Raw genomic sequence first — 72089 nt, 5'->3', positions numbered from 1 at the left:
ATGGATAAAGAAGCAATACACACACACACACACACACACACACACACACACAATGGAATATTATTCAACCAAAAATTAGACTGTCCTACCACATATACCAACATGGATGGACCTTGAAGACGTTACGCTGAGCAAACTATGTCAAACAGAGGAAGACAAATATTGTATGATACCATACGTGGAATGTATTTTTAAGAAAGGAAAAGAAAAGAAAAGAAAAGAAAAGGAAAGGAAAGGAAAGGAAAGGAAAGGAAAGGAAAGGAAAGGAAAGGAAAGAGAAGGAAAGGAAAGGAAAGAAACAGAAATCTGACTATTATCAGAGATGTTGGGTGGAGAAGCCTGAATTGAAGGGGGATGGTCAAAAGTTACAAACTTCTTATTATAAGATAAGCATGTACAACATAATTATAGCTAACACAGCTGTAAGATATATAGGACAATTGCTGAAAGAGTAAATCCTAAGATTTCTCAAAAAAAAATTAAAAAATTAAAAGAGTAGGGGTGCCTGGGTGGCACATTTGGTTGGGCGTCCGACTTCAGCTCAGGTCATGATCTCACAGTTCGTGAGTTCGAGCCCCGCGTCGGGCTCTGTGCTGACAGCTCGGAGCCTGGAGCCTACTTCGGATTCTGTCTCCCTCTCTCTCTGCCCCTCCCCACTCACACTATGTCTCCCTCTCTCTCAAAAATAAAGATTAAAAAAATTTTTTAAATAATAAAAAATAAAAAGAGTAGTTCATATAATATAACAAATCTCTTATCACAAAAAGATAATGCTACAATCTGGTTGTCAGTAACAGCCTGAGACATGGACAGAGGAGCAAGTTGCCTTCAAAATTATGATTTGAGAGGACACAAGAATGTCCTACCTGAATGTCTTTCACCTGTTCAGGTGCCACGGTGTTTGAATGCCCACCATCATGTTACAGGCGGGCATCAATCACCCCCTCCCATGCATATTGCTCTCTTTTCAGAAGCAAACACAACCAATGGAACCAATTTCCTTTGGGCCTAGCACCTTGATTTATTTATCACATATTAGTTGACGATAGGGCCAATATGGAAAGACAGGATCACAGAAAGGGAGACAGGTGAGTGCAGAGGACGAAGACAAGGGAAGAAGCAAAGTTTTAGAAAACAGAGCTGATGTTAGTGGGGGTCCCCTAATCACAGCTCCAAGAAGCTGTGTGGCGACCGTGTGGTGACGGGCAAAAGACTCTGGATGCAAGACGGACGGACCATCTGAGTTCTGGTCTCAGCTTTCTTACCAACCACCGGAGTAACCTTGTAACAAGGTCACCTTGCCTCTCTGGATCTGTCTTTTCCTTCCTGAAACCAGGCTAATAATATCCACCCTGGTCATCTGTGAAGACATGACCTGAGCAGCCCTGCAGGAACCTTCCAAATGTAATATTTTCTGGCAACCAAAATAGCTCTGGCCAAGGCGTACTTCTCATCCCCCTGAGATTGTTCCAGTACAAAAATAGACACGAAGAGGAAGAGCAAGGGGAGAATCGAAAGCATAAACTTTTGAAACACAAGAGCCGATGAGATGAATGAGAATGTTGGGGCACCTGGGTGGCTCAGTCAGTTGAGCGTCTGACTCCGGCTCAGGTCATGATCTTGGGGCTCATGGGTTCAAGCCCCGCATTGGGCTCTGTGCTGACAGCCTGTTTCAGATTCTGTCTCCCTCTCTCTCTGCCCCTCCCCTGCTTGTGCTCTGTCTCGCTCCCTCAAAACTCAAAAAACATTAAAAAAAAATTTTTTTAGAACATATTGACCAGCCACCATGCCCCCTCCTGCTGTGCTGTGACAATCCTACATAGAAGATGCAATCCCCGCCCAAGGAAAGTATTAAACCACATTATTGTGTTTGTAGCTAATGTTTCTCAAAGACTCACCCGCGGCAGAAACTATGCTAAGCACTTTATCTCCTGCGATCCTCACGACCGCCTTAGGATGCGGATAATATCTCCAAACATAATAAGCTGTATACAGAAATTCTATTAATGGTGCCCAAGTTTGGGTGTGGGTAAAAGTGACTTGGAGAACCTGTCCTAAAAGTGCATGGGTTCATATTCCCAGGGATTCTGACTCAGCCCATCTTCACTAGAGCTTGGGAATTTGCATTTTTAACAACCTCTCCAGGTAACCTGAAGCAGGTGGAACGCAGACCGCTAACACAGGAAGACTTCCATGTACTATTAAAAATGAGATGCCAGGGGACACGGAGATCCTAGGGGCCATTATTCCCCTCCAAAAATATCTGATTGCGAGCACCCTCTGAAACACCGGAGAAAAACACTACAGGGCCCCCGAAATATCCCTAGGAGGCTCTGATGTAATAATCTGAAAAAAGCTCAAGACTCTGTATTTTTTTTTTCTTTTTACAACCAATTGTTGTCCCAAGTGATTCTTCTGGTCAGGCAAATTGGTAATTTAAGTGAATTGTCTGTGGTTGCCTAGTGATATCCTATCAGGAGGAGAGCAAAATCCCCATCCCCAGGCTCCCAAGCCAGAGTTCTTTCAATGCGTTATCTCCTTGAAAGAAACATACGCGGGGTCAGCCTACGGGATGGTCCGGCCATGATTCACAAAAGGGTAAGGGGTACGTCGAGTTCCCTCCTGGAGCTATTTCTAGTGTCCGCAGCTCATTCCCAGAGCCACGATCACAAAAGCACTTCCAGCAAGGAAACTGAAGAACAGAATGGCGACATGTCAAGCCCGATGAGGGGTAAAAACAAATCCGGGGAAACTGTTGTCACAGTCACCAAAACCGCTTAGCCAGCTGCAGGAAGCAAACAAATCCACTGAAACATTAACTCAGGCAGAAGGTTCCAGCTCATTGAAAGCAGGCTCATTTGTTTTCCCCTTACGGCTCAGCAGCGTCTACCTGGGCTGTGCTTGCAGGATTCTAGCAGCATCGTGACAGAGCGGGGGAAAGCTGATGGATTGATGACACGCGGCTTCGATGACATATTTACCAAGGCTTGCTTGCAGGATTCCAGGAACTCGAGAAGGAGAGGCCTGCTGGAAACGGAGCCCGCTGGGAAAATAATAGGTGGAAGGCTTCCGAGGAGAGAGGCCTCGGCTGAAGTGGATGTTTAGGCCCAGCTCCTCTTACACATAGAGGTTTCAGAGGTTTGGGGAGGGTTGTGCGCGTGTCGGGAGAAGGGGTACCTGTTCTCACTCACGTGCTTCCTGCCCGTGCAGCCGTGAGGAGGCCAGCCAACTCCTCTGGGGGCCTCAGGCCCACCATTAGGAAACAAATAGGATTAAGCCCCTTCCAACTCCCAGGATTGTTGGAATATGGCACGTCATAGATCTTTAAGGATATGTTGTTGCTTATTCTAGTGTTAGAAATATCCTTGGGGCGCCTGGGTGGCTCAGTCGGTGAGGCGTCCGACTTCAGCTCAGGTCATGCTCTCACGGTCCGTGAGTTCGAGCCCCGCGTCGGGCTCTGTGCTGACAGCCCAGAGCCTGGAGCCTGCTTCGGATTCTGTGTCTCCCTCTCTCTCTGCCCCTCCCCTGCTCATGCTCTGTCTCTCCCTGTCTCAAAAATAAGTAAAAAACATTAAAAAATTTTTAGAAATATCCTTTATACACCCTAGAAGTTAAAACTTGAGTGTTTTTGAGAATTAATTTTCTCGCTTTTGGATTTCTTCTATCTGAAGCATCAGAAACCACATAGTGCTAATTGGAACAGGGATTGTGTTTCATGATTGATTGGATTCTTGGTTGGTGTTAGACAGAAGAGCAGGGAAGAAGGAAATATCAAGTGTTAAGCAAATACCATGCTACGAGCTCTATGTAATTTGTCACATTGAATCTTCCCCCACAGCTGCCAACTGGAGACCTTTATCTCCACTTTACAGATGAGGAAACCGAGACTCAAGAGAGGTTAGGTGCTTTGTCTAAAATCACACAGCTAATTAGAAAAAGAGCCAGGATTTGATCTGATCTGTGCCTGGACATAATAGGTGTTCAGCAAATATATATACATATACATACATATGTACATGTACATGTACGTATGTGTACATGTATATGTGTGTGTGTGTGTGTGTATATGTATATAATTAAAGAAGGAACAAATGTCGCTAACACCAGATTTTTTTCCTCCGTGGTGCACATGTACACAACAGTCTGTGATCTTCCAATTTCCAATCCATGCTCATTTATGCATTCAGGAGGCTCTTCTTTAACAGCTGCTATACGTGTAAGTCTCTGTAGGAAACATAAAGGTAAATCAGACAAAATGTCCTTCCTGGAGAGTTTGCCAGTTACTGGAAGAGAATGGACATGCACAGAAATTACTATGATGCAAGTGTGAATGTGCTGAGCAAATGGAACATTCCAGAAGGGAGACAGAGAAGGAACCGTGGGTAGACTCATTGCAGCTGAGACAGCAGGGATGTTTAGAATTCGGCTCTACAGAAATGGGGAAGGGGACAGCCTGGGCACCAGCGACAATGTGACCGTGGGCAGCATTTAATGGGATGATTTCAAGGGATGGTGGGTGGTAAGTCTGACAGGGTAGACAGGATGAACCCCGAAGTTTCTGCATCCATTTGTAGCCACATCTTCTGTACAGCAGCCCCAGAAGGCTTCACCTGAGAGACACCCCCCAATACACTTACTGCGGGTGTTGTCTGTTGTCTGCTGCGAAGTGTCAAGGAGGAGGGCAAAGTGAGCCTGCAAAACCTTCACTCTAGGAGCATCCACAGATGGCGGGAAGCCACTCTGTGAGCTCAAGCCATTCAGAGAACTGTCAGGTTTCCTCTACCTGTTGGTGTTCATGAGATGTCTGCGCATCATATTCCTACATTCCAGTAAGCATAGGAAACTGAAGCATTGAAAGTTCTCATATGCAGATAAAAGGATAAAACTTTAGTGTTCAGTGATAAAGGATAAAACTTTAAGTTTTATTTGACCCGTCACCCCCATTTTGTCATAAGAAGTGTGTAGGAAAGGCGAAAAAAAAAATACAATAATGGGAGCGATACACTTGGCGAACTGAAATTAAAATTCACCTCTGGAAAAATATTCATTTCCTGCCTCAGATTTGTGCAAACATTAATGACAAGGCTATCACATTACGCATGAATATGATTAGCATAACTCTGCCTAATGAATTAATTCCTTCTGTGGCACTAAAGGTAAAAATGTTTTCATTTCCCCTTAATCTTCTTTAATAGATGCGTATTTGCTAATAGAAGTTATTTTTTTCTACATTATGATGCATTTATTAGTTGGATTCTCACCTTATGCACTGATGAGTGAAGAGAATATACTTAATTGCAGTCTGTGCAAATAAGGACATTCCATTTTCAGAACAAGAGACAGCAAAAATGATTTTTTTTTTTTAGTTCATTCTCAGGAAATTTATGCCCACATTAGGATGATCCATTACTCTGAGATGTTTGATCCAAAGAAATTATTTTTTTCTATGCTCTCACGTGTCTAAGAAAATTTTACTTTTTAAAAATTTTACTTTGAAACTTTGAAAAGTGCAAAATAATGGAAACATTTTGAAAAGCACTCAGTATGCATCAAGAAGTGTTACAATGTTTAATCCTTTGACCTAGAAATTTCTTCTCTGGAATGAGTCTTAAGGAAATCGTCCTAAATACAGAAATCATAATGTGTAGACAGTACCATATTATTAAGAGTGATAAAAAAAAAAAAAAGAAACTAGAAAAGACTTTGCAGTTCGGGAATAAAGGGGTAGCTAAATAAACTATGGTGTTACCTTTAACGGAAGAGTATATAGGGGTGCCTGGGTGGCTCAGTTGGTTAAGTGTCTGACTTTAGCTCGCGTCACGATCTCACAGTTCATGGGTTCGAGCCCCACTTTGGGCTCTGTGCTGACAGCTCAGAGCCTGAAGCCTGCTTTGGATTCTGTGTCTATCTCTCTCTCTGCCCCTACCCTGTTCGTTCTCTGTCCTCTCTGTCTCTTAAAAATAAATAAACATTAAAAAAAACCTAAAAAATGAAAACAAAAAAAGAACAGTATGCAGATATTTAAGATGATATTTACAAATGGATATTTATAAGATGGCATTTATAAAATATATAATCATATAGACATCCTCATGGTGTAGTAATTATGATAATGAAAGCTAATATTTATGGTCACTAATTATAAGTTCAGTGTTTTATATAAAATGTTGAATCCTCCTAAGATCCCAATGAGGTAACACTATTATTATCTCGCATGATACATGATGTAACTGGAGACTGTAGGATTTGAGTTTTTCGTCCATTGTCACGTGGCTAATTAGTTTGGAAATGAGAGTCTGTGCCATGTTGGGACCCCAAGATCTCTGTTAGGCCAACAATTTACTAGAAGGACTCGCAGTGCCATTGTACTCACAGTGATGGTTTACTGCAACAAAAAGATAGAGATTTAAATCAGCAAAGGCAAATAGGGTGAACAATCTTCCAGTTGTTCGCTCCAGTGGAATAATACAATTAGCACTTAATTCTTCCTGCAACGAGGCGTTGCGACACATGTGGAATATTGTCAAACAGGAAAGCTCACCTGAGCCTTGGTGTCTGGAGTTTCCCTTGTCAGTCAGTCATGTAGAGACGGACGCCTACTTGACTGACCTTAGTTTCTCTGTTTCCAGCCCCTCCTGATATCAGACTCATACAAATTGGCACAGGGCCCCCAACCATAAATCACACTGTTAGTATAAACTATATGGAGTGGGCCAAGTCCCCAAGTATACAAAGACATTCTTATCAGGCAGGATTTTTCAAGAGCTTAGAGGTTATCTTGAAGAAGCCTCTTAAGGGCCACTCTTTTCCTTGGAATGTGCAGAGTTTGAATACCCCAGATGCTGAGTTAACCCTTTGTTACCTAAATACCAATTAGAGGGAATTCAAAGCCTGAACCCTTGTACCCATTATGGACTTCTCCAAGCACCAATCCACAGTTATTTGCTGAGTACCTTCTATGGGCCAAGAGCTGACCCATAATTAAGGTTTACGAAATTGAAAAAGGGACGGCCCCAGCCTACGCTAAGTGGACTATCCACTCATCCAACTTTGCAAGGTGCATGCAAAGCTGAGGATATGTACACAGTGATGTAGGAGGGCAGCACTGAGGAGTGAGAGGAGAAGGTAAAACTTGAAACAAGGAACAAGTTGTGGGTAAGAGATAGATAGATATGTCCCTCGGGAAGGTTAAAGGGGAGGTAGAGGCACGGTAGATGTCAGAGTGAAAAGTGGTTAGGATATTATTTCTTACAACTCTATGTAAACCTACAATTATCTCAAAACAAGGAAGTCTAATTTTAAGAAGTTGCGTTGGCTTGAGCAAAGAATGGAGAGGTGAGGCCAAAGGTAACACTGGATGAGCACACAGGGCAGATCATTAAGGGGCTTTGTGTTTCTAAGAAATTTAACACCTACTCTAAAAGACACAGGGAGTGACTGGAAGATTCCAAGACCTAGAGAAAGAGGATCGTATTCTCACTTCATTAAAACAAGTCTAGCAGCAGAGCGGACCATAGCCTGGCAGAGTCTCAAAGGAAAGTAGTCAGACCGGGCAGGTGGTGACCAGAAACATCCCCACAGGGTAAAAATGAATGTCTAAACTATGGACAGTGATTGTCACAGTAGGAAAAAAGGACATGGATGGAAAGGGAAGTCAAGGGGATGGGACTTAGTGAGAGATTGGCTGAGCGGCCTTACTTCTTTGCCTTTACCTTTAACTCTATGACCACATAAAGGATGTAATTATTCAATTAGATACAAAATGAAGAAAAGAAGCAATTTGGACACTGTGATTGAGCATAAATGATGTGTGTCCCAACCCCTCAAACCACCTACAGGAACCATCTTTGTGTTTTCTTCTCCCAGCTGCCTAGTGGGGGACTCCAGGGTGATTCTGGAGCCACAAAATGGAAGCAGCCTGGGACTGCTAATCACCACTGAACGGAAACCCACCATGCACATGATACACAAAGAGTCCTCTTCAAGGAACATATCTGTGGTGATATTTCTCACAGAAGTTACCCTACTCTGAGTCAGTCATAAATTGGTACCTTAAAGTAGAGGGTTGTTGTAAGAACAAAAACAAACAAACAACAGAAACTAAACAGAACAAAATAAACCTAAGTGTAATTTTCTAGACTGACTGGCAAGTGACAAGGAAACAGTTGATTGCAGGTGACAGCATGTCCACCCTATGGCTAAGGACCCATGTTATACACGAGCAAGGACTTGCTAAAATTGTAATAACTTGAAAGGCAGATCTTTCTCCTCTTGGGCTGCAGAACAGATTGTACTATGGTGTATTAGTTGTTATTGGGGGCATTTGGCAAGGATTAAATGAAAGGAAAAGAATAGCTCAGGAAAGAATTGACTGGTCGGAAAGCAGAAAAGAAAAAGAATGCCAAAGTCCAGAAATTCAAAGTGGTATGAGTTTGGAAAAGCTAACTATTCCAAGGCTCAAGTGTAAAAGATGAAATTTAAAGAAGCTCCACGTGAAAAGCCAAGGACAACTTTTCAACTGAACAAAAGGACTCAGCCCTATGACAAAGATCAGACTAAGGGTGTGGCCTTCCTCCATGTTGGTTCGGAATGCCTCAAGATAGCTTTACCCTTCACTGAAGAAAAAAGTCTGGCAGCAAACAAGGAAAGAAATAAATCAGGCTGGAGAATCATGACTTAGGAAAGAACATTGGGTATGGTAATGACTGCATGAGACTGACTAATGAGAAATAAATCGAAAGCTTGCAAAGTTTGTAAGGAAAGTGTTTTTCCAGAGAAAATATGAAACTGGAATAAAAATAATAATAGAAGGGGAAAAAATACTTCGTTCAAGACTCAAAACAACTCTACAATCACCAATCTTCCATGAGCAGGAACGAGGCTGAAAAAGCAGTGCAGGAAGGAAATACTGCCCATACCCTTCAGAGGTGGCCAAGGAAGATTGTAGATGCAAAGGAGCCCTAGAAGGTAGAAAGGTAATTTTAGAGTACAGTGGGCAATTGCACAGCAGAGTTCCTGCCTGAGAGAATGATGGCCCAAGTTGGAATTTCTCCCCTCCTGTATGGTAGAAAACTTTCAAAATTTCTACCCAGCAAGAATTGGACATGAATGACTATGGAACAGGAGGTGATAGGTGTCTTCTCCTTTTCACTTGTCCAAATTCAGTTTTATATTGCAGTTACCCTACTTCATTCCCTATTGGCTGGCAGTGGGGCTTGAATTTTCATTCACCTGACACTGAGCCACAAGGAATAGTATGTGGTCTGATGGAGACTGCACATTGCCCATACACCCAGGCTTTTGGAACGGATGTGAGCTCTAAATAAGGCTTGGAGTTGTCACCCTTAGATAGAAGATAAAGTTGGTCCCAGTTTGTGAGGAGATAGGGTAGACCCTGAAAACACCCCAGTCATCTCCATGTTCCTTTCCATTTTCTGTCAGCCAACATGGATGAAGAGGGAGACACAAAACCTTGAAGCCACCTGTGAAAGATAGTTGAGCCATAGTATCTAAAGAGCCTGGGTCCCTGAATGTCTGCATGGAGAACCGGTCCTCCCATGACCATATTGAACAATGTAAGCATTTAAATTTTCAGGATTTGCATGTTATAACAGCTAGAAGGATTTATTCTGACCAATACATGGGGGAAAATATGAATTCAGTTTTGAACATGATGAGTTAGAGATGCATGTGAAACATTGAGGCTAAGATATTAATAAGGCAACTATAATCATTTATGTGTGTGAGTTTATAATCTAGGAAATAGACCTAATGTCATCATTAACTCTGTACTAATTTCTCCATTGGGAGATGAAATTTAATTCCTTTGGATATCAGCTGGATGTAATAACTTGACTGACAAATTAACGTGGTATGTAAAGTTAAGTCATAAAAAGAACAGCAGCTTCTACCTGGGCTCCTGCAACACTGGTTCCAAGAAATTTTGGTGGCCACACATAAAGTTTGACTAACCTGAGACCACCATGCTGGAGAGGTCGTGTGTACATGTTCTGATTGACCGTCTTAGCTGAACTTTCTAAGACTCACTAAGTTGTAAACCAGTATATTGTGCCCCTAAAGTGCCAGACATGTGGGTGAAACCTTCTTGGACCCTCCAGACTAGCCTACCACCAGGTAAATACTGACCAAGTTCAAGGATACGTCTAACAGAAGCAGTGGTATGTAGGTAAACTGGCACTCTGGGAAAAAATTTTAAAAGATTCTAGTGTTTGCTAAATCCAATGATATAAACATCCCCTCCATAGCCAGTTTCAAGCTATTGAAGAGCCCACAAAATTTCTGAATATTTAAAAATTGGCTCTTATAAAGGGCACCTGGGTGGCTCAGTTGGTTGAGCGTCTGACTTCGGCTCAGGTCATGATCTCATGGTTCGTGGGTTCGAGCCCCACGTCCAGCTCTATTCGGATAGCTCAGAGCCTGGAGCCCACTTCAAAAAAATTCTGTGTCTCCTCTCTGCCCTCCCCTGCTCATGTTCTGCCTGTCTCTCTCAAAAATAAATAAACATTAATTTTGTTTTAAATTGTTTCTCATAAGCTGATGCAAGCCAACTCCAGCATGTCATAGTAGAATCCCCTACCTGATCCTTGCTTGAATTCCCAAACTAGAAAATCATAAGATACGATATAATGTTTGTTGTTTTAGGGACCAGGCTTTGAGTAATTTATTTCTTGTTTTTCAAAGAGTGAGAGACAGTTCAAGTTGGAGAAAGGTGCAGAGAGTGAGAGAGAGAAAGACAGAGAGAGAGAGAGAGAGAGAGAGAGAGAGAGAGAGAGAGAGAGAATCTTAAGCAGGCTTCACGCTCAATGCAAAGCCCAACATGGGGCTGGATCTTACAACCCTGGGATCATGACCTAAGCCCAAATCAAGAGTTAGATGGCCAACCAATTGAGCTACCCAGGCTCCCTTGAGTAATTTTTTATATAGAGACAAATCATTGAAACAAAAGGCATAGCAGTATATTGAGTGAGACTGCCTTATTGGATCCAAAGCAGGGATGGGGAGCCAAAGCCAAAGATGGTCATGTAAAACACTTATCAAATCCTAAGGATGGCTGGACACATTTTGGGGAATGACAGACAATGAAGGCAATGAAAAGCCAGCATTTCAGTTATCATCCTTGAATCTCTATCTGTATAAGAAGATATCCAAGGGTAGAAAAAAGGTAAGTAGCAGTTTCTTGAGTGTGGTGTCCTCTATACTCTCTTCCCCATGTTAGGTCCAACCCCTACCCTAATCTTAATGGTCCAAAGACTGAGGTAAGTCTAGCGTCTATGTCTTTAGTTGGTCATCTGCTTTTCGGCGGCTGTTGGCTGACCTGCTCCCGCTCCTATAAATGTAAGTGGAATGAGGGAGGAGCATTTTCTTTGTCATAAGGAGCTTAGTAGTAACTTTGGGAAGAAGCTTCATGAGAGAGCTTAATAGGCAGGAAATTAGTCACAGCCTGTAGGGGAGACAGTGAAGGCTTCGATGTGGATGTTAGTGTCGTTTGAGAAGGAATAATAGGATGGATCTACACTTAGACCTGAGTGTGCTGGCTTGGGAACATGGAGGGTCAAGGAAGAAACAGGTGTCAGTGGAAGTGGAAATGAGAGAGAGGAGCCTCATACTATTCTGCAGAGTAACTATACCAGTTTGCATTCCCACCAACAGTGTGAGAGGGTTCCCCCTTCTCTACATCCTTGCCAACACCTGCTGTTTCTTGTGTTGCTAATTTTAGCCCTTCTGACAAGTGTGAGATGGTATCTCATTATTTTTAAAAATTTTTTAATGTTTATCTCTTATTTGTTAAAAGATGAAAAGACAGAGTGTGAGTAGGGAAGGGACAGAATGAGAGAGAGAGAGAGAGAGAGAGAGAGAGAGAGAGAGAGAGAGAGAGAGATACAGAATCTGAAGCAGGCTCCAGGCTCTGAGCTGTCAGCACAGAGCCTGATATGGGGCTCGAACCCACCAGCCATGACATCATGACCTGAGCCGAAGTCAGATGCTTAACTGACTAAGCCCCCCAAGCACTCCTCATTATGGTTTTGATTTGTATTTCCCTGATGATGAATGATGTTACACATCTTTTCATGTGTCTATTAGCCATCTGGATGTCTTCTTTGGAAAAGTGTCTATTCATGTCTTCTGCCCATTTCTTAAGTGGGTTGTTTGTGTTTTGGGTGTTGAGATTGATAAGTTTATTTACCAATTTTGGATACTAACCCTTTATCAGGAATGTCATTTGCAAATATCTTCTCCCATTCTATAGGCTGACTTTTAGTTTTGTTGATTGCTTCCTTCACTGTGCAGAAGCTTGTTATCTTGATGAAGTCCCAGTAGCTCATGTTAGCCTTTGTTTTCCTTGCCTTTAGGGGTGTATCTAGTAACAAGTTGCACAGGCCAAGATCAAGAGGTTGATGAAGGGACTCTCTATGAGGTTGCTGGCAGGGTTAAAGACACCAGCACAAGATGAGGAAGCACTCAAGGACCAGCAACTGTAAGAAAGGGAAAAAGTATTACAAGAACCTGACAAAAGGTATAATCACAAGAGCTGTGGCCTTAAGTGGGAAAATGCAGCTACTGCTGAGAATGAAGAAGGGGTTTCTCAGAGTCTTCCCCAAAGAAGTAACTATCAAGGTCCTCAAGAATATTCTGGATCTCCATCTTCCAGGCAAATAGTAGGACTCTTCTTCCTGGTCCCCTTGTGGTTGAGGGGGACCATGTCACTATCTCCAGCTAAAGAGTTATAAATAGACATGAGGTGAGGGACTTCCACTCACAGCATTGCGTGATGGTTCAAAATGCTCAGTGTTCAGGGCGCCTGGGTGGCTCAGGCGGTTAAGCGTCCGACTTCAGCTCAGGTCATGATCTCACAGTTTGTGAGTCCGAGCCCCGCATCGGGCTCTGTGCTGACAGCTTGGAGCCTGGAGCCTGCTTCAAATTCTATGTCTCCCTCTCTGTCTGCTCCTCCCCCGCTCATGCTCTGTCTCTCCCACCTTCAAAAATAAATTTAAAAAACATTTTAAAAAATTAAAAAAAAAAACAAAATGCTCAGCATTCTCCTGCCTTCTGTGTAAAGACAAGACACCTTCCAGATCATGGGTGCTTCATCAGCCTGGGCCCTGGAGTGAGGTACTCGGAGAAGAGCCCTGCACTGCCCTTAACTGGGCATCAGGTATTATCAAGAAGTGATGCTTTGTTGCTTTAAGTCACTAAGGTTCATTTTCACCGTAGTGTGACCTAGCTTGTCATGACTGATAGAGAGATATTTAAACTGAGACTTGAAGAATGAGCATGAGCCATGGGAGGAATTTAAAAACTAAAGACAGTAAAAAGGAAACCATCTTGACTGTGAATTGCATTGAAATTGTTTGATAAACTATTTATACATATATAATGTGTGTGTATATACATATATATATATATATACGTATGTATATGCATGTATACGCATATATCACACACACACACACACACACACACACACACACACATAACCTTAGGATCAGGGAACTTATGTTCCCACCACTTTTTGTCACTGACTTACTGACTTCAGGCACAAGATGCAACTTCGTAGGTTTCAATTATGACAATTGTGACATGAAAGAGATTTACTTAATGAACCTGAGGAATCATGTGTGTCTTAGGGACTTGGCTCTGAACCAAACACACCGGAGATCAAGTCCCAGGTCTGCCACTTGCTATTTTTTGATGGATGGCAAGTGCCAAAACTTTAGCTTCCTCATCTGAAAACCAGGATGCTATCTAGTTTTTTTGTAAGAATTAAATGCAATAGTATACATACATACTGTAGCCTCGTGTCCTGATTGTGCACACACTCAATAATTATTAGCTCTCATTATGATTAATCACCTAATGGATTCGCTACCACCACCACAAGCATCATCATCATCATCATCAATACTACCCAAAGGCTCTGAAAATCTATGACTTACTTTGTTCAGCAATCATTATGGACAATGGCATATTTAAAATTATATATATATACATACATATATATGTATGTATGTATTTTTAATTCAGGGCACAAAGACCCAGAACACATAGGGATGGGCCTTGTGAAACAGGAAATCTGATGCTAGGGTATTAGATTCCTACCACTTTTTACAACTATAAGATTAAAGGCAAGTAAAGAAACTCTTCTATTCGTAAATTTGCTCACTATAATCTTCCAATTTGTGAACTTTCAACTTGTGAACATTCGTCGGTCTACCACCACATAGCAGAGCTGAAGCTTGCCAACAACACTCGACCAACACTTGGATTTAGTAGATTCATATGTGAGGGTGACTTTTGAATTTATGAAGTAAGAGCTTTGTTTTTAACACCTTAAAATTTAAGTTTAACCATGTTTTTAAGTAAGGGTAAACCTGTAAGTTTGGCTATTTGAGCTTCATATGATTCATTTGCCTCTACCATGGCTACAGGATTAAATTCAAAATAAGATAATGCAATATGACAAAAATAGAAGTCCTGTTTCAGCTTGATTCCAAAGACACTTGGATCCCACATCAGGAAGTGTTTCCACCTTGAGCTCCTAATATATTATAAAAATGTTCCTTTGATAGGACTGACTGTTCCTACTGACATTCTGTCCCTAAGTGCCTTGTAAAGTACCTACCATATGGTAGGTGTCCCTTAGGTGATTTCGCATGAATAAATTGATTTGATGGCCTGAGACTTATAATGATATTAGTAAGTCCAACATTTATCAGCCAGGTAACCTTGATCAAGTTAGGTACTGAAGCAGGGCTCTATTTCAGTGACGACTGTGCTAAGCTTAACAGCATGTGGACTATGTTTCTAGAAGGCATGAAAATAGTGGCACAAAGCTAGGGGGGAAAGACTGATAATTCGGATTTTTCCCAAGCCATGTTGAAAAAGTGTTTGAAGGAAAAGAATGAGAATAAATTCTTCCTCTCCTTCCTTCCTAGCCTTCCTTTGAACTCCTTGACTGTATATGTTTGCTCTGAAATCATGTGATGGTGAAATAAATTGGGCTTGGTCAGATGACACCACCAGCAGAGGGCAGGACCTTGGGAGCATAAAACCCGTGAGCATTTACCATCAGGTTGCCAAGGAAATGGCGAGGCATGCCCACTCTTGCACCGGCAAGCAGTTTGGACAAACAACCCAATGAAGGCTTGAAGATTCCCCATGAGCTCTTCCAAGACACGTTTGAAAAGCTATTATCTGTCATTCTCCCCAAGATAGTAATAACTGCATTATGCTTTATTTGCATTGGTTCATTTCATTCTCCCACCAACTCCATGACATAACATAACTTGTCCTATTGCAGAAAGAAAACCAAGGGGTAGAGAGTTGAAATAACCCAAGATACATAGTTGTGGATGGAAAATGGATTGCCATTGATGTTAACTTGGCGCCGAGCTCATACTCTCGACCACTACCTCATACTGCCACAAATTTCATGTTTCTGGAGCAAAACAGGCAAAAATGTACAAATTAAAATCCCACGAGTCTTGTTTTCCTGTCTACAAAATAATGAGAAAGGACCACTTTTCAAAACGTTGGTATTATAAATGTTCATAGTCAGGTATTATAAATGTCCGTTTTTGTTTTCAAGAACAGCAGTTTACAGCCAGATTTCACAAAGCCTTGATTTCTCAAAACATAACCTTTTGCTAACTTCCTTGCACAAGCACCCTTTATCAGTAGCTGTCCTCTCTCCTGGGGAATTACTTGCCGATATCCCTACTGGGGCCACTTGGTTTTGAACACACTTACAGATGCTTCATTTCCCTGGTTGTCTTTGTCTGCACATTGCTGATTAGCACCTGAGTCCCAGCAGGTCTCTGAGAATCAATGGAGGGCTTGCAAAAGCGTCTTCTAGACCCCAGGGACTATCAGATCAATGATCTGTTCCTTCACTTATGTTGTCCCTTCTCTTCTTGGCTGCACCTCACCCGACAGATATTGGTATTTCAGTTGATCCTTGTTGTTTGGACTCACTTTCCACTTTTAGAAAAAAACTTTTTTTTTTAACGTTTATTTATTTTTGAGACAGAGGGAGACAGAGCATGAACGGGGGAGGGTCAGAGAGAGAGGGAGACACAGAATCTGAAACAGGCTCCAGGCTCTGAGCAGTCAGCACAGAGCCCGACGCGGGGCTAGAACTCACGGACAGTGAGATCGTGACCTGAGCCGAAGTCGGACGCTTAACCGACTGAGTCACCAAAGCGCCCCTCACTTTCCACTTTTAAAAGATAAAGTACTGCCACCAAACATGAGATATGTTCTTATCTATCTATTCAATAAATCTACCTCCAGTGCCTACTATTGGTAGAGTCCTAAACGTCAAGAAAACTAGATGATTCAGTTAAAATCTCTACCTTTATATATCCCACAGTCCTGTCGGGGGGAGAGAGAGAGAGACTAATAAGGAGAGAATTATAATATGGTGCGATAAGGATAGTAAGAAATATCTGCAAAGGGAAACTTGGGGATCACAGAGGAGAGGACTTCATCCAAGGGCTGGGAGAGTGATCAGGAAAGGCCGCTACAAGAAGATGTGTCTGGACTGAATCTCAGAGCACGACTTTGAGTGGGCACATGAAGGCGAGGCAAGAGAGGGCATTGCAGTGAAGAGCATGGGTCCCTTCCTTTACTCCTCATGTATTTCACGAATATTGGCTGGCTCAACAGCTACTCTGCGTTGATGCTATACCAGGCACCCAGAATGTGACCCTAAATAAGGCACTCTAGGTCCGTCCCACCTCTTAAAGATCTTAGTGCCAAATGGCCACGTTTTAGACTATGATAAACACAGTGCCTCGTTGGGACAGAGGCAGGATGGGCTTGGATATTGGGCTCAAGCAGCTCTAAAGAGCTCCAAGAGGTCGAGGCCAAGTAAGGAACGAAAAGGGAGAAGAATGGCGCCACACTCAACGTCATATCCCAGCAGATGCCCCCTGTCAGGCCAGGCAGTTGGGTCAGAACTTTGCTGCAGGAAGGTTCCTCTGCCAAAGATGGGAAAGCCTGGAAACAAAGAGACCAACCCCTTTGTCTCCATTCATCTCAGCAAATGCTTAACCAGCCCACTGCGTGTAGGCGCTAAAAATATGATGCAAGGAAGCCATGTCCTTTGTGGGAGCGCCGCTGCTCAGCAGAGGAGATGTTTACACACCAAGCTCCGTTCTAGATGGTTTCTGCTGAAAGAGCCATGGAACAGTGCCCTCTTGCCCACTGCAGGAGGAGGATGCTATTCTGACAGAAGTCGTTTGAATGGGCAGGAGTGAAAGCTAAAAGGAAATAACATTTGCTAGACCCCTAGGCGGAAGCGACATTTCACCCAGCAGAAGAAAAGGCAAATCTACTGCAAAGAAAAGGGAGAGGATTAAGTGATCATCAAAATGATTGTGAAAATAGCATGATTCAAAATGAAGAACAAGTGACCCGCATGTGTCACCAGACAATGCACCGTGTTTGTGGCGTGTGGAGGTGGGCAGCAGAGGCTTAGCAGACGCATTTTCACAACAGGGGCCTCTGAAATGTGTCACAGCTTCTATCTGATCCTGCAGTAGAGATCCAGGATCATCTCTTGGGGACAAGAGATTGTCCTTGTCTCCCTGCAGCAAAATGGTATTTTTGGACCGAGGGAAGATTACCAAGGGGCTAATTAAAAAGAGTTTGCAAGCACAGGGCAAGAATCCAAAAGCTGAGCAGTCAGAATTCTGGAAGGTACTTCCCCAGCAATGTCTTCATCAACAGAAACAGGAGGTGTGGTTCTCAGGAGGCTGAACAGTCAGGTTCTTGAAGGAGCAAACCACAGGGGCCTAAAGAACTCCCTCTTTCTCCATAAAAGATCGCTTGACTCTCAAGGTCAAGATGAACACATGATTTACATTGTCTCTGAAAGCCAACTAAATTCCTCCAAAAATCTACTTAAAAAAATTTTTTTAAATGTGTATTCATTTTTAAAAGACAGAGAGAGACAGAGCGTGAGCAGGGGAGGGGCAGAGAGAGAGGGAGACACAGAATCTGAAACAGGCTCCAGGCTCTGAGCTGTCAGCACAGAGCCCGACGTGGGGCTTGAACTCACGAACCACGAGATCATGACCTGAACAGAAGCCAAACACTTAACCGACTGAGCCACCCAAGCCCCCTAAAAATCTACTTTTAAAGTAGATCAGAATAACAAGATGATGCCCTCAATGCAATAGACATTTCAAGACTTTATTTCAACCAACATTTAAGTCTTATGCAGGAAATGATACAAAGACGGATCTGCGTTCCTGTTCTTATGGAAGTTTCTATGAAATAGAATTTGTTCATGTTTAATAATGATTTATCAGACCCGGTTCTGGGCTAGGATGCTGGACATGGGCATGAGGGGAAAGAAAATACAGATCCTCTTTGCAGGGACACAGAAACGCAGCACGTAGTTCTACTAGGATGTGGTGATGTCAGGCCTCGAAAAACGCATGCGGTGGTGGGAGACACTAGCAAGCTGGGACGGGGGAAGGTGTGAACAGGGAGGGCTTCTTAGAGGAGGTGAGGCCATGCATGTGTTAACAGAGAGGAGGTGAGTGAGGACAAGTCCAGAGACACAGAGCAGTGGAGAGAAGAGTGGTCCAGCCCCAGGGAGCAGTGTTACCAGAGACCAGAAGCCAGAAATCACCCAACGGACGGGCATGAGCTCCAGCCAGCCAGTCTGAGCTCTGCGGCACAGAGTGTGGTGAAAGATGGACAGAACAGGGGCACCTGGGTGGCTCAGTCAGTTAAGCATATGACTCTTGGCTTCAGCTCTGGTCATGATCTCACAGTTTATAAGTTCAAGCCCCACATTGGGCTCTGTGCTGACAGTGCTGAGCCTGCTTGATATTCTCTCCCTCTCTCTCTCTCTCTCTCTCTCTCAGTAAATCAATAAACTTGAAAAATGTTTTAAAAGATGGGACAATACTGGGGAAGGTGCTACACCAGTGGGTCTGTTGGGATCTCCTGTACTGTGATAAGGTGTGTGGGCTTCTTCCTGTAAGCTTAGCACAACATTGAAGGCCGTGAAACAAGGATTTTCAGCATTCAGGACTGGAGGGAACACCAGAGAGCCTGGGGAGGGGCAGCAGAGCCCAAAGCCAAAGTGGGGTCTGTCACCCAGCTGCTACTTCTTATCCCAGACCCTTCTTCTCCAGCTGGGCTGATTACTGAAGCTCTCTGACCTCCAGGGCTTGCTTTCGTTAAAAAGAGATAATCATACTCACCATAGATGTTACTATAATGGCTCAGAAACCACGTAGACTGTTCGGTGGGCTACAATATGAACAGCATGTGGGAACAACCAAGTCAGTGTTTGGAAAACATGTGACGCATTCCACCGGGGATATGAGGTGACATTTTAGGTGGCACTTAAATTAATGTTTTTCAAGTTAATGATTATATGTTCATTGCATAGCAGACCAATTATGATGAGTATATGACAACCGTTTTCATTGATCCTGTAGCTGAGCAAAACTTGAGCTAAGTTTACAAAGAAGGTCAAAGTCGACTTTTCATAACATGAAAAACAGTAGGGTCGCTACGGAGATGTGATCCATATAGCCAAAGGAGATTCTGAAGGGGGTCCACAGAGCTAAGATGTTTGGAAAACCAAATTAAAAAGGGCAGCTTTATATAAAGACTATTGCAAGCAATGCTGATGGAAGAAGATAGGGTCTGAAGCAGGTGCATAAGCATATGGATCCGATGAGAGGAAAGAGAGATTTGCAAAATACTTAGTAGGACGGTCAGCACGAATGGCTGATTATCTGAAGGGAGGAGAAGAAGGAGAGAAGGAGAAATCTCTGATCAATGAGAAACCCTGCCTGGTGGCTCTCCAAGGGGGACCATGGAGGCCCAAAGCCACTTAGCCATTTAGAGGATATAGGGACAAAACCAGTGGAGACCAAAGCAGCGTCTTGTCTTGTGTGGGCAGCATCCTGTGAGCCGAAGGTTGCCAGGCACAAAGTGGCAAGTCAGAGACATGGGCTAAGAGTTCACAACAGTGATGTGCTATAAACTAAATATGATTATCTGCTTGTTGGCTTTGATGTTTCTTTCAACAAACATTGATTTAGTGCTCACTGTGTGCAATTGTCAGGAGATGAGATGGGTATGCAGTTTCCAGCTAAACAGATATGGTCTGTCTTCGTGGAACTCAGTGTTTGGAAGGGGAGAAAAGCCCTACACCCATAACCACGTGAGTTCTCTAATTGCGCCTCAGAGTCAGTGTTCTAGAGGAAGAGGGTAGCAAGGTATCAGTCTGAGATAAAAGCAGACAGTGGGAACCAGAGAGCCAGGGAGGGCGCTCAGGGCTGAAACCTTGAGTAGATCACTTCTAAAATGCTCAGGGCTGAAACCTTGAGTAGATCACTTTTAAGACTTGCGAAGAAACATAGCCTCTGGCAAGGGGTGGGGAGGCTCTGATGAGGCTGAGACAGTGCCTGGGAGGCACAGGAAAAGCCGAGAGGTGGGGTCCTCACAGCCCAGGAAGCTGAGAGCTTCAAGGGGGCAAGCAGAGATGCTTGCTAATAGATCAACACAATAAGGCCACTTTTGAGTGGGAAAAGTTATCCCCAAATGACTTTGCTTCCGCGGGGATTGAGTGGAGTTGAGGCCCCCGTCCCCACTCCCCAGCCCTGACCCAAGGGGGCCACAAGAGCGTGTGGGAACTGGCCTCTGTCCTTACTTGCTCTGGCACGTTCGAGGCTTTGTTTTTCCTGTCAGCTTCCTTATCTAGAAAACAGGGGACAAGATATCACGTGCATAATACCAAGCTCAGTATAAGCCTTAGATAAAGAAAAGGAAAAAAATATGAATGGATAGCTGAGATAGGAAATAAGGGTGGATATGCTTGGCCTCTGGTGTTCAGTAAAGGTCAAATAAATGTTGACTTCACCCTCCTTTTTTCCTTCATCATATTTGTAGCACAAGGCTCTGTCACCCTAAAAAATCAAAAGCAAAACCAACCAAACAACAAGAATGCTCCCTTTGATGCCCAAGGGCACAACTAACTTCTTCCTCTCCTGGGCTCCCACTGCAGTTAATAAACACCTCACTTATAATACAGATCACATCCGGCAGTCATGGTTTTTAACATACCTGTTTTCCATTAAAGAAGGGGATATATATATATATATATATATATATATATATATATATATGTTTTTTTTTTCTGGAGTTACTGTCTTACTTGAGTTTGTGTTTATAATCCAAGCACGAGAAATATGTAATTTTCAACAGCAATAAAAATCTGCGATATGTAATTGCCGATTAAATTTAATGATCCCCATGGAAACAAACAGTATTATTTCTGACATTTTACATCGATAACCTGATGAAGCCCAGAGAAATGATGGGATTTGCCCATCATTCACAGCAGTACTAGGACAGGACCTACGCCCTGTGAATTTAAGCAGCATTCTGTTTTCTGTGCCAGCACCCTGGGAAATGAGAGTGCCAAAGAAAGGTGGGGTCAGGTGGACAGCTGCGTAGGTCCTGGGGGCAGGGTGGGGGAAGGGCAGGTGAACGCTGAAGGAATCCACCTCTGCCTCCTTCTCTACCTTTCCAAAGCAGAGAAAGTATGTGCAAGGCACAGGACTCCCTCCATACCCATTATATAAATAAGTAGCCAAAAAATCGAAATGCACACTGCAAGATATGACCCATTCCCAGTAAACATTTCTCTCTGGGGAGAGAAAGAAGGAAATAGGATTGTGGGTGGTAACGTCAGCTGTCTGCATTTTTTTGTTTGAAGAGCTGAAAAAAATATGATGAAATTATGACATTTGTAAAATGAAGGTGGTAAGTACACAGGTATTGTTGCATTCCATACTGTTCTAAATGTTTTAAAAAATTCTTTAAAAAAAAAAAAAGAAAGAAAGAAATGAAGCTCTCCTCCCACCCATTTCTGCCCGGTCCCTAGGGATCTGAAGCCGTCATGAGCTCACACAGCAGAAGAGCTCAGTGACTGCCAACCTGGACCAGAGGACAGGGAGAAGGAGACAGGGTCCCAGCAAGCAGTGGAGCAAAGTCCAGGACAAGGGGATTCTCACTGGGAGAGGAGAGCATCCCAGTGGAAAGAGTTTCTAAGGACCAAGAGAAGGACCCCTCTCGGAAACCCCAGGTATTGGGGACAGAGGGCGACCCATTCCCCAGGAGCTACATCTGCTCAAGTTGTATTTCTCAGCTGCCCAAAGAAGTGGGGCGTAATTCTTCTTCCTATCATTCAGGGACCCATCTTTATGGGCCTTTTTTCTGCACTGGCAAAATTGAAATGTCCTTCCGAAAAGGAACTTGAAAAAGTTTCCTTTTCCCTCTGTGAAAGCCTGATCATTCTCTGATAAATGTCTCTGGGCTAGGAAAAGGAAAACTTCTTCATTCCCATTGCATAACGACGACAACAACAACAACAACAATAAAATTTAAACTGCAAAAATAATTACAATAAAATCTGTCAGTGGTGAATTCTTTCAGAAGTATCATAAAGCAATAGTAATGGAAAGATACAGCACACAGGTCTTGCTATTATAACACGCGGGCTGCACCATCTTTTGCAACTGTGTTGTGACCACACTGGATAAGTATGAATTTTTAGACACTCAGAAGTGACATCTAGGTGTCCTTTCTGCCAGGAAAAACCTTGAAGTTGACTCAATGGTGCCACCTTGTGGTCGTATGCCATAAGTCGTCTGCACCCAAAGGTTGTTTTCTTTTGTTTTTCCTTTCTTGGGTGAAGCTGCGATCGCCCTGAAGAATTTAATGGGTATAGAGCATAACTAATGGTTATTGAGAAATTACTTGACTGTGTGAGGAAATCCCACATGCTTTTGGTAATTTCATCCATTTAGTATCACAACAAACCAATGAAATAACCCCCCATTTCCTATTTTCAGGAGAGTGGGGAGCTAGCGGGCAAAGCAGAAAGTCTGTAGCTGGTACTGGGGAGGTGATATTTCGACTCAGAACTTCTGGGTCTTGCCGTTGTAGATCATAGCTGAAGCTATATGTGGCTGTCTTACGAGGAAACAATGGGGAAATTGCCATTTCTGAAAGCGAAGCAGGTATCAGAATGAGTGTCCCGATTCATTCATTGATGAGGCATCAGCTACGTGCTGTCAGAACCCCTTCTTAGGCTCTGTCATGTTGGGGCTAGAAACTAATCACATAATGTCAGTTATTCAGCATCTAAAAGCCTAGTAAAGGTGACATTAGGCCTAAAACATCCTAAGAAGAGACAAAGAAGTAATTATGGCCACTGTGCAAACTTCACATTATAAAAACAATCTTTTGAAAATAATTGGGTGGTGAATTTAAATTATCTCCACAACAGCCACGGTTCTCTAATTTGATGTGCGAAACACTGGCAAGATATGTCGATGTGTCACCTACCCAAACCCTTTGGGCATTTGAACCTGCTTTTTTTTGCAGAGCTGTATTAGTCAAGTTAATTAATGCTAACTTGTGCAACATCGAAGCCCTGAAATCTCGGTGGCTTGGTACAACGAGAGCTTATTTTTCACACGTATCATGGTTTGAGAGGATTCAGCTGCTAGCTTTTTAAAAATGTGATACCTCTTTCAGTCTTGAATCTCCACTCGGAGAGCATGACCCTCAAGGTTGCTGCAGCCAGCGCAGATAGGGACAGAAAAGGCATGCAGCTTTAACCGCTGCTTCCGTTCTCGATCTGTTGGCCAACGTTGGCCACGGGACGTAACCTCCATGCAAGGCAGACTGGAAATGAAGATCACAGCACACGGACGTGAAGGGACCTTAAGTGTCTCTGCTCTGGGGTCTGAAAGCAACCAAAGGGACAGTTGGCTGGAGAATTTGTGTGAATGAGAAAAAAATTTTAAACAAGTGCAACTTAGCGGAAGGCGTTTTTGAGACATATAGTTCTCTGACCGCATTGGTCAAAAATAATATGGGAAGTCAACCAATAGAAAGAAATGGAATAATGTCTTACTGGGAAACACTGGTTGTGGGTATCAGGTTTCTATGTATAGCAAGTCTTCCTTTGAGCCTCCAGATCACGCTGTGTCCCATTAGCACGAGAGAAACCAAGCACAAGGTGCTATGAGATAGTCACCACGTGGCTGTTACTTTTGAGTTTTGAGATCAGAGAGTATTGTAGAGTGCCTTCATCAATGGTTTCTTAACTATATTTTATCACTTCGTGCTTCTTATTATAACAGTGTTCCTTCTATGTCACACTTTTCGTATGTCTCCTGGTTTGTGGTCAGATGAAAGTGACAGGATCGATTTTATTTCCTGCCCTCTTGTACTTGCTGATATCAACGATGCAAAGAGAGAGACCTAGAGATAGGTTGGGCGTAACGACGTCCTCAAATTTATCAGCAGGATGAAAATTCGGATTCCTTAATTTTACAAGTAATTGCTTTGAAAGGCACCTGGCTTGGATTGGCCGTGCTTTCTCCAAAGCACTCACAAATCTGAAATCCTCTGTGGCTCAATCTAGAAGAAAACCAGGTGTAATTAACCATCAAGCCAGGGATAGAGGATCAGTGAGTCTAAGTGACAGTGTGAGAGAGAGAGGGAGAAATGGATTTTAGGGCAGAGAGTTTCTGAGGTCCCAAGAAAAGGTAACCCCTTGGGCAGCCCCCAAAGTCATAAGCAAAGCTCACCATGCCTTACAATGAACATACTTCTGGACCCCAAGCAGTCAGGAGCATTCTTTTATTTATTTGTTTTTGAATTTTGGTGTCGATAACAATGTTTTCTGTAGCTGCCCAGGCTGCCCTGCCTTTCCAAGATCAAGGGCATAGGAAGAACCTTACAGCAAATAGCAGAAAATGACAACAAGCAAATGACATTGCAATATGTTACACATGTGCGGGGTGCCTGGGGGGGCTCAGTCAGTGAAGCGTCCGACTTCGGCTCAGGAGATGATCTCACAGCTAGTGGGTTCGAGTCCCGCGTGGGGCTCTGTGCTGACAGCTCAGGGCCTGGAGCCTGATTCGGATTCTGTGTCTCCCTCTCTCTCTGGCCCTCCCCCGCTCATGCTCTGTCTCTCTCTCTCTCTCAAAAATAAATAAACATTTAAAAAAAAAAACCCAAAAGGGCAAATTAAAAAAGAAAAGAGAAAAACAAGCCAAGAAACAGATTCTTAACTATAGAGAACAAACAGATGCTTACCACAGGGGAGATGGGTGGGGGGCTGGGTGAAATAAGGTGGTGGTGATTAAAGGGTACACTTATCATGGTAAAGTTTTTATTTTGAAAAATCATATGTATACAAACATAAAAGTATGTATACGTGTGTCTGTATATACAGATATATATATACAGATATATTTTTCATTTTGGGATTTGGATTGAGAGAAAAACACCCTCTGTGGGGCATTGAGCCATTTTCCTGGCTTCACTGATGCCTTTTACTTAGAATCTGAATGATTCAAATTTGAAAAGTCAGACAAGCAGATGCCATCGCTTCTGACAGCGCCCTCATCCCCCTTCCTCCAACCCTATTCTGTTGTCCCCGGAGAAACTGGAGAACGAAGCCTCTGGTAATGATCAGCTGAGGTCTGGGCTTGTATCACCAGTTCCAAGCAGTGTTCGGCAAAATGCTAAATGCGCAGGATGTGTAGCACTGCTTTGAAGGTAATAAAATAGTCATTAAGTCCGTGTACCCATGCATGGCCTCCTGATTTTGCTGATCTGCGTGATGAATTTGCATGCTCGGTCCAGAAATAGTTGGGTTAGTTGAGACTGCAGTGGGGAAAGTGCCAGAATCGCTTCTAAAATAATTCCTCTGCATTTGGGGATTGGGTGGGATGAGGTGGGGAAAGAAGGCCTGGCATGTTCCCCGCTGGCAGCTGCGTTCACCAGAGTGATCGTGTCCTCGAATTTGCCACAGATAGAGACGGAAAATGAGAAGAAATAGAAATCGCAAAAATCCAGGCGTTTCACTTTATTTTATTTTATTTTATTTTATTTTATTTTATTTTATTTTATTTATTTTGGCTAAAGAAAAAGAAAGGGGAGAGGAAGGAGATGAGGGAGAAAATCCCTGAAGTGTCAGGATTTTTCAGGAATACATCAAGATATTCTTACTTAAATGTGCTGTCTCCAAAATATCCCACCCAGCCTGGGAAGTGATGCTTTCGCTCACTATGCCGATGACTTTTATTAACCAGGAAGCAGAAGTTGCAAAGATCTCAGTGTGGCTATCAAGAGGGCAAAATAGGAAAAGCAACTTTGCTAACTAAACTGATTTTAGGCTCAGAAAGAGGACACACACGGTTGACTCGTGATTCTATTGTAATTGCAAAACTGTCAGCACGGGCCGATGGGCCGATGGATCAATGGATTCGTTCTTCCATCCATTCGTTCACTGAAGAAGCGTGGAGCCCCAGCTTTTTGCCAGATGCCACGCTGCTTTCTTGGAGGCAATGCAGACAGGCTCTTGGTGCGGAAGTGTGGCTCATGGGACCAGCACAACCAGTGTCACCTGCAAGTTTCTTAGAAGAGCACAGTTTCAAGCCTTTCTCCAGAACGAATGAATCCGAGGGTGCATTTTAGCAAAGTGCTCAGGTCTTTGTGTGCACGTTCGACTCTGAGAAACACTGACTTAGACAAGACCCTAGAATCCAGCAAGCTCACCATCTAACTGTTGTGATACCGGCCTTTTCCAGATGTTTCCATTCTGGGCCCCCAGGCCTGGCACCTGGGGGCCACTTCTCAATGCCTGAGACAAAGGTACACCTCAAAGTTTCAACTTCTGGACCCTTGCATTTTGTTTATGCCCAAATCATGAGAAAAACGCTACTTCTCAATTTTCCTGCTGTTCATCTGAAATGGTATTTGCCAACCTTGCATCAGCACGACAAGTTTCCATTAAGCTCTTCATCGTCGTGATGACTCCCTAAGTCTCTTTCCTGTATCCGGACACCCATCCACACCAGCACAGTTACTCTTGAACAAACACAAACCCCCACTGCCTTTCATCTTTCTCGGCCACCTGCGACCTCACTGTTTCATCTCAGGATTTGGTGTCAAGGTCCTTACCAGCCGAGGGCAGAGCTGGGTTGATTTGCCCCAGAAGCCAGCTGGAACGTAGGTATTCGAGTTGGAAAACCTGCTGGGAGCTCACTTGAGTGAGATTTTAATCAAGGCGTTTAACCTCCTGTACCACTGTTCCCTTAATAGTACAACGGTGACAGTAAGAGTTTATTTTTCACTGTACTACACAAACTGTTAAGGTTCCTTGTGGCTATGCCAGTGTTTTGTTGTTTTTTTTTTTTTCTATTGCCTTAATCCTATACTCAATCCGAGTCTTTAATTGCTGGTGTTCTTTCCGTGTGTGAACTCCAAGTCATCCATTCGTGTAATTTTACTAATCAACTATTGTGTGATGGGCATTGTGCTATGCTCTATAACCTTGTGGGTGAGTGCATGCACATCCTTACAAGTACTTACTTATGTAGTAAGTAGTTATACTTATTGTGAAGTATTGTTCTTTGAAATAATTTGGTTACCACCAAGGGGACCTAAATGAAAGATACAAGGCATTTTAATGACCCAAGTGTATAAAAGCGTTAAGAGCAACCAGCAGAGGGCAGAGCACCCTAACAAAAGAGTATCTCCTATAGTCCTGATTCTTCCCTCTCTGGATGGCATTATCTGGGGGTCCTACTACTCAGGATCAGAGTACCCTAGAGCAGCTTCTTGGGATCTCAGGAATGCCCTTAGAGACCTCAGAAGCAGGTTCAATCTTTGGGGTCACCTAACTGATTGCCCATTCCTAGAAAGCCAGTATAATGTGTAGTAGCTCAGACTCAATAGAGACTTGAATTTGAACCCTACTGGTTCCCCTTACTGAAATGCAACCCAGGGAAGAGTTATTTAACCCTCAAGCTTCCATTCTCCCCTTTGTAAATGGGAATGGCACTCTTGGGCACTTTGTTCCATTAATTAATCAGAGGTTAGGAAGAAGATTGAAATGCAAGGTACGTGGTAAGTACTCGATCAGATTGTTACTCTGCCCATATTGGACTATGGAAGTCGCTGTTGGGGTGGCCCCTGGCTGCCTTTGTCCTCAAAAGGAAGAGTAGGGAAACAGATTCATGCTCTTCAGCAGGCAATGGGGTGAGTCAGTCTCAGGAGGAGAAGAGCTAAAGCACACAACTTTGAGAGAAGTTTCCCTGTGTTCCAGGCTCTGTATCAGTCCTTTACGGGTGTCGTATCTTTAACCCTCCCCAAAAGCCGTAAGGTGAAAGCAATTTTCATTTTATGAAAACGAGAAAAACAGGAGAGAACTGGGTCTAAGGAAAAAGGCCAGGTTTTCGGCCAAAGATACAAACCAGATAAGCGGTCTGAAATGTGATTCAAACGGAGGACCGTCATACTTGAGTATCCAGGGTCTTTCGGTTACACCACTACAATTACGGCAACGGCACGATGCTCTCCCAGAAGATTGACTCCAACCATTTACATCTTCATGCCACCCCTTTATTGACTGATTAATTGATTGGGTCATTCATCCATGTCTTTCATCCATTCAATAATTATTTGCTGAACACCTACTTTATGTTCGGCTGGACGTTCGGATTTCTGAAATGCGTAACGATACATGGTCTTTGTACTCCGGGCGCTAAATTTAGTGGGACAGGAGATGCAAACCATTATCATGCCAGCATGCAAAAAAGACAAAATATACGAATAATTAAAATAATTTGGCATAGAGTATCAAATATGAGTTACTGTTTTGGAAGCATGGACAGCCAATGAGGTGTGCCATTTAGATCTTTTAAGCTGCCGTGAGGAGCGAAGCTGGCTGACAGTCTCCAGCGACTGCACCTTTGGGATGGCCGATGACTCGCCACGTTCAGAGCAAGGTCACACAATCCTCAGGCCGTGCTGGACCGGGCCACGCCTACCGAATTCAGGACTCCCCTGGTGGGTAGTCCCCCCTCTAGACCCCCTTGGGCCTGACACATTCTTGGAGCTACGCTGGGGTCTGAAGTTCTTCCATCCCCAACACACTCTTCTCTCTCCTTGTACAGGTACTAGACCTTGCACCATGGTCTGAAGAACCCCCTCACCTTTCTCCTGCTCACTTCCCACTTGTGCCTCATCAACATTCCCTCCCATAAACATCTTGCACCTTGAATTCCATCACAGTACCTGCCTCTCAGAAGACCCAAACGCACACACAGGAGAATTGGCCAGCTTTCCTTGGGGAAAGGCAAAGACATAAAGACATTGTTACAGAGGGCACGTGAGCTTTGATGGTAGGACTCAGGAACTAATGCAGCTCCCCCTCTGGCTCATAGCAGTGAGAGGTATGTACATGGAAACTCTCCCTCCTGTCCTGACTAAACTGTCAGCTTCCAGAAGTCTGAAGTCTGAGTTCTGAGGTCATATATATATATATATATATATACACACACTCTCTTTGGGAATATAGTACTTGTTCAACATACATCTCTTGAGTGAGGAAGTGACTAATCACAATGTCTGTGACAGACTCTGAGCCTCATTCCAGCAGTCCCCTTTATCTCATTCACCATCTCTGTGGCCCCATCTCCAAAGCCCATGCCAAATGAGACCCCTTGAGATTTTCTTTGGTCTCACAGCACTGGGTCTGGACTGCCTTAGACCATGCATTTACTCCACCTCATAATATACTTTTCAAGGCACATGTGTGTATGTCATAGATCAATCACAGTATCCACTTCTAAGGGAAATAGCCATGCTCCAAGCTCCAGCTGGATGTACAGATTGGTAGGCAAGGAGAAAAGGAAGGAGGCTCACCCTGTATATCATATCATCATGACCAGCTTCACTTGATAAGGGTGTTAGACCAAGAGGACACCCCTGACCCACCACGATACGGTGGTCAGTGGCCAACGAAGAGGCCTGGCATTTAAAGCTCTGCTCAGACAAGGTCAAATCAGGTCAATCATGTTACCTCAGCCAGAAATCTGAAACAGAAAAAAACAGGAAATGAGGAAGTTAGCAGCAGTGGCATTCCCACCAAACTATCAGAGGTTAGAAAGTAAGTCATGAGGGGCCACGATTGTACTGAAATTATGAGACAGCTGAATTTATAAGTAAGAAGAAACCATAAAAAACAAAAAGTCTGTTTAATCAAAAATTTTAAGATAGCTAAGTGGTTAATAAAGTGAGTCCTGAAGTCAGGTGTGTAGGCTTAAATTCCAGGCTTCATTCTTACTAGCTTTATGACCTTGGCAAGCTATGACTCTCTCCTTCAATTTCCTCATCCATGAAAAGGAGAGAACAGCTTTCTCTCAATGGGCTCTTACTAGCCTAGCCTAATGAATATATCTCATCTCCCAGTCCACCTTAATTAGACAAGGAATCAACAAGGGGAATAACTTGGGTCACTCCTAACTAGAAGAAGACAGGTCGGTCCTTGGGCAGAGAAGTTGTCCTCCTCCCCACCAGACAGAAAGTCTCCAGGGTCAGCTATGGCATTTTAACACTATGGAGAACATCTGTCCCAGAAAGAAGCCAATAAAATGATAAAAGAACCAAGTCAAGAACGGAGAAAACCGGGTCCTGTGCCAAGAATGTCTGAAACCAGTCCTACAGACAAGCTTTTCTGTTATGTGAGCTAATGCAATTTTCCTTATATGTAAGTGGATTGGGGTTTCTATGTCTTACAAACAGCAGAGTTCTAATGGATGCCACCAGTTTGGAGAGTGTGCTGTGTCCCAAACAGCTTCCCATGGTCAGTTTTAGGGAGTATCAGACTTCCTGCACTATACCTTCTATATCCCTCTCCTTTCAAGTACCTCTTAGACATTTTCTTTTTGTTTTAAGTTTATTTATTTATTTTGAGAGTGAGAGAGAGAGAGAGAGAGAGAGAGAGAGCACAAACAGGGGAGGGTCAGAGAGAGAGAGAGAATCCCAAGCGGGCTCAGCACCATCAGCTCAGAGCCTGACGAGGGGCTCAAACTCACGAATGTGAGACCATGACCTGAGCCAAAGTTGGACACTTAAGCAACTGGGCCACCCAGGTGCCCCGCCCCTTGAACATTTTCAATAAAATCTTGAGTGAGTCTCTGATCCTTATATGCAAAAGTACCTGATTAACCCCTTAACTTATTGGCCTGCTCTCCCCACTGCATTAGGATAAATACTATGGGTTATTTATTTCTTAATTCCCTACCACCGAGGTTTCCAAATCAAGTGGCCTCTCAAAATGACTTGAGGAATTTTTTAACAGCAAACTCCTGTGCACAGCTGTCTTCGTGAGCATGTAGACTGTGTAGTCATATGGGGCCCCAGGCTCAGAAGGTCCCTGCATTTGGCTCAATACTCTACTGACCGTCTTGAAATTCTTAATAATTTTAACAAGAGATCTTCATGTCCATTTTTCATGGGGCCCCATGAATTCTAGACTTGGTTCTGCTCCTGTGCCTCAGATTGAAGATTCTGACTCAGAAGCACTGTGATGAGGCTGGGAAGTTAGCACATTTCCCACCATAACTGCCAGAGAGTCTAACACACAACACATCCCCAATCTGTACCTGTTTAAATAAGTTTGAAAGTTTCAGATAAATGGATTTCTTTACATTTGTTAAAGAGGAATCCCATTCTTGGCAGAGGAGTTAACCTTTGAAAAACTTCAGAGATTCAGAGATTCTAGGAGGTAGAAGGGACTCTGAGATTGTTCCTTCCAGGGGGTTTTCCACGTGGGCTGCATGTTAGAGCCCTCTGGGGCAGGTAAAACAAAACAAAACAAAACAGAAACAAAAACAACAAAACACCAGTGCCAATACCCAAGCCCCCAGACATTTGAATTCCATTGATCTGAGATAAGGTCCAGGGGTTATCATTTTTACAAGACTCTCAGGAAATTTTAATGTGCAACCAGGATGGAAGACCTCTGATGTAGGCTAAGATTCTCATTTTACATCTCAGGAAATGAGAATCAGGGAAAGGAAGTGACTTACGCAGGGTGATACTAAGCACCATGACAGGTCAATAGCAATTGTGTACCATGGCCTGTGAGTGAAAGCTGAGTCAAAAGGAGACTACAGCATCTTCTGTTCCTTCCCCTTCCAGATACCTGCGATGAGAACTAGCAGCTTGTCTGCTTTGATTGGCCCTGCTGTCCTCACCGAGTGAGTCTGGGAAATACTGGCAACAGCTTATGTTCTCTTGCCCACTCTCACCTACCGTGAGGTGATTGTTTGAATGGAGTCACGTCCCATTCATCAGACACTAAGACATATACTGTTTTAAAGGATGAATTAAAGCATAGGCAATAAATGCATTCATGCTTCCAAGCGCTGTAAAAATGCACAGAGAGAAGGTTGCATTGCAGGAAGACACCTCTCTGATCTGCTCTTGAAAAACACAGCTGAACTAGGGCTCTGTCCACACCAGTGTCAGTTCCTCCGGCCGTAGATTTGGCCAGGAGGTAGGTCATGAAAGGTCAGGGCAAGTCAGTTCAGCTTCTCTAGAGGCCAATGTTAGTCATCTAGAACTCTGAGGTCACAGGTGCAGTATTGAAGAGAAATCAAAACAAATACCCAGGTCAGCTTCTTTGTCTTCTTTATGGTGTGAATGTACAGAAAGTCAGGAACAGACAGATGAAGAGAGAAGGCTCACTTTTATCATAGTCCTCATCAGGCTGTGTTACAGCTATTCATTTGTCGGTCTACTTTTGTCACCGATATTTTGGCAGCTCTCAGACTGTATGGTCCTAGCGTGTGCAGCTGTGAATGGAACAGGATGGAATTGGTGAATGCTTGTTGAGCTAATGAAGTGTACCCGTGGATTTGTATATGTCTATCATCTCCGTGTGATAATGTCAAATATCCCTTTTGAATACTACATAAATTCTTAATAGACTTTATTTTTTCCAACGGTTGTAGGTTCACAGCAAAATTGAGTAGAAAGCACTGAGAAATTCCCATATGCCCCCTGCGCCCCCCACATGCACAGGCTCCCCCATTATCAACATCCCTCACCAAAGTGGTACCTCTGTTATGATCCTAGAATGTATACTGACATGTTATTATCACCCAACGTCCACAGCTGACATTAGGGTTCACGCTTGATGATGTACATTCCATGGGTTTGGGCAAATGATATGTATCTGCCATTATAGCTTCACTGCTTTAAGAATCCTCTGTGCTCTGCCTATACATTCCTCTTTCCCCATGAAGTCCTGCCAAACACCTTATCTTTTTTTATTGTCTCTATAATTTTGCCTTTTCCAGAATGTCATATAGTTGAAATCATAGAGTATACGCTCTTCCTCAGATTAGCTTCTTTCACTTAGAAACCTGTGTTTAAGATTCCTCCACATTCTGATCACTTGACATTTCATTTAATATTCAAATAATATTCCATTAGGTGGACGTACCAGTTTTGTTTGTTTGTTTGTTTGTTTGTTCGTTTGTTTACCCATTCACCTACTGAAGGACATCATCTTGGTGCTCCCACGTTTTGGCGATTATGAATGAAGCTGCTAAAAACATCCCTGTGCAGATTTTTCTCTGGACGTAAACTCGCAATTCCTTCAGGTAAATGCACAGGTGTATTATTACTGGGTCATAAAATAAGAGTACATTTTACTTCGTAAGAAACTGACAAAACGGATGGACCTAGAGAGTGCCATGCTAAGTGAAATAAGTCAGAGAAAGACAAATGCCGTACGATTTCATACGTGTGTAGAATCTAAAAGCCAAAACAGATAAATAAGCAAACAAACAAAAAGCAGGAACAGATCCATGAATATAGAGAACACACTGATGCCAGAGGGAAGGAGAGGGGATGATATGGACAAGATGGGTGAAGGGGAGAGGGAGGTAGAGGCTTCCAGTTAGAGAACGAGTAAGTTACAGGGATGAAAGGCACAGCACGGGTAACATAGTCAGTGGTGTTGTAGTGGTGTTGTAGTGGTGACAGAGAGCAGCTACACTTGCGGTGAGCACAGCATAACGTACCAAGTTGTGGAATCACCATGTTGTACAGCTGAAACTAATGTAACATTATAGGTCAACTATGCATCAATTAAAAAAAAAAAAAAGAAATGGTCAAACCATATTCCCGGGTGGCTGTACCATTTTGCATCCCGCCAACAACGAACAAAAGTTCCTGGGGCGCCTGGGTGGCTCAGTCGGTTGGGCGTCTGACTTTGGCTCGGGTCATGATCTCGCGGTCTGTGAGTTTGAGCCCCACGTCGGGCTCTGTGCGGACAGCTCGGAGCCTGGAGCCTGCCTCGGATTCTGTGTCTCCCTCTCTCTCTGCCCCTCCCCTGCTCACGTTCTGTCTCTCTCTCTCTCAAAAAGTAAATAAACATTTAAAAAAAAAAAAGTTCCTGCTCCTCCCCTTTTCTCTCCAGCATTTGACGTTGTCAGTGTCTTTGATTTTATCCATTCTGATGAGCTTATAGTGGCGTCTCTTGTCTTTCCATCTAACTTTTGAGTTAAACTAAAAGTCCTTTGTCTGAAAACTTTAAGGAAGCATAATTGACAATAAGAGAGTTGCCGATTTCGCCCCATTTATCTCAATGCAAGACTTTACAGATGAAGGCTTACATTTCCTTGGGAAAAATAAAGGAAATATTTCAAAGGTCCTATTGCTATAAATATCATCATGTCAAATTCACTTTTTAGAGGTGTCTTAGTCCATTTTGGCTGCTATACCAGAATTTCTACGGACTGGGTGACTTACAAACAACAGAAATGTATTCCTCACGGTTCTGAAGGCTGGAAGTCTGAGACCAAGAAGCCAACAGATTCACTGCCTGGTGAGGGCACACTTCCTGGTTCAGGGACCCTAGGGTTCTTCTGTGTCACATGGTGGAAGGGGCAAGGGAGCTGGTCTGGGCCACTTTTAAAAGGGCATTAATCCCATTCGCGAGAGTTCTGTCCCCCATGACCTAAACATTTCCCAAAGGTTATGCCTGCTGATACCATGGGGGTTAGGACTCAACGTATGAATTCTGGGGCAACATAAACATTCAGATCACAGTAGAGTAAATTAGTAAATATTGGTAGCTGGAAACAAAATTAATATATACAATAGCAACCTTCCTATATAAAAATAACCACCAGTTAAAAATCTAATGAAGAAAATAATACATTACAGCAACAAGAAAAAAAGACATAATACCTACAGAGAAATCTGTCTTGAAAATTAGCAAGATCTATAGAAGGCAATCCTAAAAAGCTACTGAGAGAAACTCAGGAGGCTGGAATAAGTGGAAAAGCATATCTTGTGGCTGGAGAGGAAGATCCAGTATCATAAAGGTGTAGTTGTTTCCAAATTAGTCTAGGGGTACCTGGGTGGCTCTGTCAGGGGTCTGACTATGATCTCATGGTTCATGAGTTTGAGACCTGCCTTGGGCTCTGGGCTGCTGGCTCAGAGCCTGGAGCCTGCTTTGGATTCCGTAGCTCCCTCTCTCTTTGCCTCTACCCCAGCCGTGCTCTGTCTCTTTCTCTCAAAAATAAACAAACATTGAAAAACTATGTTAAACAAAAAAATTATCTATAAACTTAGTAACACTACAAAAAATATCAATTTTTAAATATCTAGACAATATCACTTCCATGTGGAAAACCAAATAGGAATCATGATAGATGAACCAGGTGCTTTTTTTAAGCACTGTACCTATATTAGACGATATGTTTTCTTCAACATTCAGAGCAGAAAAGCATTATTTTATTCCCACTTTTACAGATGGCAATTTTGAGAAACAGAGAAGTTAAGTAACTTGCCTAAAGCCACTCAGCAAGTACCTGGCGAAGACTGTGTTTGAACCCAGTCTGATTTCAGAGTCCAGATGTTTATCCAGCAAACTCACTTGAAAAGAACGAGGGACAGTGCGTGCGGGGAGTGGTGATGAAGTGGATAATTCCCACAGGATATCAACTCATGTAACAAAAACTCATAGAGAAGAGTAAGGGCACATGTGTCTGTAGAGATGAGTCAAGAGAAGAGACAGTCAAAGAGAAACCCACACATTTACGAGAATTTGGAATATGACAAATGTGACATTGTACATTAGCGGATTCCATAGATGACACTGGCACAACCCATTAGCTGTCTGGAACGAACATCAGTTGTAACCCGACCCCAACATCTGCCTCAACAAACTCCACATGGTTGATGATGTGACACTCACCCCCCCCCCAAATCAAAATAACACTGGTAGAAAAATAAATAACTTTAAAAATGAGGGTGGGGAATGTCTTAGTATAACTAAAAGCCCAGCGCTTATAAAAGATCAGCAAATATGACACGTCTGAAGCTAAAAAATAAAATGCCGATAATACTGTGGACATGAAAACAGAGGGCAGTTAAAGAAGTCTCCAAATGTTTTGGTCTGAGCAACTGGGAGAAGATTGGTGACATTTTCTCAGACTGGAAGCCTCAGAAGGAGGAGTCTGGGGTTTTGTAGAATGTAATGCTCTGTTTTATAAATTTTGGGTGCCATCAAATAACCGCATGGAGAAGACTGGACAGAGGTGGAGACTGATTTTTGAGCTTCCTGGGTATATAGTGCAGTTATTAATGAATTTCATTGTATATCAAGTATTTTAAAATATAGTCTCAGAAATATTGTCCTTCACACAACATCTTGCCCACGGATGCCCTTTTTGGATGGTCACAGCAGCCCCCTGGGGCCGGCATTTTCACCTCTATAATGATGAAGAAAACTGAGTGTTGAAGACACAGGAGACTTCTCTCTTCCCCCCATCACTGACTACACCCGGCTCAACACTCACTGAGCCTGTGCCCAAAACTCTAGGGAAACACAACTGAATAAGACAAAACCCATGTCCTCCGGTGGCTTCAAGCCTGGAGAATGTGTTACATGATAAAAACCAATAATTGCATCCAATACATTCTGACGAGTTGGATTTTACTTCAACCTGTAGCATGCACGCAACATTAAAAACAACAACAAAACAAATAAAAGACAAAGGAATGTCTTCTCTTGGTCTTCCTGACATTAGAGCTCTGTCTTCATAGCCCATTGTCCTTAGAGAAAGGCCGTCCCTTTGCCACATCTCAGTTAAGCAGTTCACGCTTCTCTTTGCCCTATGGAGCATTCAGTGTGCCCATTAGACGCTAAGGTTCTTCACCAGCCGGAAGCCTCTTCCTTTCCTTGGTGATGTGAACTCAACCCACTCCCTGACACCTTTTGTCTTTACCACTCTCAGGACATCATATGACAGCAAATGCATATGTGACTAACAGCCACAAGCAAGATAATATAGGCAGATCAAAAGGGTACAACTCTGGGGTGCCTGGGTGGCTCGGCTGGTTAAACATCCACTCTTGATTTCGGCTCAGGTCACAATCTTACGGTTCGTGAGTTCAAGCCCCGTGTCCGGTTCTGCACTGACAGTGCGGATTCTCTCTCTGCCACTCCTCCACCTGTGCTCATTCTTGCTAAAGAAAGAAAGAAAGAAAGAAAGAAAGAAAGAGAGAGAGAAAGAAAGAAACTTTTTAATAAAAGGGTACAGTTCTTAAGCCATGCTTTACATGAATTGACCAGGACAATGCCTTGCTCCTGCGTCTTTTCTCTCCACTGAATGTGCAAGGCAGTGACCCCAATTTTTCTCCAGCACTTCCTGGTGACGTGAGTGTTAACATAGCAAAACGAAGGGAGGGGCGCCCGGATGGCTCAGTCAGTTAAGCCTGTGACATCTGTTCAGGTCATGATCTCGCAGCTTGTGAGTTCGAGCCCCGCGTCGGGCTCTGTGCTGACGGCTTGGAGCCTGGAGGCTGCTTCGGATTCTGGGTCTCCTTCTCTTCCCCTCCCCCACTCACGCTCTGTCTCTCTGTGTCTCAGAAGTAAATAAGACGTTAAAAAAATTAGGAAAAAAAAAAAAACAAACCTAAGAGAATGTCAGGCAAAGAGGCTTCAGAGGGCAACAGCTCTTGGTTCAAATCCCGGCAGCTAAAAACTCTCAGGAGGAACCCTTTAGTATCGCGTCAGCTAGGTAAGGTAAATGAGTTAAATGAGAATAATTTAAGTGAGATTATGTATATAGAGCTCATGTAACCTGTCCCTTCCCCCCAATTTATCCAATAAAATAGCAATGGAAGTCGTCTCTCCTGACAAGAAATCCAGCTCCCCAGGCCCTTCCGAACAGAACTCTTAGGTTTCATTTCAGAAACACAGACTGACCACTGAGCTGACCATGGGCAACCCCACTTCAGACCTGGCTGACAGAGAAAATAAACAGGGTGAGGAGCTGCCTCAAAGGCAGTTTTATAAAGCAGATCCTTGCTAACAGCCAGAGGAAAATATCAGATCTTCCCCCCCGCCCACCGCCCTCGACTTCCCAAACTGTGTGGAATAGGGTCTATTTTCCGCAGGCCAAGGGCTCAGAGCTCTCTATTGCCTTAAGAAGCAGGAGGCTGGGAGGAAGGGGGCCTCGGACGATGCGGAAAGGGCAGATCTGTGACACACTGCTCTGCTAAGAAAGTGGAAGAGGGACAGAGGTGTGTGGTCCCTCAAAGTATAGGCCAGGCCGGTGCCTCCCTCCCCCAGAAACTCATTTATCACCTTGATGGTTTCAGCTCATTTGCAGCCAAGTTATTGTCACCCTTAAACTAATGTGGCTTGACAGGGGAAAAAATGAAATCCTTGTGAAAAGTTACATAGTCATCACACTCTGGAATCAAAATATAGACTGCAGTATCCAAACACGGGCCCTGGGTACGGCGGGGGTGGTATTTCCTCTCACCCGCAGGCTTTGGTTTTAGAACAGGACGTTAACATTTATGTCATGTTAATGTGCACCTAGGCATGGCGTGCGGCCCCCTGCCATGGACACAAAGAAACACACGCTCTGGCATGACAGCCGAGACTCGCCGTATAAATGGAGACGCGTGTTTCCTTGCCCAGAGACTTAATCGCGGGCGAGGCCTTAAATGTTTAGTCGTCCCCTGGTGCACAGACTCCATTTCAGACGTCGGGAAAGTACTAAATCTTGTTGCGCCACCCACAGCAACGGGTTGTCACCCCCCAGAACCAATTAAGCCAAAGCATCCTCGGCGCGGAGCCCCCGAGGTTCCTGGCCACCCTGGGGAACCAGGTTTGTGACCTTGATCAACTCTTGTTAGCCTCGTGCCCTCCTCTGTGAAACGGACGCAGTTGCGGCCCTTCCTTCGTTGCTTGTTTGTTGCAAAGAAGAAATGAGACAACGTATGCAGAAGACTTTGTCCTGGTTTGTAGCCCGCAGCAGACATGCGGCACAGGGCATTTTCTTCCCTTCCAGCTTCTAGTTTTGTATTTCTTGACTTGCACACCCTTCCAGCTGGGTTCTCAGTAGAGGTGACCCTTGAACAGCTCAGGTTTCAACTGTGTGCGTCCATTTAAACGTGGATTCTTTTTTAAGATTTTATTTTTAAGTAATCTCTACGCCCCAAGGTGGGGCTTAAACTCACCACCCTGAGATCAAGAGTGCATGCTCTACTGACTGAGCCAACGAGGAACCACTGAAGGTGGTTTTTTTGTTGTTGTTTTTTGTTTTTTTGTTTTTGTTTTTTGATAAAGAGAATACGTTATTGTTGGGGTGCCCGGGTGGTTCAGTCGGTTATGCGTCCCACTCTTGGTTTCGGCTCAGGTCGGGATCTCGTGGGTTCATGGGTTCGAGCCCCACACTGGGCTCTGTGCTGGCAGCATGCTGGGATTCTCTCTTTCCCTTTTTCTCTTCCCCTCCCCCGCTCATGCTGCCTCTGTCTCTCTCAAAAATAAATACATAAACTTAGGGGAAAAAAGGCAATACAATATTGTAAATGTACTTTCTCTTCCTTAGGATTTGTTAGTAACATTTTCTTTCCTCTAGCTTACTTTATTATAAGAATACAGTATATGATACAGATAACACACAAAATAGGTGTTAGTCGACTATACAGTTAAACCTTGGATTGTGAGTAACTTGTTCTGCGAGTGTTCCACAAGACGAGCAAACATTTCCAATAAATTGTAACTTGGGAAACGAGCGATTGTCTCCCAATATGAGTAGTAAAAACAGCACTTGATCATAATTGAGCCAATGGGTCTTCTCTCTCTCTCTCTCTATCCTTCTCTCTCTCTGCGGGATTGTGGGTGATCGTCTCCCATGTTCAGATACTCAGTCTCAGGCCACAGCATTTGGCAGAAATCAGTGATTTTTCAGAACGTTGGAAGGTACCCACAACTGGCACTGGTGGATTTTTGGTCACTTCAAAGCACCTGTGGACAGTCCTTTGCTTTTCCAGACAAGAGGAAGTTTAAGAACCTCTTGCTTCATTCTAGGTCATTGGATAGACTCCTTGTTAAAGTTGCACCGAAGGAAAAGGATTCCATTGAGCCAATAGATACCAGTGATTCCATTAGCGGGAGTGAAAGTCATCCGGCACGATAACCCTCCTCTCTGTTGTCTCACTCACACCAGCCACGAAGGTTTGCAAAGGTAAGTGCAGGTTAACTTGTTTATTTTTCTTTATATTTTGTATCCTTTATTATTTTGTATTATATTACCGTATTGTAATCATTTTTATCTGTATATTTGGGGGTTGTGGAGTGAATCATCTGAATTTCCATTATTTCTTATGGGGAAATGCCCCTCGATATACAAGTGCTTTGATTACAAGCATGTTTTGGGAACGAATTATGCTCGCAAACCAAGGTTTTACTGTAGGTTATCTCTAAGGCTTCTGGTCCCAGGTAGGTTATCAGTAATTAAGTTTTGGGGGAGTCAAAAGTTGTATGTGGGTTTTCAGCTGTGCCCCGAACTTCACGTTGTTCCAGGATCAGCGGTATTTCAATCTCATGGAGCAAAGCTAGCTTCTCGCCCTGGCATGCTCGGTGGAACCTGCCGGTACTATTCACTGCCTCGCTTCCTATTCCTCACGACCTGGAACCACACCAACCCTGCAAGGAAAGGTCAGCCTCATTGGACAGCAAGACTGATGACAGGGACAGAGGGGAGCCCTTCTGGTGCCCGGAACTTGGCTACGGTCCCTGACCTCCTTCCCCATAGCCCCCCTCCTGCTTTTTGCACGCTGCTCCCCAAACAGATCCAAAAGCATCACACACCCGGATTTCTGTGTTGGCTTCATCCATCTGAAATCCCTTGTTTTTCTTCTCTTACTGAATTCTTCACCTTTCTTGGACTGGTCAGAGTTCCCTGTCCTCCAAGGAAGTCTTCCAGCTCTCACCCTACCCACCAGGAGGCTCTGCTTCTGTACTCTCAGAACCTTCTCCGAGGCTCTGTCAACACCACCCTGGGTAGCACTGCGTTGTCCCCGATTGTCAAGTTGTCTGCTCCTCCCTCATCCTTTCAAGGACAGGGCTTCGTCTTTATCTCTGCCATACCCTTAGTATGTCTTCAGGCACAGTGCACGGGGGTTACTCAGGAAACATTTGGGAAAATGCAGTTAAACACGCCCGATACAGATAATCCTACAAAATCATAGTTGACACAGTTGGGTCCATGCAGTGTGTGTGTGGAGTGACAGTCACCCTCAAAATATGACTATGGGGTCGTATATGTTGATCTGCAACATTGATAATTCAAGATATAACAGCCTTTTTTTTTCAGTTTAGTTTTTTATTTTGAGCAAGATGGAGAACCCACAAGAAAGGGTGTGAGAGAGAATCCCAAGGAGGCTCCCCACTGCCAGCGCAGAACCCGACATGGGGCTCCAACTCACAAACTGGGAGATCATGATCTGAGCCAGAATCAAAAGTCGGACACTTAACCAACTGAACCACCTAGGTGATCCCAAGATATCACAGTCTTTTAATGGGCTATGACCAGTACACATGTTATATTCATACATTTGTAAATCTCTCCATCTATGTTTCAATTATAAGCAACAAAGAAAAAGCCATAAACAAAGCCTGGACTTCACTCAATGACAAGTATTTATTGAGAGGCAAATATAATACTTAATATTGAAAAATGAGTAGTAGCAATAAACATTTTATTTTAAAGCCTACACGTTAATGTCAAAATCATCAGCTTACAGGGGTTCCTGGGTGACTCAGTTTGAGCATCCAACCTGGGCTCAAGTCATGATCTCAAGGTTTGTGAGTTCAAGTTGCATATCAGGCTCACTGCTCTCGGTGCAGAGCCTGCTTTGATCCTCTCTACCCATCTTCTCTGCCCCTCTCCCACTCATGCTCTGTTTCTCAAAAATAAAGAAGGCATTAAAAAAATCATCAGCTTATAGAAGTCAAGTGGCTGCAAGGATGAGGCTGTAAGTGAAAGATCATGGGTGTCATTTTGTTAAAAAAAAATTATATATATATGTGTGTGTGTGTGTGTGTGTATACATACCTACATAAATAAACTTACAAAATTTACTCATTGTTTAAACCATGCATGTGTATTTTTTAATATAGTATTTTGCTTTGATGATATCAAACACACAGAAAATTACCCAAAGTTGCTGCTATGACTTGATGAATTTTCACAAAGCAAATATGCCTGAGTTACCACAAGTCAGAGGAAGAAACGGTACTGTTGCCCAGATGCCCCTTCGTTCTTTTACCCAGTAACTAATTCTTACTTCTAAAAGATAACCCCTTCTCCGACTTTCAGAGATCAGTTCACCTGCGACTGTACTGAATATAAACCAAATCATACACTATTTGCTTTCCTTTGTTCAATATTATAAATGTGGAGATTTGTTTTGCTCCCACTGGTATATAGTATTCGATTATATGAATGTGGAGAACCCGACACGGGGCTTGAACTCGTCAACCGTGAGATCATGATCTGAGCTGAGGTTGGATGCTTAACCGACTCAGCCACCCAGGCAGCCCAGGTCTGTGGGTAATTATTCTGTTATCCCTTGTGCATCTAAACAGGATTTTATATCACCTCACTCTTGAAGGAGTTTAGAATCATAGCGCAGTAATTTACCCTGATTACTGGGATCACATTAGCCCATGTCTTCGGGCATCTCTCACTGTTCAAGGGAAGTCTGTTGTCAATCTGGATCAACTCCTCTGTAGACAATTTATGAGTGTATTCTCTTAGATTGTGTTTAGACCCTCCCCTTTTTGTTGTTCTACAAATATGATGCATTCAAATATGTGTTCTTAAAAATTATTTCTTTATATACTTGGAAAAGCTTTTCAATGTGTAGACTTAAAACTTTTCTCTCTTTCTAAACCATCTAGCAGATGTCTCAGAGTCTAAGTATATTGCACGTTCTTGAAGCGTCGTCAATATTTTTTGTCTTCTTAAGAATCTGTATTACGTTTGGGTCTTCAGCTCTGGTGTCAGATACATTAATTCTGCCACAGCTGTGTTTTTCTCAGGTTTTGTCCAACCGATTCTTAGTATTTCATTATGTATATTTCCCATTTTCAAGGCTGTCAGTTGCTTCTTTCTCAAATGTACGAATATATATTGGTATATAGCATTCTATATAGCATTGGTATATATTGGTATATAGCATTCATAGCATTCTAAAAAAATGCTATCCTTCATCACATTATTTTTTACATGTTTAAACACACATTAAAATGAATATAAATGGTGTCTGGGTGGCTCAGTCAGTTGTCTGACTCTTGGTTTTGGCTCAGGTCATGATCTCACGGTCATGGAATTGAGCCCCATGTGGGGCTTTGCACTAGGCATGGAGCCTGCTTAAGATTGAATCTCTCTCCCTCTCCCTCCGCCCCTCCCCCACTATTGCTGCACTCTCTCTCTCTCTCTCAAAAAAAAAAAAAATTAATAAAATCTAAACACAAATTTTGGGTAGAAATAATAAACTCTCATTTCACACACACCGTTGTCTAAAAAGTAAATAATTGATGCCCTACAAGTCTGTTCACATCCCTCCCCAGTTAGATTCCCCCAGACTGCTGTCTCCAGAGTTAATGTCTCATCTAAATTTGATTCTAATAATTTCCTTATTTTTCCTTCATATATATATGTATATATATGTATACATATATACATATGCATATACGTATACATATGTACATATATACATATACATATATATATATAAATTGTGGAATAGATATATAGGGACTATATAGAGATGGATGGATGGATGGATGGATAGATAAATAGATAGATAAAGGTATATGTACATATATTTTATACATATATATATATCCTACCTATGTAATATATCATATCCTAAATATATTTTATCTAGTTATTGAACTTTATAAACTTCTTACTGTCTTATTCTTTGTTTCTAAATATATTTTGCCTGATATTAATATGGCTAAATCAACTTTCTTTGTTTAGTGTTTATGTGGCAAATACTTTTCCATCTTTTGAATTCAAACCCTTTTATTTCTGTATATTTTGTATGTCTCCTCTAAATAACCTAAAGCTGGATTTTGATTTTAATGCACGCTGACAATTTTGCCCTTAACTACACAGTTGAGTCCCTGCACATTTTTTATGGTCACTATTTTATCTGAGTTTATGTAGACTATTTTATTATGTTACTTTCTTTCAAACAGTTTGTTTGAACAAAAACTCAGTTTGTTTTTTCTGACCACTATTCTTTATTCCCCTTTTCTGGGTTGATTAACACTTTTTTTTCTTTTTCTCCCTTCATTGCTCCCCTCTACTTGTTTGTAAATAATGTACTCTGCGCATGCTATTTTAGTGGTTAGAGGAATTATTTGATCAGGGACCCTTGACTTAACAAGTTTGAAATTGATCAGTATTCTCATTCCCTGCCAAATAACAGTAGCAATAACAACAATAAAACTTATATTTGTTTTATCCGCTAACCATTTCCAAATTGTATATATTTTTGCTCAGTATTTTGGTTCTAGTTTGTAGGTTTTCATAAGTTAGACATTATCATTATTTTATACGGCTAATAATTGTTTGAAGTCACCCACAAAATCACCGACATACTTTCTTTCCATTCCCTTCTGTATTTGAGATTATCTACTCAGGATCATTGTACTCCTGCCTGAAATACCGCATCTTTCAGGATTTCCTTCAGTGGCTGGTGAATGGTCATTTTTATGTCTGTAACAAGTTCATTTCACTCCCATTCATAAAAGAGCATTTACATATGTAAACACTTGCAGCTGGACAAGCATTATTTTTCTCTGAATAGGCAAAAATTATTCTGGTGTCCTGTCTCTAATTACTGCTGTTAACAAGCCCATTCTCTATTTTCCAGTCATCCCTTCTGGGTGTTTGATCTCTTTGCCCCTGGCTGTTTTAAAGATCTTGTTTAAATGTTTCTAGGGGAGGATTTCATGCAGATTTCCCTGCTTGGTGTTTGTGATTTGGGGATCTGAAGATTGGTATTTGCCAACAATTCTGCAACGTTTTCACCTCTCCCATTTCGATCGTTCCTTCTTTCCTATTCACTTTATGATGTCCTTCTGTAACCCCCATCAGGACATGTTAAAACTTCTCATATTGTCCTCTGTGTCTCTCACCTTCTCTTCACAATTCTCAAATCTCTCCCTTTCTCTGGTTCTCTGAGCTATATTGCAGGCAATTTCTTAACTCCGTACTTCAGTTTAATATTTCTCTCTTTAGTTATTGTATTTTCTGTTGTTTGAAGACATTTTTTAGTTGTGGTATAGTATGTATAATATACGTAAAACTTACCGTTGCAACCATTTTTAAGCGTGCCGTTAGGTGCATTCACACTGTTGCACAACCAAATCTCCAGAACTGTTTCCATCCCGCAAAACTGACATGGTCCCTGTTGAAGAACATCTCCCCACTCCTCTCTCAGCCATCATCCTACTTTCTGTCTCTATGAATTTGGCTAGGCGAGGTACCTCACACGGGAGGAATCATACAGCATCTGTCTTCCTGTGCCCGGCTTACTTCACTTAGCTAGTGTTTGCCAGGTTCACCGTGTTACAGCACATGCCACGATTGTCTTCCTTTTAAAAGCTGAAGAATATTCCATTGTATGTATTTATGACATTTTATTTCTCTATCCCTCTGTTGATGGACACTGGATTGCTTCCACCTTGTAGCTATTGTGAATAACGCTGCTATGGACACGAGTGTGCAAATATTTAATCTGTTCTTAGTCTGTCCATTGAGCTTTTAGTTTCAATTACTACCTTTTGATTTAGAGATGAATTTCATTCAACTTTAAAGTTTCTTTATTATTTAGATAGTCTCTGCCTTGTTCATATTTCCAAGCTTCTCTTTTATTTCTTTAAACATATTATGCATGGTTAATTTATATCACTTTTTAATAATTCAAATATCTAAAGTGGTTGCAAGTGAAATTCTGTGGTCTGAATCCTCCCACACCTACCCCCTGGCTCTCATTGTTTTTTGTTTATGTATTTATGTATGTATGTACGTATTTATTTATTTATTATCTTAATGCTTATTCATTTTTGAGAGAGAGAGACAGAGAGAGAGAGAGAGAAACAGAGCATGAGCAGGGGAGGGGCAGAAAGAGAGGGAGACACAGAATCCGAAGCAGGCTCCAGGCTCCAAGCTGTAAGGACAGAGCTCGACGCAGGGTTCGAACCCACGAACTGTGAGATTGTGACCTGAGCTGAAGTTGACACTTAACCGACTGAGTCACCCACATGCCTCCAGCTTGCTTATTTGTATGTTTTGTGATTTCTTTTTCTTTTTTTGGAAGTTGCCAGTTTTCTTCGGATCTTTATCCAGGGTACAATTTGTGCCCTGAATTGAAATTATATGTCTCCAGACACAAATTGTGTTTGCTTCTCCCAGGGACTTCTGAACATTATCATTTCATCACACTTTAAGTTAAATTATCCATCTGAGGTTTGGATACATAGGTGGCATGAGTTCACTGCCCCCACCCAACATTGTTCTGTCTTGTAGTCATCAATTTACATAGTACTGAGTAAAGCAGGTTTTCTCATTCACATTTTTACATGGCCTATTAGTTAGCATGTACCCTTATATTGCATGCACTGTTGTTTTGGGTCCCAGTTTTACACACGGATCTGTTACGGTCCCCACATTTGTCTCTACCCAGTACATCTGGTGCAGCCATTACCAAAGACCCCCAGGACCCACGTAGAAACTGGTAGAAATCCTCAGGGAGAAAGGCAAGTCCTTTACCTCCAGAGTTCTGGCTTTTGCTTATTTTATGGCCCTTGTAGATTTCTTCCTTTCATACTAGCTCAGCAAGGGATTTAAACCTTTAAATATGTATATAATGATATATATAAAACTAGAGCTTTATATGTATATAGCTTCATTTTCAGTGGGGAGAAATGTTCAAAGGATACAGTGCGCTGCACAGCCATAAGTCGAAGGCTTTGCTCTTATCAAACTGAAAACGCTAAGGATGTTTAAAGATTATTCATGTAGTTATTTTTACAACTCTTACTTTACATGGAGTGTTGAATGTGACCATGTACTTTCTGATTTAGGTTGAAGACTCAGCTTCTATAAGTGAATTCCTAGGCTTAAGCTGCCATTGTTAACTGGAAAGCAACATTCTCAACCTTCAAACAGTACTGATCTCTCTATCTATGTGACTTCAAGTTCAAGGGCCGAACTTCTTCACTCTTACCGCCCAAATGCATGAATATTATTGTTTCATATCTTTTATGAACAAACTTGTTTTGAAATTTAGTTTTTCTTGATTTGATATAGATCATTAAATCCACAGCACTAATCACCTCGTATATGGTAGAACTATTTTTTCAGGAATAAAATTCGCTCTAGGAAGGTTCTCTACTGTTTTACAAATGCTGTGGGGGTGTATTTCACTTGAGTTATACAGAAGCATGATATTTTTTTCATGTTCATTTGTTCACATTAATAATTTATCAGAACAAATTAATAATTAATAATCACCCTTAATTATCTTACATTTTAGGGATATATTTGATTAATGGTATCTTTACATTTAGCTTAGAATAAACTTTCTGGGAAGACAGTCTCAGAATGTATATCAAGATTTCTTAAGAAGTTTATATTGGGGCACCTGGGTGGCTCAGTTGGTTGAGCATCCGACTTCAACTCAGGTCCTGATCTCACAGTTTGTGAATTCGAGCCCTGTGTCGGGCTCTGTGCTGACAGCTCAGAGCCTGGATCCTGCTTCGGATTCTGTGTCTCCCTCTCTCTCTGCCCCTCCCCTGCTCATGCTCTGTCTCTCTCTCAAAAATAAATAAACATTAAAAAAATTTAAAAAAAGAAGTTTATATCCTCCAACCTTATACATCTGCTTATATTAAATTATCTTCCAGAACATCAATTATGCATTTAATGTTTGTTTATGTAAGATATGAAAACTATTCATGATAACATTTTTATATATTTGAAAGAATCAAACAACCTTATTAGTTGAAGGACAGAATTCATTAAATATATTATGGTATACCTATACGATAAAACATTCAGCCTTTAAAGATAACGATTTCTGTACATCTGCAAATGTATGTTGACTAACTGGAATTAAAATAAAAACTTAACATACAGTTTTAAGGGCTCGTACGGTGGCCCAGTTGGTTGGGCGTCCAACTCTTGTTTCCAGCTTGGGTCATGATCTCACAGTGGTGAAAGTAATTCCCGTGTCAGGCTCCACACTGAGCACAGAGCCTCCTTGGGATTCTCTTTTTTCCTCTCTCTCTCTCTACCCCTTCCTCCCCCAAAATAAACAAATAAATACACGTTTTGAAAATTAATTAATTACAAAAATTTTTAAAGATAATGATTTACAAGGTATATTTAACTTTGAAAAATATTCTCATGGTATGTGAAGCAATAAACACAGCAAACAAAATGTATATATAATATTATACCAGTTCTTTTTCCGTGTCTCCCTATTGTCTGTCTATCTGTCATCTATCCATCTATCAATTTATCTGCGTATTTGAGAAAAAAAAAATTGAGAAGAAAAAGATAAGCCAAAAAGTTCATTTTAATTGTCCAGTGTGTTAGAATCCTGGTATTTTTCTTTATAGTCCCTTTATTTTTAAAATTTTCTATAATGAACAAAACATTGAAACCATGGTGAAAAGATAAATATTTTTATGATTATCACACAGCTCTGTTTAAAACTGAGAGATGGTAGAACAGAGGCACAACAAAAGGGAAGGAGAAAAGGAAGAAAGAAGAAACGAAGGGAGGAAGGAAACAAGGAAGGAAGAGACACGGGATGCTCTCTCTCTTGGCATTTTTCATTTTGCAATGTATAAATACAAAACTGAAAGTCACTTCTCAAGAAGGACTTGGTGTTGATCACTGCAGGCACTTAAAACTCATCAGCTCAGAGTCTGCTAACATTTAGGAAAGCAAACAGCCAACCAGGGGTTCCAAATAAAAGCACAGACCAGAAGTCAGCAAAGATCATTATGGCAATCTTCAAAGGCGGGCTCAGACCACACATTTGGATGGCAGCTCACATGGTCGCCGTTCAAGGATTCAGAGAAGGAACAAGAAGGGGCCGGCACTGGCAGGGGAGGGCAGGAGAGCAGTCTCCCGGGCCAAAACCCTGTACGCTATAAAAAAAGATACGTGATGTCACATTTGAAAGAGACTGAAGTAAATGTTTCTGAATCACCGTGAACACTGCCAGTAAATTTCTGGTATTTGGAATGAGTCATGTCTCTTCCCCGTTAGCCATTGAAAAATTATCTGTGCCACTCACACACGGTTCTAGGCATGGGGTTTTCACTGCCAGCAGGAGGAGGTGCTGAGGCTAGCATAGGTGAAGCGTGCTCTGCTGTGAGGACACTACTGAACCAGCTCACGGGTCCGAAACCAATGCCAGTTTTCCAGGGGCTGCATCATTATTTCTCTTGCATTTTTCCTTCTAGTCCTCCGCTCTTCTGCTTTCTCTGCAACTGGCTCTCTCTGTTGCCTCCACGGCTTCTCTTCTCCCAAAGCCCTCTCTGAGGCTTTACCTTGACCTATTGCCAACACCGGACCCTCTACATGACTTCTGTGTGCAAGCCACTCCCATCAACTCATTCTCCGAGTGTCATTGCTCTTAATAGTCGAGGGAAAATCCCACTGATGCCATTGACCAGGTTGGGCTAGTGTCACTCATAATACAATCAGCAGCAGTATAAGTTACACGTGTATTTCGGGGTGGTCCCTCCTAAGGATCATAACCGTCCTGTAGGGTTGACAATCGACCCACCTGCAGGCAAAGAGGCAAAGAGCCATACTTGCTTGACAAAATGCTAGTGTTTAACCATAAGGTATCAAGCCATAAGAAAGGATCAGAGAGGGAAACGTTTATGGAATACCAGAAACCATATAGATGGCAGGTCACTTCATTATGTGAGGTATTAGCCTTTTAATAGCAGTTAATAATTACCGAGCATTTGCTATGGAGAAACATGTTTTCCTCTACGTCGTGCCATTTCTTCCTCATACAAATGTTGCAGAGTTGGCAATATCGCCTTAAGTTACAAATCTGAGAGTCGGTGATGGTCTGGTCACCAATTCTGATTCACGGGGCTGGGGGAGGTTTTCCCCACACCAGAGGGCAATTATCGGACACCAGCTGGGTGTCCTCCGATTCACCTCAATTCTGATACTCGCCCCCCCCCCCCAGAGATAGCATCACGTCCCACAGATTAAGGGCTCAATCCCACAAGACCGCCACCACCTCCCCTGCCGGTTCAGATTCAGTCGCGGGCTCAGGTTGTCACCTGTGCTTCTAACAGACATTCTATAGATGGACCCCCTCCTTGGGTTCAGTTACTTTGTTTCAGGAGATCACAGCCCTAAGAGAAACGTGTTACCTGCTAGATCACTGGTTTATTACAAAAGATATAGCCAAGGAACAGCCTGAGGGCAGAGTTACAAAGGGCACACCCCTCCCTCCACCCACTTCCCCTCCAGCAAAGCTCAGTTCTCTGTATTTAGGAGTCTCCTATGGGGGCCCCTGGGTGGCTCAGTCGGTTAAGCGTCCAACTTCGGCTCAGGTCATGATCTCAGGGTCTGTGAGTTCGAGCCCCACGCCAGGCTCTGTGCCGACAGCTCAGAGCCTGGAGCCCGTTGCAGATTCTGTATCTCCCTCTCTCTCTGCCCCTCCCCTGTTCATGCCCTCTCTCTCTGTCTCAAAAATAAATAAACGTTAAAAAAAATTAAAAAAAAAAAAAAGAGTCTCCTATGGTTTGCCTCCCTCTCTGTTTTTATCGTATTTTTGCTTCCCTTCCCCTATGTTCATCTGTTGAGTTTCTCAACAGAATCTCCCTAAATCATCTTGTGTTTCCCAACCTGGAAGCTCTCTAAGGGGTTTTATATGGAGGCTTCATTCCATAGGCAGGATTGATTGAATCCTTTGTCATTAGCAAGCAAGTCAACCCCCGCCCCTCCCCCCTTCCTGGTTGTAGGGGCTAGGGGGAGACTGAAAGTTCCAATCTTCTAATCACAGGGTTGGCTCCCCTGGGAACCGGCCCCCATCCTTAGGGACTTTCCTAAAGTGACCTCATTAACATAACAATAGAGACTTTTATTGCTCTCACGCTGTCGGAAATTCCAAGGGATTTAGGAGCTCTCTGCCAGAAAGGAAAATGAAGACCAAATATATATTTCTGATTATAAATCACAACATCACAGTTAATCTTTGGGATTTTGAGTAATTTGCTCAGGTTACACAATTGGAATGAAGTTTCAGGAAAATCCACACCTGTCTGAGCACATTAGGTAATGCTTCTCTTAAAACCTGTTTAGCCTAGAGTCGATCACTGATTCACTGCGATCTGATCTGGCATAACTCAAGCAACTCAAGCCTCATGTGTCTCAACTATGAAGTAAGAAGATTCTACGTGATATCTTTAGGGTCTCAGTTTTAACTTTTGTGAAACTTACGTTTTGCTTACTGTTGGGTTTTAATCTATTTCCGATCTAAGTTGCCCTCTTGATTTCTGTTGTCATTCCCAGTATGAGCCGTACAAATAAATATTGATAAGAAAAGAAAAGGTGGGGCGCCTGGGTGGCTCAGTCGGTTAAGCGTCCGACTTCAGCTCAGGTCAGGATCTCACAGTCCGTGAGTTCGAGCCCCGAGTCGGGCTCTGTGCTGGCAGCTCAGGGCCTGGAGCCTGCTTCGGATTCTGTGTCTCCCTCTCTCTCTCCCCCTCCCCTGCTCATGCTCTGTCTCTCTCTGTCTCAAAAATAAATAAAAACCATTGAAATAAATTTTTAAGGCAATTTTAATTAAAATAATAAAAAGGTAGGTATTTGATATTAATAATTCAATGATTTTAGATATCTAGTATAAAATTCTGAAGGTATCACAGCTTCTTAACATTGAGCCAGTATAAATTGAGTACCTTTTTTCTTCATGACTGGCCACTGAAAAGCACACTAAGAATTAGATGCAGAATGTTCTATGGCGCAAGCGCTTCTTGACTTAGGAGCAAATGCAGATGAAGGGATGGAACTCTAGAAAGTGCAAACAATGAGATCACTTAAGAATTGGGGGATTTGGAGAATGCTTCCTGCAAGGAGTACGGTCTGAGATAAGCATTGAGCATACTAGCCAAGAATAATTATTAACCTGAATCAATAATAATCACCAAACTTTTTAAACAAAACTAGCTGAACCTTTTCACTTGAGTTGAAATAACTTGTACACTGTTTCCATCAGTCCAAGTTCTTTAAGACAGCAGAGTACATATAAACATCGGCACCGAGAGACAAGACGTATAGAATTCTGACTCCCAGAGCCAAAACTAAGCCAGCTCCTTGGGGGACAGCACATTCGGAATCCGAGTGCAGCTGTAAGGCTTTTCCCCTTGACTTGTGTGGCATAGAGCTCAGTGTAAAGGATGGGAAGTGATGTGGAACCGGAATTCAGAATGATGCGGGTCCCACTGCAGTAAAAGCCTGCCTGAGAAGCAGCTGAGTACATAAAAGCTCATAAAGAAAACCAAAACAGTGATAGCTCCCATTGTGACTGTTTAGTCTTTCTGTAGAGACTCATGGGGTCCTGGCTATTATCTATTTTTAATATCACTTGACCCGAAAATTTATGCTACCATCTGGAAAAAGAGAGAAGTTTTTCCCTCATGTGAAGATGGGTGAAGGAAAAAGATGAGGGAAAGAGCCACAGACTGTTTAAGTCTCTCAGTGAGATGTCATTCATTTCTTGACATTTCGCAGATAACTCAGCACATTAGACATTCTAACCAATCGATCATTCTGTATGTATCCACGGTACTCTTAATTCGGTGCCTCTAAATTCTCCAGTGGGGAAGTGTGAAATCTAAGATTTCATCGCATAGATATGATCTTCCCCCACCCCCTTTAAAATAAGAAATGCAGCTGCTCTTTGAAGAAGGTATTTGTAATCGCTTCCTTGGTTTCCTTAGAATTTATCACCATTCTCTCATCTATAGTCTGCAAGACTCAGACAATTATGTGTTTCCTCTGGGACTGAACTAAAGACCTCGTTGAATTCAACACAATCTTTACAATTCAATCATGTAATCAAAAGTCCAATGTAGGGGTCTAATATATGCTGGCAACATTGCAAGATGGCTGACAGACAGACATAAATAAGCTCTTATTTCTTACCAATGCCATCAGGGGTCTCAGAGCCAGAAAATCAAAGGAAGAATTCGGAATGCAGCGTTGTGTGCATATTCAGGTTACAGAGCACACACCTGGTTCAGGGGTAATTTAAGCAGTGGGAGTTGAAGTGTAATGGGGTCCAAGAAGGACTGAGGGTGAACAGCATACAGTGATCAGGGTTCTCTTGGAGGAAACGATATTTGTGCAGGAATTTCAAGTATGGACAGTAATTTTCCGAGTGAACCAGGGAGAAAGGTCATGACACCTCAAATTACCAAAATTGGCATTTCCTTCTTATGTTTCGGTTAAATTGACCATTTAAACTCCACTATAGAAGTTAGGATGGAGGGGCTCCTGGGTGACGTAGTCGGTTAAACATCCAACTTCAGCTCAGGTCACGATCTCGCAGTTTGTGGCTCAAGCCCTGTGTCCGACTCCATACTGTCAACTCCGAGCCTGGAACCTGCTTCAGATTCTGTGTCTCCCTCTCTCTCTGCTCTTCCCCGCCTCTCTCTGTCTCTCTCCCTGTGTCTGTCTCTCAAAAATAAATAAACTTCAGAACAAAGAAGTTAGGACGTAATGTAAAAGACTTGATTATCCAATTTGCCAGACAACAATGATTAAAATACTGCAAAAGCCAACTTTCACTGAGGACTGTTTTGCTCTGTTCTTCGCCCCGTGTTGGGTTGGAAGAAGTCTATCCCTCTTCTGGTATTCCCTTCAGGTCGAAGGGGTTATCTAACACAAGCCTCTTGTTCTCTCTAAACATCGAAGAAGAGGGGGTGACTACCTAGTTGGTGATTTCAGAATAAGAACCTGGGTGTATGTGGCCCACTCCTTTCCTCCTACCCGCTGCTTTGGAGATCTCTGTCCACCATCCATCCTCAAAGCATGAGTTCCTATCAGCCCTTCTGCTGGTGGGTGATGAAACTGCCTAAAGCTGGAGTTCAGAATTGGAGCCTCCTTTTCCCTCTCGAGAGGCCATTTTCTCTTAAAGGAGCTTTATTATTTATAGAAGTGATATTTTAGGGGGTGCATGGTGGATCAGTCGGTGAAGCATCCCACCTTTGGCTCAGGTCATGATCTCACGGTTTGTGAGTTCCAGCCCCATGTCGGGCTCTGTGCTGCCAGCTCAGAGCCTGGCACCTGCTTCAGATTCTGTGTTTCCCTCTCTCTCTGTCCCTCCCCAGCTCATGCTCTGTCTCTGTCTCTCTCTCAAAAATAAATAAACATTTTTAAAAAATGTCTCTAATTGATATTTTGGCAAATGTCTGCCTGACTCCTTTGTATTACTTTCTAACAGACTCAGAATATACATTTTCTGTCTTTAACTGGCATAGTTCTGGCCATCTCACAGTAAAGATGAATGAAATGTAGTTACGTGCTTGAATCTTGAGTCCAACCAACAACGCTGGCATGAGTTTCTCCCCCACCAGCTCCGGCTCAGTACATTTGGAAAGTTGCCAAATGTCTTTGACCCTCAGCCTCCTTATGTACAATATGGAGATTTATAAAATGATAATTGGTCCCGCTTTTAACCAAGAGGACTTCTAACACGATTTTTCAGCCTTCCTTAAAAATTCCTTGATTCCTTCGTGCTGACTTTCGTTGGCGTGGTTATGAGCGTGAACTTCAGAGCCAGACAGTTTGGGCTGGAATTCTGGCTCTGCCATTTACTTAGAGCTACAACTTTGATCGGTGTTACAATTTCTCTCTGCACTTCAGTCACTTCATCTGTAACTTTGAGATAATAATAATATGTGTAACTGAGAAGTGTTGTAAGGAAGAAGTAGGCTAATGATTTTAAAGGGCTAAGAACTATGCCTAATATACCATGTATACCATGTGTATTCTAAATTAGATAAAGAAGTTGTTTATTAAGCATAAAGAAAGGAAACCAACATCGGTCAAGGCTACCAAAGGCACAATGAAGAAACTTGGTATAAACTCTGCACTTACTGAATTCAGTGTGTGTCAAAATGACGACGTGTGCAATACTTGGTAAGTATTCAGACTTCTTGCCTGAGAAGGCAATTTCTTGCAGACATTCTTGCTTAGCCTTGTTCCTTCCTTTTCATTGACTACAGCTTTGAGAGCTCTGTTCCAACTCTGTTGCTTGGTCAAAGTCCTTCCTTTGGTAATTTATTCGATGGTTTGAATAGGTAGCAATCTCTGAATCTTTTAATAGAGACAAATATCTTTCCTCTACTAGTGAGGTATGGATATATGATTAACAGGTATTAGCTCTTCTTTTATCAATATTTTACCATCTTCTGTTTGTCACTCTTTCACATAAGTTTTCCATGTATCAAACGGTCTTGTTCTCCTTTGTAGCTAAATTTTATGCCTGGGGATGTATATTCATTCTTATCTTTATTCTTAAAATTTATGAGTTTTACTAGACTATATCTAAGTATGGCATCTTTTTTCATTAAATATGTCTTTCATTCTGAAGACTCAGTTATGTTTCCAGCTCAAGAAAATTTTCTCAAACAATGCATGTGATTATTCCATGGTCTCTGTATGTTTATTTGATGTCATCGAGGAATCCTACTCTTTGCATCTTAAGTCCTTCGTATCTCTTATAATTTCCTTTACGACTTCCATATCTTTGGGATTTTTCTGTGTTCTTACAGAGAGTTCTTTCACTTGATTATCTAGGTCCCATATTCAGATTTTGATGCTGATTGTTCTTTCTTTCTATTTGCTTATTTATGATTTTTGTGCAAAACCAGTCCTTTCACCATACAAAAATCGTGAAATGCTCTTATTGGTTTGTTCAAGTTCCTGACTGTCTGCAGAAATTCTATTTCCCTCTGTTCCTGAACTGCTGGAGCAAAGGTTCCTCTCTCTGGCAGGTGGACTCCCCTAAAGGGGGAACTATCCTTTGTAGAGTTTATTGGGGTTTGCTATTTATTCTGAGCAGTAGTAATGAAACATCCCCATGGCTGGATTGGATAGCACAAGTCTGCAAAAACTCTCCTATTAGGACCCCAAAAGGAAGTCTCCCTGCTCCCTGGTATTCTTGAACACCCCCAGCCTCAGGAGCAACAGTTCTCAGCCCACCTAGATGAACCTCTTTTCCACCTCACGAAAGACAAAGTACACTAACATGAGGCAGATGTTTATTTTGTTCATAACATTTCTTGGATCTCTGTGGAGCAGGCTCTTCCCAGGTTCTTGCTCTCAGGCTTTCCACTGCTCCTTGGGCTTTATCTGCTCTAAGTGTAAAATGTTTTGCTCCAGTTCTCCCCATCATGTTGTCAGCAAACCAAAGAATTACTCATTCTTAGTTGCCCCTAGATGACCTGACTCAGGACAGGCATATGGGCAGGTTGCCAAGTGGAGAAGGTGAAAATGATCTTCCAAGAGTCCTCCAGAACGTTGCATTATACAGAAAATAATGCCAGAAACAACTTCTTTCACACTCTTCCTTTCATCAACCCAGGGTCTAGAAATAGGCACACATTTATGATTATCACCTGATTTCCAACTCAAAAATGTAAATCCCATGAAGGCAGAGGCTTGATTGGGTTTTCTGCTGTACTCCATTCCCAAACTTGTTCTGCCTATAGCTTTCCACATCTCAATTGATAGCAACCCCTTATTTTCAGTTGCTCAGGTAAAACAACAAACAAAAACAGAAACGAAACAAAACAAAACAGAAAAACACACAACCGTGGAGTCATTCTCAACCATTCTTTCTCTTTTATCTTTCAACCAAATTTCTATCAGGAAATCTATAATGTCTATCAAAAAATATATTTAATCTTGCCAGCCACATCTTCCTATATTTATTACTACCCTCAAGTGCTAGACATTATCACTCTTCTAAATTATTAAATGTATCTTCTTACTGGTCCCTGAGCTTCAATTCTTGCCCCTGTACACTCTATTTTCAGAACAGCAGCTAGATCTGTCCTTGTATAATGTAAGATTTCAAAAGAAAGAAAGAAAGAAAGAAAGAAGAAAGAAGAAAGAGAAAGAAAGAAAGAAAGAAAGAAAGAAGAAAGAAAAAGGAAAGAAAGAAAAAGAAAGAAAGAAAGAAGAAAAGAAAAAAGATAGAAATAAGGAAAGAAAGAAAGAAGATAGAAAGAAATAAAGAAGGAAAGAAAGAAAAAAGAAACAAACAAAGAAGGAAGAAAGAAAAAGAAAGAAGAAAAGAAGAAAGAAAGAAGAAAGAAAAAGAAAAAAGAGAAAGAAAAAGAAAGAGAAAGAAAGAGAAAGAAAGAAAGGAAGAAAGAAAGAAAGAAGAAAAAGAAAGGGAGAAAGAAACTACTCACAATGTGCAATGAATCCTCATTTTACTCAGAAAAAGAACCATCATCATGAGAACAACCCCCCAAGTTCTCTAAAAGATTGTCTAAGTCCCATGACTTTCTTGATCTCACATCCTATTCTCTATCCTTGCTCACTCTGCTTAGATTCTTTTCCAGTCTTCAAGTACCCAACCTAGTGTTTTGCTTTTACTATTCTCTTTGCCTGGAATGCTCTTCCCTCCAATATTCAAGTAATGAATTCCTTCATTCCACCAAGAATTTGCTCAAATGGCATCTTCTCAATGAAATCTCACATGACCAGTTTTTTTTTCCTGACATTTTCATAAAGATTTAATTGGCATGGAATAAACTGCATGTATTTAAGTGTACAATTAGACGTCGTGTCATACAAATAGAACTGGTAAATCACCACCAGAAACAGAATAGAGAGTATATCTACCACCTCCAATGTTTGCCCACGGTCCTTTCTAATCTCGTCTTTTAGCTCCTCCACTCCTCCCTGATCTTCCTTTCCACTCACAGGCAAGCACTACTTTGCTTTAACAATAAATTAATTTGCATTTTCTGGCATTTTTTATAAATGAAACTTACATGATTTACTTTTTTTGTCTAACTGCTTTTACCAAGCTTAATTATTTTGAGATTCGTCCATGTTATTGTGTATCAATTTCTTTATATTGCTGTGTAGTATTCCACTGTGTTAATATATCATACCTTGTTTATCCATGAACCTGTTGATAGACATATGAGTTCTTTCCGAAATTTGGGTATTACAAAAACAAGAACAGAAAAAAAAAACACTGCTATAATCATTTGTGTGTGAGTCATCTTGTGGACATAGGCTTACTCTCCTTTTAGGCAAATACCTGCGAGTGGAATCACAGAATCATATTGTATATGGATGTTTACCTTTTTAAGAAACTGCTATACTGTTCTCCGAAGTGGTTTACCATTTTACATTTCAACGTTCCCAGAAGCGTATGAGTTCCAACTTCTCTACATCTTTGACAGCATTCGGTCTCCTTAGTCATTTTAATTTTAGCCCTTTTAATATGTGTATACTGTTATTGTGGGTTCAACGTACATTTCCCTAACGACTAATGACGCTGAGTATTTTTGCTTATACGGTAGCCACATGTCTTCGTTGATGAAATAGTTGGATTATTTGATTTCTTATTTTTCGGTTTTAAGAGTTATTTATATGTTCTGGTCACTAGGTACTTAATTTGCAAAATTTTCTCCCAGTCTATAGCTTGGCTTTTCATTCTTTTTGCAGTGTCTTTTGAAATATACATTTAAAAAAATAATAAAATCTAATATATCAATTTTTTCCTTTGTGGATTATGATTTTGTTATCATATCTAAGAAACATTTAGTAGCTCCGAAGTTACAATAGTTTCCTCTCGTTATATAATGGTTTTTTTTAGTTTTAAATTTTAGATTTAAGCATATTATACATTTTGAAGTTTATTTTCCTTAATATGGTACAAGTATGGATTTTATTTTCTTGCACACAGATAATGAAATGTTTCATCACTGTCGAAAAGACAATCTTTTCTCCATTCAGTTGCTTTTGCATCTATGTCAAGAGCCAGTTGTCCATTTATGTGTGGGTTTATTTCTGGACTCCATTCCACTATGTATTTTCTGTCTTTGTGTCAATACCACATTGACCTGATTACAGTAGCCGTGTAAGTCTTAAAATCAGGCTGGGTTGGTTCATCTTATTTTTCATGGCCACCATTTTCAAATTAGGATCTGCACCATTCTCCCTCTTGCTCTATTTTTCTTTTATATGATGCACCTACTACTTTTTTTGCATACTATATGATTTATATTATGTGTATTTAATATGTAAAGTCCCCACCAGAATATCAGCTCATTGAAAAAAAGGACTTGATAAATCTTATTATAATCACTGATAGATCCCAAGTGTTTAGAACTGTGCTTAGTACATAAATTTCCAATATCTATTTGTTGAATGAGTGAATATAGAATCAGGCCATTTCATTCAATCTCCATGTAATTATAAATGCATAGAAACAGAGGACCAGAGACTTGAAGTCAGTGCTCACCCAGCTATGTGATCCAGGGAGTCCCTAACTGATCCCTAAACCTTACTTTCCAACCCTTACCACCTCCATTCTTGACCTTGCCAATGTGACCTCCTTCTCATGCCTCTGCATTTTCTCACATGCTGGCAATTTATTTCAAATGTTCTTTCCTTTCTCCCTGTTTTGTCAACCCAAGCATCACCTCTACTGGGGACTTCCCACGCCCCTAAATCTGCTCTAGATTCTCCACATCTCAGCCGCTGTGTTCCCCAGTACAGAGTGCGACCCATAAGTTTACTTATTTTCTATACAAGGTAATGCTCTCGGTGAAGGCAGAAAATCATGCTTTACATAACTGATTAGTCACAATGCCTGGCATAATTCTTAGCATGAAGTAATTCAGTTGAATTAATATATTTCTGCAAGTCTATCATCTGACTTCCAGAGAATGATTGAAATCTATCCCTTGATTGAAATCTATCCCGTGCCATATTTAGAAGCTGGTCTGATTATTTTGTTTATTTGTGTGAATCCATATGTGCATTTGTCATTGTTATTGCATTATTTCAAGTTTTACCTGAGCCGTTAGGTAGATCCAACAAATATAAGACTGATTTTTCAATATATTTTGTTCATTTTCTTTGCCTAACAAATAGACAACACAAGTAAATGATGTTAAGCATGCTCATAGGGTTCACATAGATACTCATAAAGGTCACCTTTACTTTCTAAAAAGTATTTTGAAATACTTTTGTTATAGGAATTAAAACACAAAATAGCCAAATTCAATGTCTAATTTTTCAAAGTTATATTACACAGGTTGACACAGGATATTTGAAAAGATGTTAATTTTTTTTTTACATTGAAACTGACTTTTAGAATAACATAAAAGTGCTTTGAGCCCTAACAGTGCACAGGCTGCAGGCAAAACCATCTATCAATTCAGACATCCAGCCCCAGGCAGGTAGTTCATCAGTCAACCAGAATAATAACAGGGCAAGTCCTTGACAAATTCATTAAGAAAGCTATAAAATGCCTAGTATTGTACCTAGTCAACCTGATTTCGCATATCAGAGTTCTTAGTCCAAAAATAATTTGTTATCAGTTTGTCACTGCAAAGCTTCCCAATTTTTCTATGAAGTAGAAAAGGCATGGACTGATCACTAGGAGCAGTTAAATCCCAACACCACTGCCTGCCTGTGAGAACTCAGCCAAACTACCTTCTCTGTTCTTGCCTGATTCACTGGACTGGGATGAGATAACAAATGACTTTGTAGGTGAATATCTAGTACAGGTTCCGATTCGTAGAAACTTCGAATAAGTGTTCTCTTCTTGCCTCTTGGTTTCAACAAAGGCTGACAATACACAGCAAATATTCATTCTGACCCCCGTCGGTTTCCCTTGCTTAGAATTCTTTTCCGCTGAAACCTGGGTGCGGCCCTTCTTAGAGCTTCCCTGGAGAGCACCACGACCCACTGATCAGCGTTGGCATAAGGGGTCAAGTATATCTAACGCCCAGGTCTAAATTAAGAAAGTGCAGCCCATAGATCACCACGTTGGTGGAACCTAGAGACCTTACTAAAATTGCAATCCTTCCATCCCAGAAAAATCCTGGTGAATCCAAGTTTCTGGATATAAGGCTCAGGATGATGGATCTTGGCAGTGTTCCAAGGTGTTTCTTATGCACATCATAGTTGAACCACCACACAATCACTGTTACTTCGGTTCACTTTGACAAGTAGTTTTCCTGCCAAGATGAATACAGATTTTCACTGAGTTATGATGAGGTTACATCCTGATAAACCCATCAACAGTTGACAATATGCTTAGTTGAAAATGCGTTAAATACACCCAACCTACCAAAGATCATCGTTTAGCCTAGGCTACATTAAAAGTGCTCAGAACTCTTACATTAGCCAACAGTTGGGCAAAATTATCTACCACAAAGCCTATTTTGTAATAAAGTATTGCATATCTCATGCAATTTATTGAATACTGTGCCGTAAGTGATAAACAGAATGGTTGTAACCATATCAGTTGCTTATCCTTATGATCACATGGCCGGCTGATTGGGGGCTGCAGCTCTCTGAAGTTGCCCGAAATCATGAGAGAGGATCATACCGTATATTTTTGGAAAAGATCAGAATATTAAATTTCAAGTATACTTTCTAATGAATGGTTTCATACCATCATAAAGTTGAAAAATCATAAATCAAACCATCATAAGTTGGAGACTAACTGTAAGTCACAGACCCTGCTATATTGAAGTTCAGAGGGTATTGAAGGGGTGTTTAAGAATCGGCATCATTAAATATGATAATAAAATTTATAAAAGATAAATTAATCAGGATCTCTCAAAAATCTACAGGAGCCCAAGTTCACATCTGTGTGAGTCTTTGGGTTCTCAGTACATTAAAAATTGAAGAAGCTCAATCAAAATCACACAAAAAAGTAAAGTCACATAATTGTACTATTTACAAAATAAATTCAGGATATATTAAGAATACAAAACATAAAGGTAATAATAAACAATTTGGACTAGAATTGAAATATGGTGAAAATCTAAATGTGTGATTAGTGTTATCTTTTCAATCTTGTTGCTGTATTTCTGTGACAAAACAAAGTAATTCATTTGGAGATCATGTCACAGTTTAAATTTAAGCCCAAGGACAAATGACCCTTTAGTCAACACTTCAACTCCCACATGTGTTAGCTTCTGGGATGAACAAATTACTATGGAGTTGGGGAACGTTGGGAAAGTCTTTGCAGAGAAAGGGCACTATATCTGGGTATTGAAGTTTGAACAGAAGTTCATTGGGTGTCCTCATCATGTTCGACTTACTGCTACATGCTCTGATCCAGAGCTACCATACACATGGCTTACCTCTTTGTGTTGATAAATTTCTCATCGTTTAGCATATAACTTCATATAGAATGATTCAAGAAATCTTTCAGATCTATTATGCCCTCACTATAGCTCTCAAAACAATTACCCTTTGCTGTCATTGAACCTGGGGTAGTGCTTCCCAATAGATAGAGGAATATTGGCTGCGATAGGAGTGTTTTTCAAGAACAGCTACAATAAGGAAAGTTTTGGAATCACTGCTGTGCTCCCCCGCCTACTCTCTTCCTCTCTCCTACCCCTTTACCATAAGACAAAAAGAAGGTACAGGGATTCCTGTTCAAATGTGGGGGCTTTAGCTGTAGATCTCTATGCCAGTGGTCCTTGTGACATCATCTTCAATTCCCTTGACTCTTTCGCCTCAGATAGTTTGCCAGGAACAGAATAGTGTCCCTCAAAGCAACCCTCTGCTACCTATATATTTTTTTGCTTTTGAATTTTCAATCACTATATTCCATTTGCACATAGCAATTGTATTAGAGTCTTGTCTAGCTCAAATGACATTTTCGCAGCAAATAATAAATACTGGTATAAATAGGCACCTATCGTAAAATTATAGTACAAGTTTCTACCCAGAATGAGGTATTTATTAGTCATGTGATTCCATTTTACAATGATGACAGAATGATAAAGGGTTCTATGAGACAACCTAAATAATTTCAAAGGAAATTTTTCCATGAAATACAGTTTTATGGGTTTCTTTTATTTGTTTTTTCTCTCAGCTGAATATAGTAATAAATCCAGTGATAGTCAAAAACATTGTTATTATATGATAATATTTTCATATAATGAATATATATCCTACCTCACTTCAAAAGTGGTATTAAGTGGGTTACAAAAATATAAAGTATTTGGTAGAAGAAAAAATACTGTAAAATAAATGAAAGTAAGAAAAAAAAAGAGTTAAATGGAAAAATGAAGCAATAGACAGCCATGACAGAAATACCTTCCCAAAGCTCTTTAAGTTCTTCCTAAAAATTAAACGCTAACTGAAATTATATCTCAGAGCTTCCTCACATCCCCCCAAAAAAAGGCAGCACCTGAACATTATAATATGCCCATTTTCCATAATATAGAAATAATCTGGTTTTACTTAGAAGTATCGCACTTCTAGTTACCAAAGCTGAGAGTTTTAATTTAGAAATTCTGGGTTATGTGGCAGGTAAAACTGTTGCATGACATTGTCCCAAAAAACGTAGACTTAGATATTTCTTGTTGTCACAGGTCTCCATGCAAGCAGATGATATGATCCTGGTTTTCCAGCACACTCCCTGGAAAGTTCTCCACAGTTTCTTACCATGTCTTTTTCCCTGTCTAACCCTTGAAAATGGAGAGTCTTCTGTATTTGTCTTCTTTCCTTGGATTTTCACCCCCCTTCTCTGGAGGATCACAGGCTTTCCAAAGGCTTCCTTTTTACCTTTAGGGTAAAAAGGAAGCCTTTGGAAACCTCTTGCCTGAGCTCCAAAACTCTCCGACCAACAGTTTCTAGTGGCATTTCTGTATGGACTTCTCACCATCCCAATGGAGCCATTATTTCAAAACTCAACCACTGATGTCCCTTCTAAAGGACTTTTCTATCCCATGAACCAAAGCTCAGTAAGGAATAATCCCTCCTGAAAAAAAAATCACCCAATTGCTCTACATAGACTCTTGAGGGGCAGTTTTGTCTTTTTTCCCCTCTTTCTCGCTCCTATAGCTAATCATTGCCAAGTCCTACCAACTTGACCTCCTGAAAAGAATCCAAGTGCATGTCTCCAGCTTTTCAACAGCCCTCTGAGTGTCAGGCAGAGACACCCTTTGCCCAGATTATGATGACAGCCCTTGCCTGGTTTTCCCACTGATACGTTGACTTGACCTGGCCACAATCTATATTCACCCAGTAATAGCAGAGCTCACTTTAGGATGTAAATCTGATCATGTACCCTCCCACCCCATCCCCCCCTCCACCGCCCTGCTTCCTACTGTATGTGAATGTAAGATGTGTATTTTCCATTGTCATTGCTTAGGAGACTTTGGAGGCCTTGGACTCTACCTCTTTCCCCCAGCACCATCACAAAATCCTACTACTTCTCTGGCCTCCAGTCTTGCTTCTTAGTTCTCTACAGGGTCAAGTGCTCTCTTCACAGAGATGCCTTCTGTGACCAGGGTTTTTTTTTCCCCCAACCAGTCCTCCCCACCCTTATACCATCTGCTTATCATGCCAGTTTTGACTCTCACCCATCAAGAAGGAAGCTCCACAGGAGAAGGTTAATTCCCCCAGATTGTGCTCCCGTAACACCATGCTCTCTCTCAGTGTGGATCTTTCCAAGTAGACTTTAAACTCCATGTGTGCAGAGACATAGAGAATTTCCCTCACCCCTGTAACTCCCATGCCTGCCACATTGCCTGGCATTTTTTGAGGGCTCAAATCCTTGTTTGTGAAACGATGAATGAATAAGAGATTGAATGAACAAATGTCTACATGTCTTATTTCAAGAGCCATAAACTCTGTAGTGATGAGGGTGTAAACCTTTTGTTAAAGGAGCACTGAGGAAGGACGCTAAGACCTTCTCTTGCTGGCATTCCCTTCATGTTTCTTCCTTGGTGGTCCACCTGGACTGCAGCCATTGGAGTCCCCAGTGCCAATTTGTCTCACGTTATGAACTGATGTGCTCCATAAACTACCCATAATGTGCTAGAATGTGGCTCCCGGGCTTTCATGTTCACTGTGAGAACCGCCTGCCCTGCTTACATAGCATCTTTTATTATTTACTTGCAGTCATGGTGCCCCACAGCAGCCAAACTTAGAGGTTTGGTCTTCAGAGCCAAATATTTGACTCTGTCTCTGCTCATACATGCCCTTTCTACTTGAGGTATCAGAGTTTGATGGCGTATTTCTAATCTGAAACCACCACGAGAGAATTTCCCATAAATCAATCCAGCAAATATTTATTGAGTGATTCATATAGATGCAGACTTCAATGGGTCTACGGGGACTGTCTAGTCAAACTTCCTTATTTTACCAAGAAAATAGCAGAACCTGGTGGACTCCTGCTCTCAAATCCATTAAACAATTATCTACTCATGAGATCTGTATCTATTACACATTAAAAATGTGTAAGAAGCTCTCCTTGTCCTCAAGAGGTTGACATTTTTAGGGGGTAAGGAGATCAAACAATACATTTGACCGTTTAACATAGTGCTTGATATACAGTAAGCATGCAGCAATGTCCTTTGACATAAATTAATAATTAGATGAATAAATCAACTGATCAATCTATTAAGGAATGCAATACAATATGGTACTAATAAGAATTTTTCTTTATGTTTATGTGCCTATTCGTTGTAACCACTTCCCTCTTCTAGATATTGTATCGTCGGTGAGGAGAAGGGACAGTTTCTGTTACTTGCTTACTACATACCAGATTCCCTTGGAACAGAGCCCTGTTGATTCTCATTATTTGTGGATTCTGTATTTGCAAGTTTGCCTATTCACTGAAATTAAATCAATAGCCACGCCCCTTTCATGGGTCCGTAATGGACATACACAAAGCAGCAAAAAAAATTGAACACGTGACACACATGGTCCCCTTCAAGTCAAACAAGGTGACCCATTGCTTTCTTCCTATAATGTAGCTCTTGGACTGTTCCAGCTCTCACACTGTAAGCAAGTGTCATTTTCACCTGTAACTCATGCTGCATGTTTCCCCATTTTGCATGTGTGATGATGAATTTTACTGTTTAAGCAGCCTCCAAATATACTGCTAAAATGTGGTCGAAAGTTTCTAAGCGCAAGAAGACTGTGACGTGCTTTACAGAGAAAATGCATGTATTAGATCTTTTGGGGAAACTAGCCAGACCTCTCCTCACCCCCTACCACGTAAAATAGAAATTATTAGAGCGCTTATCTCACATAAGAGAGAAGTTTAAATAATGAAATAATAAACATAAACCATGCCAGGGCTGGGCAGAAAATCAGCATGTAATAAATATTAGCTTTTTTTTTTAATTTTGCTTTATTTCAGTTGATAAAAAAAGATCAGTGGTTTTCTATTGTAGCTAAAAAATGTTTTCACTAAGAGACATTTCCAACTTGCCCAATTAACTCTCTATACTAATCCACTTTATGTTGGCAGTGTTCCAGGAAGCTTTTTTCAAATGTCAGCACCTTCATGCAAACACACGAGTCAGCTTGCGATTTGCCATTTTAAAAATTACATCTCCCAAGGTTTCACAACCATATATAATCTGGGCCTCAAATTATTGATCCTCTCTTGATCCCCCCAATTCTTGGAAGATAAGGCCAGTTTTAATGACTCCTTGTCCTCTTGTGATAGCAAATCGTTTTGCGCAGCTGACAGGCATCCCAAAACCTCTTGCCATTTCACTCCAGGCACAGAATAACACCTCCACCCTTTTCTTATTTGCTCGACGTTAAAGGAGCTGTATCCAAGGTCGTCTTGAGCTTTTCAGTTCTTTGCAGTCCTGTAGAAACTGAACCAAGCAAGTAAACCAGATTCTTCTCCGGGGTCAGGAAAATGTGGTCACTGCCACTTTCCCCCCCTTAAAGTTAGTTTTGATTTCCCACCTAGTCCTGTTCGCAAACCATACGCCAGAGTCAGGATAACTGGACATCTGTGACAAAAAGGATCCCATGGTGGGAGGCTCTGGAAGTATCTTGGCCAGAGCAGATCTTTGTCTCTTCATATGAGTCACATCCCTTTTATGACTCTGCACATAATGTAGTTTTTGGTAATGCCTTGCTTCTGATTGAAGTGAAAATGACTTGTTTGTTTGTTTCGGTTTTGCTTTGTTTTGTTTTGTGTTCAACAAACTCCAGTAAAGAGTAAGTCAGCCACCATTGTTTGCGGGGATGTGAATGTATCAAACCCTGAGAACAGAGCTGTATCACTGAAGTTTTAGTTTGGCTGCAGGTAAGAGTATTGGAAGTCAAATTTATTTATTTATTTTTTTTTCTGCTCAGGCAAAGCAAGTCTGGCAACAGACCAGGCGGGTGTTGATGGCCCATCAAAGGTAGCATTAAAGACCTAAGCAACTTCTATCTTTCTTCTCCACCATCCTTAGAAAGTGACCTCCCTTCTCAACAGTGCTTCATGGTCGCAGAATGACCACTGCACCTCCATCTGGTATGTCTGCATTCCAGGCACCAGAAAGGAGAAAGCATCCACTGGACGGAGGTCAGTTCCTAGCTAATTCAGTCCTCCTGAAACGGCTTTGCCAGAAGTCCTCGGTTTGCCTCATATATTATCTAAGAAGCCTGGGCATTGTACGTAAGTAAACACAATCTGCTGGCATCACTGGAGGTCAAGCTTCCCTATCACCAATTCCACCTACGCTACTGTGGGGCAGCGCACGGCAGCACAGGCAGATGGGACCTTCCTCTGGAGTCCAGAAGCCTCCATTTTTAATACGTTAAAAAGGAGTGCAGCACGTACCTGCTGTGTTCCATCTCACATCCTCTTCCCTCTTTTGCCCACCTGTTTGCACTGGACCCTGTCCCAGCAGTCAGCTGTGGACAGGTGCGGCCCGACTGCACCTTGCTTCTGCTGCATTGTGTAAAAACCCAGGGTAAGGTCAGGGCCTAGAGGAACACGATCATTACATTTTCGAGAAAATAACCTGGCTGAAAATGCTGGTTTTCTGCATCCTTTCACTTTTAGTGAAAAAAAATTAGATTATTGTCTCATTGTTTCTCTTAGCATCTCTTTTATAACAAACATTCATCCTGTGAAAGGCAGTGTGGCACACAGTTAAGAGCATGGGCCCAACGTCGAGGCAATGTGTTCCAGTCCTGGCTCTACCTTAAGTTTATTTAACCCCTGCAAGCTTCCATTTCTCCATGTGTGAAATGATCAAACGAACAGCATATATGATATTCCGATCAGTGCTAAGACTCACCTTCTCACTGAGGCAGAGGAAATGGAAGTAAATTGCTGAGGGTCCCACAAGATTTCAGATGTCCTGCCTCCCAATCCCATCATGTTTCTGCTCCAGCCTCGCACACGTGAAAGAGAAGAGTTGAAGAGTCTTCTGTGAGCCCTTTGGGGAGACTCCCCCAAAGAATATAGTAAAGTGAAGACCCTAGGGTAACAATGGCGATATGATGCAGTTCGTTGCAAGCCAGGCATACAATTACTTACTCCGTAGTGGTGTTTACCAGGCATTTTTAAAAATTTTTTTCAATGTTTTTATTTATTTTTAAGACAGAGAGAGGCAGAGCATGAGCAGGGGAGGGGCAGAGAGAGAGGGAGACACAGAATCTGAAGCAGGCTCCAGGCGCTGAGCTGTCAGCACAGAGCCTGATGCGGGGCTCGAACTCAGACTGTGAGGTCATGACCTGAGCTGAAGTTGGACATTCAACCGACTGAGCCACCCAGGAACCTGATTACCAGGCATTTTTGAACCCGATTACCCATCATCTCATGTCATCAACCCATAAACCCTTTGAGGAACATAGAATGAGGGTTTCTACTTCTGTTTAGTAGATCCATCCACTCATCCACTGATTTATTTATTCACTTACTCCTCTTTTAACTCAGCACGTGCCCACTGTGTGTCTGTCTAACTTTATGAAGGGTGATGGGAATATATGGATGGGTGGGTCATTGCTCCTGTCTTGAACATCTGCACAGTATAATGGGAAACATGGGCATGCAAACAAAGTGAAACACTTCTGATCAGAGACAACTATGAAAGGTCCCCAAGACACAAAGAATGGGGTAGTCCTGCATGAGGCCGTGGGGTGAGAAGGAAAACCTTCATAAAAGAACGATGCTTGCTCAGTCATGAGAGGCAAGAACTTTTCACTATGTGGCTGCTGATGAGGGGCATTCTTGAACCAAGGCGTAAAGAGATGGGAACCAAAAATACGAGTGTACGTCTGAATCACCATGTGCGAGGCAAGGAGGGAATGAAAGAGGTGATGGAGAAAAACTCGAAGAGGCAACTAAGAGAAGGTCTTAGTGGTTGTTCCGTAATTGGTTAAGGGGAGAGTGTAATATGAATAAAGCAGGAAAATGCCATGATCTGATTTTCATTTTACAGAGTTCACTGTGACTATCTCAAGAAAGGTGGGCTTCTGAGAGAGATGGGAGGTGAGCAGGCCAGGGGGCAGGCTATCCTGGTCGTGTAGCACAAAGATGACGATATCATGGATTAAGGCAGTGAAAGCAGAGCCGGGAGAACAGATGCCACAAAGAGTAAAGGGATGGAACTCTTGTCCTCAGTCGCTGATTACATGTGAAAGAGGAGCCAGAGGGTGACCCTGGGGTGACTCTATGCTTGAATCTTGAATGACTGAGTGCATGGCATTCGCTTTCTATTGGGACTTTAAGGTAAGTAACAATAGAACAAAGATAATAATAAACGCAGACATCTTGAGGTTGGATTACCCGTGAAAATACACATTCACTGTTTGTTGAGTTGGTCTATAGTTTGGAACAGCCAAAAAGTTGGGTTAGAAATCCAGATTGGTGGTTTGTCAGATGAGACTTTGGATTTTTGACCAGGGTTGATGTTGGAACAAATTAAGACGTTAGGGTTGTTGGGATGGAATGAATGTATTTTGCATGGGAACAAGACATTCATTTTGGGAGACCAGGGAAGAATGCTATAGACTAAATATTTGTCTTCTTCTCCAAAAAAAAAAAAATCATACGTTGAAACTGTAACTTCCAATGTGATAGTATTAGGAGGTGGGGCCTCTGGGAAGTTATCAGGTCAACAGGATATAGTTGTCATGAATGAGACTAAGAGTCTTCTGACAGAGACCCTCAGAGAGATCTCTAGCCCCATCCATCATGTGAGCAAAAGGATGCCCATGAACAAGGAAGCAGTCACCTAACCGCCAGTGCTTTGATCTTGGACTTCAACCTCCAGAACCGTGAAAATACATTACTGTTGTTTATAAGCCACTCTGTGTACAGTATTCTAAGACAAATAGTTTCTGTACAAAAATTGTATCATACTTTTTTTTTTATCATTGAGAAAGTGAGTGGTCATTCTGTATAAAACGTATCAGCATACAACTTGTTGGTACTGAGGTAGCAGTAATTTATTATACTCATATTAACAGCAGCTAATATTGCTGAACATTTTGTATGTGGTAGGCTTTGGCTAAGCACTTACATCCACTTTCTCATTTATGCATTACAGCAACCCTATTTGGGAAATACTATTATTATCCCCATATTTCATATAAGAAAATCATGACATGGAAACTTAAATGGTACCACATTAATAAGCTGGTAAGTTAAGTAGCAAAGTTGAGATTTGAACTCAGGGTTAGTTCCCCTCTTAATCTAAGCTTTTAACTTCATTAGAGCAACCCAAAGGCAAGACTGACCACTCCTAAAGGGTAAAGAGTTATTGATGTACTTTGTCACTGCAAGGTTCATTATCTCAGAAACTCTTTGAATGACACTGACAAGCTGGTATTATTATTACTCCCATTGTATGGATGACGCCACTGATGATCATAGGGAAAGCAACTTATCCAAAATTTATACTGGATAAAGAAAACAGTAAAATAGATTTGCTCTATTTTGGTCTTCAGCTAACCCCTCCACCCCACCAAACTGAAATCCATGTGTGCAGATTCTGCAAAGATAATGCCGCTAAACAAGTCTTGCCATTGGTCTATTACCTACCTCCAGGACATTAGGGCAATGTAAAGAGGAGGAATTCAAGATGATGATGGTGAACAAGGAGAAGGAAAAAAAGGAGAAGGAGGAGGTGGTGGAGGAGAAGGAGAAGGAGTGTGTGTGTGTGTGTGTGTGTGTGAGAGAGAGAGAGAGAGAGAGAGAAGACAGAGACAGAGAGAGACAGAGAGAGAGAGACAGAGAGAGAAGAAAAGGAAGGAAGGAAGGAAGGAAGGAAGGAAGGAAGGAAGGAAGGAAGGAAGGAAGGAAGGAAGGAAAGGGAGAAGAAAGAAAGAAAGAAAGAAAGAAAGATATTCCATTAATAACAGGAAGATAAAGATTCCATTAATAACAAGAACCTCTAAGAAAGTTCTATTCCTGGAGTGTAATGCTTTTCCTTTCCTTTTTCTACAGGTAGAGTGTGTACCCCTACTCCCATGACCAGCCTAAAACTTAAATCAAGTAAGGAAAACTTCAGAAAGCCATTTGGACAACTCAACATATGTCTTGAGTGACAAAGAGACTGGTATCATAATCAAGCCTAAAGAAAAACAAAATAGCACTCTGAAATAGAAGCTGGCTAGATATGCCTCATAAAAGCAGAACAAAGAGCGAGGGCTCCATTGAGAATGTCTGCACATCCAGATTTTGGATCCTCTTCCAGGTGTGTCATTGTTTTGTTTTTTTTTTAATTTTTTAAATGTTTTTATTTGTTTTGAGACAGAGAGAGACAGAGCATGAGCAGGGGA

The sequence above is a fragment of the Acinonyx jubatus genome, chromosome B1 (assembly GCF_027475565.1).
Source record: "Acinonyx jubatus isolate Ajub_Pintada_27869175 chromosome B1, VMU_Ajub_asm_v1.0, whole genome shotgun sequence".
In the NCBI taxonomy this organism is placed as follows: domain Eukaryota; kingdom Metazoa; phylum Chordata; class Mammalia; order Carnivora; family Felidae; genus Acinonyx; species Acinonyx jubatus.
Note: the sequence above shows the minus strand (reverse complement) of the source record.